The 72,089-nt window shown below is 41.6% G+C and overlaps 1 protein-coding gene across 1 annotated transcript; it reads left to right on the plus strand.

Moving 5' to 3' along the window:
* The first annotated feature begins 4,897 nt into the window (after nt 1-4,897).
* On the plus strand, nt 4,898-42,569 carry mmp15b (matrix metallopeptidase 15b). Its single transcript, XM_073464510.1, has 10 exons — nt 4,898-5,847; nt 13,961-14,109; nt 14,577-14,699; nt 14,952-15,259; nt 22,191-22,352; nt 22,926-23,122; nt 30,237-30,375; nt 34,073-34,223; nt 38,142-38,260; nt 38,524-42,569. The coding sequence occupies exons 1-10, from the start codon at nt 5,728-5,730 to the stop codon at nt 39,036-39,038; spliced, it is 1,983 nt and encodes a 660-aa protein (XP_073320611.1). The 5' UTR covers nt 4,898-5,727; the 3' UTR covers nt 39,039-42,569.
* Nucleotides 42,570-72,089: the final 29,520 nt, after the last annotated feature.

Raw genomic sequence — 72,089 nt, forward strand, 5'->3', positions numbered from 1 at the left:
AAACCTAGACTTTATTGCAAGTAATGCAGTTCTTACTTTCTATCTCTCTATTATGACATTCAATGGAGCAAATAAAAAAACTATCTTATAAATAAAGTGGCATTGTATAATTAAAAGTAACATGAAATACAAGTGTGAAATCACATTCAGGAAATAATAGCAGACTTTTGAAAAAGGCAATTTTTAAATAAAAATGTGTAATATGAAACAAAAAGTAAGTGCTATAAAACTCTTATGAAAATAAGAAGTTTGAAGAACATTTAAATTAATGATAACATTATTATTCAACATAATGTATTCATTTGATTATTTATTTCATAATAACTTAATTAATATTGAACACTTAGGATGTCCATGGCCAACTGACTTTAAGATAAAGCGATGGTGTTTGGAGCTGTTATTGTCATCATAAGACCCTGAATTCAAGCCACCTGTTTAATGCTAATACAGACCCATGTGTTTATGGACCCACCTGTAGCTTGTGACACTGTGCATGCATTCCATGGCTGAGTGTATGTGTGTGTGTGTGTGTGTGTGTGTGTGTGTGTGTGTGTGTGTGTTACACATTATGTTTTACCCATCAGCAAGTTTTACTGGGAATGCAGGTGGCCTGTCTGCCAGGTGGCCAGCACAGCAGCATAGAGTAAACAAAACAGACCATTGTAGAAATAAATTGAATATATGAGAATATATAGAACAGAAACAAGGGCATTTGATATCAGATATGATACGTAACCCAGTAAGTAAACCAGTAAGACTGTTGGCTGATTGAATGGATGAATAATTACATTTCAAAAGTTTATTTTTATATTTGGTTACATACATTTCTCAATATAGTTCACTTTTTCAAAACTTCTCACAATATGAATAGCTTTTCATTGCTTTGACAGTTCAGTGACCATGTCTGTCAAATATCATCAGTTGTTTTCACACTCTTAGAAAAACTCTATTTAAGCTGTTAAATGTAGGTTCAAAACCGACAAAAACATAAAAGCACTGTAAATCAGACAGTAATTTGCTACATTCTGCTGCATTTTAAAAATACATAAACTATAAATATGACCAAACAACAGTGAACACCTCATTTTATTCCTGCATGACCTCAATGAAAAGAGATGACATTATTAGTAAAAAAGTTGATGTAGATAAAACAGTGGCCAAATGTAGAACACAGGGTCGACGATCACTATTGTATGTCTATATTCATAGATATCCTACCAATGTATGTATAACAACACCAATCAGCCACAACATTAAAACCACTGACAGGTGATGTGAGTAACATTGATCATCTCGTTACAATGCAATATCATGCTGAGAATCCTGGGGTCCTACCATCTATGTGGATGCCACTTGACATGTACCACCCATCCAAACACTGTTGCGGAACAAGTACACTCCCTCATGGCAATGGCACTCCCAAATGCACCCTGACACACCACAAAAACTGCTCAGGAACATGACAAAGAGCTCATAACAAAGAGCCCAAGGTGTTGACCTGGCCTCCAAATTCCCCAGATCCCAATCTGATTGAGCATCTGTGGGACCTGCTGGTATAAGTCCAATCCATGTAGGCCCCACCCACATACAGGACCCAAAAGGTCTGCTACAAACGTCCCAGAGCCAGACACCACAGGACACCCCCAGAGGTCTTATGACCACCTTGACAGGTCAGAGCAGTTTGGGCTGCACAAGGGGAACCTGCACAATATTCAGTAGGTGGTTGTAATGTTGTGGCTGTTTGGAGCAGAATAGCACAACTCAATCAGGCCTAATCTAATATCAAACTCGATAGCTCTGTATCACTCTAAATTTTAAATCACTCAACTGCTTAAGCATACATTAAGATCACCAGATCTAGGATCCACATCAAATTGTACTCTATACTCTCTGTACTAACTGTACTTATTGATAAAAGCCACCTAAATACACCTGCATTTTTTAAATCAAGATCCATTATTCCCAGAGAAATTTACAAAATGTGAGAAATTAACAAAAATGGTGAACAAAGCAATGTTAGAGAATGAGAAATATATTTATGGATCTGTCCCTTGATCCTGATCCACACTAAAAGTCTGGGCTGAGATTCATCCTCTGTCTAAATTTCATGCAAATCAGTCCTGTAGATTATGTTTAATCCTGCTGACAAACCGACCAACAAACTAACATGCCAACAGACTAATGTCAACAATAAAATACAGTTTAAAAAAATCTATTAAGATGGGGTCTGTGAGTTGGGGATTTCCTTGTGCTGTGCAGGCTGATGCCAAGACAGGTGAGATCAGGCGTTGACTGATGTTAGCCTCTGGGGTTTGATTGTACCTGTGACAAACCGCTCACCTGGAAAAAAAAGTAACCAGCGAAGCAGAATGACTCACACAAAGCAGCTTATGATGCTCATTATGACTAGTGGGAAAAACCTGGGTGATAAAACACACTCTCTATTTGTTCACAGTATTTTTAAAAGTCAGCAAAGTGGCCACATTTTATACAACAGGGATGGGGATTTCCAAGGTGCTTACACTGTTGCTTTTTACCTCCATCCCAAGTTGTATTGCATAAACATTTGAAGTATTGCATTTTTTTTTACTTTGTACAAACCTTCATCATACTACATCTAAAACTCTAGCTGAGACACATAAGAATTTATGACACGCTGAGGCTCAAATATTGAGGAAAAATGCTTAAGGGAGGCTTTACCTGCCACCATTGTGTGTGTTCAGTTGACTACGGTGCCTCTTTCCCTGTAATGACCTCAGGCCACAAAGATCAGTGAGCGGTTTGGACATACTACCCTCTAATACCAAGCAGCAGAAAGTGCATAACTGGTGACTGCCAAAATATCTCTTCAAAATGTATCTCCTGTACCTAATGGCTTCACATGGACCCATCCTGTTTGAGGTTTGAGATCTTTATCATAGACTCCTCAATGCATGAGAAATATATCTCACACACAATGTCACAATTAATAGCCTTTAAACACTGAATAATTTGAATCTGCAAAGACACTATTAACTAAATGCATCAAATAAATGTAGTGGAGAGGAAGTATAAAGTAGAAGAAAAAAGGAAATACTCAAGTAAAGTACCTGAAAATTTTACTTACGAACAGTGCTTGAGTAAATTGTGTTAAAAGTTTATTTCATCATTGGTTGCTTTTTGACACAAAGAATAAAATGTTTCCTGCAAATGAGTGTCTCCTTGATTCCAAATAATCAGGATCGGTATCGGCTGTGAAAAAGCCAAAATCGGTCGACCCTGATAAACTAGTAACAATTAGCATACCCATTCTGGAAATAGCTTCTTCCTTTTGCCTTAGATTGGATCCATTGACAGGGATTTATTTAGACATGTCTCTCCACAGACTCCATCACACAGAGGGAGCTAATGACAGTGACTGCCTGAGGAACAAGGATCATTCTCTGCTGTCCTTTTAACCCATCTGCTGTGATGACAGGTGTTCCTGCTCACCTGGGCACATGCTGACTACCACAGATTCAATACCTACTCCAAGGAGGTTCTGTTTTCACCCATGTCTGTTTGTTTGGTTTGTCAGATGGATACACAAAAAATAGTGAACAGATTTCCACAAAACTTGGATGGAGGATGTGTCTGGGCGCAGAATAGACTCCATTAACTTCTGGTGCGGATTGAGATAAAACGATCTAGGAATTTTTTGCCACTTTCTTTAACAATGCAAGATAGGGCATTTTTCAACGTGCCATGGCACTCTACGAGTGAGTACAATTTGAGGCGGATTCTCGATCTTGTGAGTGAAGTTTAAGTTGAGCAGCTATGAGTGGTTTAACATTTAGAGATATACAGGTCCATCAAGTTTGAGTTTGGATAAGATTTGATTGAATTAAAGAGGACTGTTGGGCCTTGACAGAGTGCACTACTGAGTGCTATTCTGTTTTCATTTTATTTTATTTTTTTTAAACAAAACAGGGCTAAACATGTCGTTACTGGAGAAATTTGTTATTATTGCTTACAAACATGGCAATTAATGGAACAGACATAGAATATATGCCATTGCAAACATAAAGTGTAATTTTTTGCGCATGTGCATCTGTGTGTGCCTGAAGGAAGCGTGCAACATTGCCGTAATATTCAATGAATTAGGAGTTTATAGTCAGTTTATCACATATAATGGCGGTTTTAAATCTCATATCTTATCAGTACTTTCCTGTTATACCCAAATAATGAGTGTGCGTATGAGTGTGCGTGCGTGCGTGTGTGTGTGAGAGAGTGTGCGTGCGTGTGTGTGTGTGTGTGTGTGTGTGTGCTCTCCACCTTACAGTGGTGGAGCTACAAAACACAGGGGGAGGGTCATATGAACTGGCGTCCGCCTCGGGCTCTTTCTTTGTACCCTCCCCACTTCCACCTCCATCCGTCCGGCCGATAAGAGCCTTGTAGCGATCACATCTATCAAGTCAGCAACAGAAAGACAAGACAGTGCCGGAAATAAGTTACCTTCATAATAAAAAAGAAATCGTAATCACACCTGGGGGAAGCATCTTTCATTAACTACTAAGTCTATTCTTATTACCGAAGACATGGAGTTTTCAGTTAATACATAATCGATTGCTGTCTATGTCACACGTTGGCACATTTATCAAAGAAGCTAGTATGCCTATTCCATGAGTTCCTGATAGCAAATTTTGATTCAAAATCAACCTTCTGTATCAATTTCGTAGCTATAGATCCCGTTTAAGGTTATGTCTTGACATAATTTTCATTACGAGCAGAGTAACCTTTTATTTTGAAAGTCACAACAGCTCGTTCCCGTGCTGTCCAGCTTGACGCTGACATCTTCACGTTTGGTACCGAAACACTGCGAACACAGGACCACTTCACCGTCCTGCTCCGGTAGGAAGAACATACAGAGACACTGACTCGGGACGTGACTGATCGCAACCGGCGTCCGAAAACATTTCCTGTTGGAGAAGGGAAAAACTGGATACAGAAGGAAAAGAACCCGTGAAATAAATATATTTTACTCGAGAGGTCGCGGTCTAACACAGCGGAGTTCGCTTACAGCTACGACACCAGCGTTACTTGATGCTGCTGCTAAAGGAGTCGGTCAAGTGCGGTGAACTTTGGGCTTATCATATTTGGGTTGTTGTTTTATAGTTTGCAACTTCCTTAGGGTGAAATTAACCGCACTTCATCAGGCGTTATCACGAGGGGACGTTGCTAACCTAGTGAAGTTGAACATGTTAGCTGTGAATGATTTACTGAGGCATTTCTGCGGCGGACCCACTCTGCTGATAAAAAGGCAGTGCTGGTGCCGCTGAGGCTCTGTTGTAAAGTGCACTTTCAAGGTCACTAATTAGGCAGCGAGTTCGGTGTGAAGTGAATGAAATTGAATGAAAGTGCGTTCAGAAAGGTGAGGCGGGTCTGTCAACGGTGCAAAACAGCTTAAATAAGAAAGTTGTATGGACTCAGGCTCACATATGAGTGGAGAATACTCACCGACATTTATGGAGAGTCAGTGTATCATGCGGCTCTGACTGTAAATCTGGAATGGGGCTCTTTTCCAGGATGCAAGTGCACTGTTGAAGACTGTTATAGCCCTCCTGCACGGGAATAGTTCACTACGGTTTTTATATTAGGGCTTCTACCGAGCAAACTAGCAGAAGAGCGACTAAAAACTCAGAGACATCGTATTACACCGTCGAGATAGAACCGCAACGGACGTTGACTAATTCCCCTCGCGCCCAGACCATGGCCTCCAACTCGCGGAACAGCTGCCTCTGGTTGCTCTGGAGACGGACCTTCCTCGCGCTGTCCATGTGTGCGCTTGGGGCGCGTGGAGCGGAGGATGAGAGCGCCTTCAACGCAGAGGTAAAAACACTACTAATGACAGGGCTGAGTAATTAATACTCATTACTCACAGCAAAGGATGGAGATTCACTATTCCATCAGAAAGACAACAATTAGACACGTTTATTCATCAAGTCAGACACATTTTAATAACCACAGAAAAGCTCTCAAATGCTATTCCTTTGGTAAGCAATATAAGGTATCAATTCTTTATAAACATGAACCAAAAAATTTGAATTGATACAGGATTATCCAGACACAACATCTGGTTCATGTCACTGATATTGAGTGCTATTATAATACCTTAGACACACACTTATATTCTTATGTGGTGATTATGGTTAGCAAAGTATATTGAGTGGCAGGTGTACAAAATTAAACCTAATCGTCAGCAATGACACTGTAGCAAGCATTACAGGAGTTTGTGTGACATAAACATTTATAAATTTAAGTTGTTTACCTCACAAGGGTGTCAGAAATCTTCTGGTCAGGACCCACACTTAAGACCATTCACATCTTTAATGTACCTGTATAGGAGGTCCTCCTCTTTCAGTAATTGGATATGTTTTATTCAAAGCATCTTGTTCTTCTGGGTTCCCCTATCACACCTTTCTCAAAAACAACCTCCACTGATAATCACTGTGCAAGTTAAGTTAAGAATCCTGTCTGTGAAGCTTAGGTGAATGGGCAAACATACACAAAAATTAAGCATTATACTCTGACTTTATACCTATGAGAGGGTGCTTAGTAGTGGAATGTGTGTTGGTTGACACAGACAGACAGACAGACTGCCCGGTCATTAGAGGTGAGCTTGCATTACCAAACTCAGTGACCAGGGAGTCTGGTTGTCAGTCAGGTTGTTACATGTTCTGATGGGGTATTAACATAGCTGTGATGTGTGTGTGTGTGTGTGTGTACGCACGTGTATGCGCATGCAGGTGTGTGTTAATGTATCCTACTGAGACAAGAGACAGATGGTTTACACAACGTGTGGACTGATGAGAAATTCCTAAGCACTTGTTGCTTAATGTGCATTTGTGTGTCAGCTGAAATTTGTAACAATTGCACTACCCATGTTGTCGTTATAGCATTTGAATGCACCATACAAGCATAGATCTCTGACAGTTTAGAGTTTACACAAGTGTTTTATTGTAACAAGTCACCATAATGTAGTTTGAATCAACAGTTAATTTATGAAAGTGTAAAAGTGACAGGACTGCCTTTACTTTGGAGTTACAATTGGTTTCAGCTAATTTTCATAACATCTATATGAGGATATGCTAAATGCCATATCTGGAGCAGATGTGACCGAAGCCTGTGATGTAAAATGTAAGGAATAGCACAATAATGAAGTTGCCTTGTAGGAAATTGTAATAAGAACCTGTTGTCTGTAGCTTTCCATTTGACAAGTTCAGATGATGTTAAGGTATAGCGGCCAGAGAAAGTGTTTGCACTTAGCTTAATATCAGCAGTGCTCTGACAAATCTGTCAAAACATGAAGGCATCTATCTGTTAAATTTAGGTAAGACTGCACGTATTACTTGAGGATTCAAAGAAGTCCTGCTGTTCCTTTGTTGATGCTAATCTCCATGACCTACCATAATCTTTATGGCTGGGCAGACCCTGTTTTTATGAAGTCACTGATGGCCATGCAGTGTCTTTGTGGCTGATGAATGCTTCTCTGGTGTCTGAGAAGAACATTTATTTTCATTTGCAGCAGCTATAATAGGGGTTTTCATGTGTGAACAGGCTGAAAAAGGCTTGAATTTCAGCTGCAAGGAGGTGGTAAAGCACATACTGTATGTCTATTGCTCAAAATAAAGGAAAGGTAAGGCTGGCAAGCCAAGGCTGGTAAGGACACTCAATTTAATCAACATATGCATACAATTACATCACATGTAAAACTGATACTTCTTTTGGTTTGTTTCAAAGCAGCCTCTAATGTGTAAATCAAACCCAGGCTGTGTTGGATTGTGTTGAAAATACATTATACACCTACTCTACAGTATTTTTCATACTGAAATACATTGTTCTGAGTTTAATCTGATCCTCACTCTTCAGATGGAAGGCAATCCATGCGTAGCGGTTGGTCTGAGACCTCAACTCCTACTCTGTCTGGACAAAAAGGATGAAGTGGGAGGGAAGAAGAATGAGGGAAAAGAGATTAATAGAGTGACAAGAATCTGATACATTTTGATTGAAAAAGGGAAATGTCACAGCAAGAGAAGTCTGTGGAGTAACTCATGAAAGAGAGACAAAGATGGAGGGAAAGTTGACGGGAATGGTAGCGGTCACTCAGCTGTGCAGCATGTGATGGCTGAATGTGACAGCTGTTTTCTAACTGGGACACACACACACACACACACACACACACACACACACACACACACACACACACACACTCTGTTCACAGGCATGCTGGGCCTGGGACTTCGAGGCATCTTAGGAAATACAATGGACACTCTTGTCTGAAGAAAGAGAGCTGGCGAGAGAAACCTGTGAATAGGAGAGAAAGAGGATGAGAGAGCACGGAAAGAAACATGACCATGATGAGACAGGCTGTACAGAGAGAATGCAGAAAAGTGTGCGACAGCAATTTGGAGAGAAGGCAGAGTAATATTAGAGAGGAGAGGGGTAATCAGTGACTTATTTCAGCACATAACGAGACAACTTCCTCAATCCTCCGTGTATCCATTTAATCTGCAGCATGCTGTCTCTCTACATTCCTGCCACATCCCCCCTGCTCCCCTGTGATTGGCTATGACAATGTCCACAAAGAGTCACGTTGCTAAAGTGATGGGACGAGACAGAATGCCATAAGATAGGATGTATCTCTGAGAATGCGTTTATTTATATGTTTTGGGATATTTCCTGCGTTTTGCTAAATCATGTGTTTGTTGCATGCATCAGTCTAAAAGTATGGATAATTATCTTGTGTGCATAAAAGGAGACATGTCTGTTTGCCTCTCTTACTCCACATGTGCTCCATGAAATCTTTAAATTGAACACATTCAGTTCTCTCCGTCCTGTCTGTCCATGTCTCTTTCTTTCTCACTAGTCCATTTACTTATCTATCCTCTTGGCAGGACTTTGGGGGGTAAGAAATGGCAGCAGACCAAGCCTCGGAATAAAAGCTCTGTTAGTATCTTGGCTGACATTGTGGTGGACACACACACACTCACAAAAACGTACGCACTCACACTCCTGGCAGGTTTTACAACTCCTTGTATATTGCTCGGTCTGGTTTTGGCAGGTAAGCTCAAGGACTCTTTGAAAGACCATTTAATAGACGAGGCTTAGCGTACATGCGCACGCACCCACACACACGAGCACTCCCCTATTCCTCGTGTTGTCTAAGACTTGTTTTGTATTCAGCCCAGCTGATGAGGGAAGGTGAGCAGCCAGACTGAAGTACTTTACTGTTTTAGACGATCGGTGTGAGGGGTGGCAGGGGTTCATATGCCTCCATACATCTTCCAAACAGCACTGCAGCTCTGCCCTTGTACCTGACTACAGCCAGTTGTAAATACTTGCTACAGAAGGGACAGATAAAGAGTGTAGAGAGAAAACATCAGATGCCTGGGTGTACACAAAGACACCCAACACAAATGTTAACAGATATGTAGGCATTTCCTTCTCCCTCAAGTACTATCACTGCAGCAATGACGACCATGTGGAGATGCTGATCACGGAGGAGCAGGGAGGAAGTGGAATGAATAAGGAAAGATGCATTTTGGAGATTACACAGGACAATAGCTTTGTTTTTCTTTAAATTATTTTGACTGGAATTCTGATGGGAATTGCAATTTTACTCCAATGTTTCTCCTGCAGTGTCTGTTGTGGTTGGACGACTGTTAGTGGATACATTACAGCAAGTGCTTTTTGTTTTATCAGCATGAAATATGAACAGCAGCAGCTGACATGAAATGACAATCAGTACTGCTCATTACTAATCAGTTTTTGAAAGACTTTCTGTCTTTTCTGGACATGTTTCTTGTCATTTAGGGAATTCAATTATTTGCTTCAAACCATCTACCGGAATCCAACCAAGACTGAAAAAAACAAACAAAAAAAAACAGGTGTATGTATGCAGTTCTTGTTCAGTTATCTATTACCTGATACACTGATGTTGGTGGTGGTGCCTACTTGGGTGTTGTGGAATAGCAAAAACATGTATGCTAAAGTTATTTGAGTTGAAAAGAGTGTTCAGTGAACCCTGCCACCTGTTTCCCTCACCTTGACTTGATGGTGTTTCAGGAAGTGCATGTTTGTGTTTCAGTGTTTGTGTGTGTATAATTGTGTGTCCATGTGTTTGAAGCTTTCTTATCTAAAGGCAGAGGTGGGTCATGGTCACGACAAGTTCAGCCCTATCTACATCTCTTCCTGCTCCTAAACACTAACACACAATCACAGAATTGATACAGCCACTACGTCCGCTGCCAGAGAGAGAAATATAGACAAAGAGGGGGGATAATGGTAAAATAAAGAATATTCTGGGTTCCTTTTATAGCTCTACTCCTACAAGAGAAAACAACAGAGGTGTAAATAACAGACAATTAAGGTCTTTAACATAACATTTTCTTGATTGGTGGTGGTGGGCATACATTGTATTGTCTTTAAGTATGGTTTCTAAGCAATAATAAAGTGTGTACAAGACTGACTCCCATCATAGTGCAGTTTCTCATTTGTGGAAAAATGTCACAAAGTGGAATGGTATAATATAATACAATATAACAAACCTTCACAGTCCTTGTTGTGGCCATTTGTTGCTTCACAACAGGTTTTTAAGTGGGCACCAGGTAAACTACTGTCGGTTTGGGTCTGATCCGATTAAAGTGAAACTCTTGCCAAAATGCAACCTAGGCTTTTTTTGTGAATGTGTTTGAGTCAAACCTTCATGTAAAAGCATAATTTCGACGAAAAAGCCACTTTTAAGATTCACCATAGTTTCGTTTCCGGGTCAAACTCATTTTCAATGGCGTGCTCGGGGCAGCTGTTCAAAAACCTTCTTTAAAGCAAACTTTGTGTACACAAACGATGTTCTCAATGCTCGTGTTCATGTGTAGAGACCCTGGTGATGCTACGAGCAAAGTTTCATGTTGTGTCGAGTCTTCTTAGTGTTTTAAAAATAGTGATTTTGATGCTACCGTAAAGTTGCCCCTGCACACCATTGAAAATGAGTTTGACCCGGAAACGAAACTACGGTGAATCTTAAAAGTGGCTTTTTCGTTGTAATTATGCTTTTACATGAAGGTTTGACTCAAACACATTCAAAAAAAAAGCCTAAGTTGCATTTTGGCGAGAGTTTCACTTTAATGCAGGGCTTTCCACAAAGATATGGACTAGCCGTCTAGTGGACAAAATATGCCCTCAAACTGACTGTCATCAGTATGAGAAGTGGAGATACAACTAATTAGATTACAAATTATATTGTAAATGTACAACAGGCATTAGTTAAAACCCATTGAAGCGAATGAAAAGAGCAAAAACTGATGGAACAACAGACCACAAGTGTGTTTGGAGATTTGACATAAAGATGAAGTAGGGTTTGAAGGTTGGAGATCCTCAAGCTAAGTGCTCCAAAGCCTGAGGGCTCAGATACTTGCGGCTTACACCCCTGACCACCTGATGGCTGGACTATAAAGACATGCGATTTCAGGTGGAGAGTAACAAATAATTTTGCCTCACTGCACTGTATTCTTGAGTTACTTGTCTTTCCACTACTGATGTTTAAATTTGAAGAAAATTCTTTGTGAGTATGTACATTCTAACTTTAAGAACAGAAAGTCAGAAAAAGCACATCATTTCAGGGTTGGGCAATGTCAGACATATGACGATGTCTGTAGTGAAACATTGTGAGGGACGATGACATCCTTGTTTACGAATTTGAGGCAGCGTGTCCCCTCATTGTTGCCATAGCTTACCATTGTAGCGGCCGCTGTTTCCCACCATTGACATGAATCTCCGACTGTCTCACCCTGCAGAGGAAACTATCTCCTGTTACCGACGAAATATATCCCTGTGCCAGGATTAAAACCATCCTCGTCTCCACACCACATGTCTGTAACTTAGCTTTGTTCAGCCTCATATGCATAAAACAACGTTGGCCAACTAGCCAAGGAAGCTAAGCAAAAAAAAAAGTGTATAAAAACGGCATGACTGAGAGAAACAGCAGCCTGCGGGAAAAGAAACACTGCTGCCACAAATTTAACTGAGGGTCTTGGGTTCGCCTAACTGAGCTGGTTTAATAAGAAAATAATAAACGGGACATGGAGACATAATGTTAGTGCACTGTCAGCCATCAGCGATAGATGTTGGCATCGTCCATCGGCCCAGTCCTATTGGGTAGATCATCTGCTTTTACTTTCAGCATTTAATATTATTTAATTTTTTTACATTTTGTGGCAAATGAGCTTACTGAACGACTTACTGATTTCATGCAGTTCCTTACTACAGCTTAATATGCTTTAAAGATATAAAACCTCAATCTTCAGAGAAAAAGAGCTACTTCAACAAAGGCTATTAATGGGCGACAGTCATCATTAACTACTTAAATTGATCACAAAGCATGAGACGCCATCACAGTCTGTCAGACTCAGCTCAGCAATTGACAGAGATTGATTGATCAAGCATTATGTGTTCAAGATAATTAATCACAGCAGTACTAAAAGGACTGGTCTAATGGTGGTGGAAGGGCACATGCAGACAAAACATTGATTTTCTCCAGCTGGGAATGTTGGAGGCAGAGTACTTGTGTTGAAGTTATGTTGAGGTTTGATACCACCAGCTGAGCTGGTATTTTTAAGGTCAGTAGCTCTGTGATGATAATATCAGGTCCTCTTATTAGTGGTTGATTTCCAAGAGTAGCAAAGGTCCACACTTTTGCCCTTTGACCTTTTTATTACATCTAGTCATATTGTACTTCTGTAGACAGTGTAGAAAGTGCAGGGCACTCAGGCAGAGAGTCAACAGAGTGAATCAACAAAGGTGTGGAAGACCATTTTTAATTATTTTTTATTGGACTGTGGGGATATTTGGTTTGTGCAGGACACACATAGAGCAAGAACCAATAAACCCTTTTGGGGTGGGTGGTTACCACCTACACTAACCCATCTCGTCGGCAGTACATAAATGTGACCAGAACATTTATGACCAGTATTTCATATTTATAAGATGTGTTTTCTGTGAGTGATGAGCTTGTTTTTTATGGTTTTAAAGGAGTGGGTTAGTAAAGTATTATTGTACATTGTGAAAGATGGGCGTAAACTGGAGACCTGAGCACACATATGCTCACACAGCTCCTGTACATGCATGAGCACAAATGCACAATCAGACACACACCCTTTTACATTCCCTGCACCACCATGGGGAGTGTGGCCAAGTGTAGGGGTATCTAGTATCTCAGACTACCCAATATGAAAGTGCGAGTGTGTATGCGTGTGTGTGTTTCATATTAGGTTTCTACATAACAGGTGGGACAGACTTTGCGTCATCCCTGATTAGGGCAAGTATCACGTTTTCTCCCTCAAGTCTGTCATTAACCCCCACCCCCAGCCCACCCACTTACATACTCGTAGAATACAGTCAGAGACAGAACAGTGTCCTCATTCAGGCCTCAAACTTGATGTCCACCATGCGCTCTCCCTTTTATATACAAAACATTAAATTCAACCTAATCCACAGAAAAAAAATGCATTGTTACATCACTGTTACTTTTCTTTAAAAAAAAAAAAGTAATTTTACCACAAAGCCTGAGTATCAATGCAAATCTGTCATGTCATCATGTTACAGAAATTGAAGCCGAGGAGACAATTCAATGTTCTGAGCTATAAACAAAACAAATTGCCCATATGCTCATAAAACAGCTATTGCTGTTTTTACAATTTCTATTTATTTTCCTTGTCATAATTTACCTCTTGATTACATAAAAAGTCTCCATCTTCTGAGATTCTGTGTAGAGTGAGCTGTCGGGGATTAAAGTCTTATTGTAAATCTTTATTTTGTTGTTGCTGTCAACTTCAGTGTAAACCTAATGAGTTCTGATTCAGGTGACTAAGAAAAGCATTATACAAAAAGATGATACATCTTTATTTCTTCCAGATTCCTTTATGTTTTTCTTCCTGTGTGTCTCCAGTCATGGCTGAGGATGTATGGTTACCTGCCCCAGGCCAGCAGACAGATGTCAACCATGCGATCAGCTCAGATCCTGTCCAATGCTGTCAGCGACATGCAGCGGTTCTATGGCCTAGAGATCACTGGACAGATGGACCCTCAAACCATCAGGTCAGCAGGGTGTTTTTGTGATGTTTTTGTACATTTAGGCTTACTCATAAAAGAATATGGCCCTGTACCTATAGGAACACTGTCCTGGAACTCATTTTGGGTCCCAAACTTATGTAAAATTGTTACTTTCAAGTTTTATAAAGCCACCAGAATGTATTAATAGGATGATTTGAACAAGAATTTAGAATTATAGAAAGGGTTTGCTGGTCAAATCATGAGTGGGGTAATGTTTTCCTGTTAAGCAGGTTTCCCTCAGTTGCTTAAGAGGAGCTGCTCAGTAGCCTGGCTGCTCTAGGCAGCTTGTAGGTACACTTTAAATTAAACACCAAAAACTACACAGACATCGAGAGGAGAAAGTTAGGGTTTTAACGTCATTCTCCCCTTCATCTCTCCTTGTGGGTGCTTCTTCCTTTCAACACACCCGCACATATGTCTTTCGTGCTCCTGACTTCTTTCAACTTCTTCAGTGCCATGAAGAGACCCCGCTGTGGTGTGCCTGACAAGTTTGGAGGCCAGATCAAAACCAACGTGCGGCGGAAACGCTTTGCCCTCACTGGACATAGATGGAACAAGAACCATCTCACTTACAGGTAAAAAAGATGTTCTATTTGTCAAGAAAATCTTACCTGTCAAAAATCCACAGTACATGGACAAAGTCTTATTTTCTTGGTAACACACTTAATTAATTTGTGTATTATCAACTGAAGTACTTTTATTTTAAGTTATGTTTTTCATTTGTTTTGTTGTTTTGTTGTTTTTGCTTAAGAATCAAAAATGGAAAATGTTTTACTTGAAACTTGTATGAGACACAAGTCTTCCTCTTCCCCTTTTTGTTTTAATAGCATCCAGAACTACACTCCTAAGATTGGAGAGTATAACTCATATGAAGCCATCCGGCGGGCGTTCAAAGTCTGGGAGGGGGTGACCCCATTGACCTTTGATGAAATCCCCTACCAGGAGATCAAATATGGACGTCGCAAGGAGCCCGACATCATGATCTTCTTTGCTTCGGGTTTTCACGGAGACAGCTCTCCCTTTGATGGGGAGGGAGGCTTCCTAGCTCATGCCTACTTCCCTGGACCTGGAATGGGTGGGGACACACACTTTGACTCCGATGAACCATGGACCATAGGAAACCAGAACGTACAAGGTAAATAGTTAAAGTCAGTATAATTTGTAATGTCTATCATCTTATGAATTTTAGAAATATAGGGATATAGGGAAAAAATGATTAGAGAGCAAAAATGACAAGCGGAAAAGAAAAGGATGATCCAGGCATATTTATCTACAATACACATTTCTAGGTTTTTAGAACTTTAAAGAAACACAGTCTCATGAGGCTTCAGGTGGGTGGATGTTGAGTTGAGTTGGTGTGTAGTATGTGTTTCTTTACATGTGTGGGCCAGGCTGCAGCTTGCTGTATTATAAAGCTTTTTCTTGAGGGCTTAGATGATGCAAGGGAGTCATTGGTAGGGTAGAAATGGAGGACTGAGAGCTTTTCGGGTCATGGATCATTTCTGCGAGTGTTCAGCTGATGTGCAGTCTGCAGCACTTTCGTTATGCCATGTTGTATAGGTTGTAATGGATCTATGCAAACAGCTGTCCCCATCACTTTCCTCCACACCTAACTAGACTTGACATGGTGCAGCCTGCTACATCATCTCTCATTTGTCAGGCTCCGCTACTCCATTTACCTCTGTAAAAGTTCAAAGGTGACACACAGTCTTTGCCCCAACTGCACCTTCTTATAGTTCTCAAATTTACCCCAATTATGTTGGACAAGCTGCATGGGAGAAAAACACACACACCCATGCAAGGTATTTGTACTTCTGTGCTTTTGAGGACTTCATTTTGCTTAAATCATTACCTTGATTGAACCACATCCTTCAAACCTCTGCACTTTTTTAAAGATGAACTCTAAAACCAAAAACAACTCTTAACACCAATGTCTATCACTAATCATATGCAGAATTAAGGATTAAGATATTATCTTCACTTTTAAGAAGCTTCCAGTGTTCCTCTCCTTGCAGTGCACCCATTAACCTTGCTGACTAGAGAGGGTTTTTGGCGACAATGGGCTTTCCTGCCCTGTTATCTACATACACACAGCAGACACAGACAGCTAAAATTTGTGTGTGTGGACATCCGACCATGTGTGTGTGTGCCTGTATCTGTGTGATCAGCTGTGTGTGGGATGTGTCGCAGGACAGATCACAGGGATGGTGGAATACCACAGTAAGTGGGAGTGTGTTCCACTCGGGAGATCTGTAGACTGCTCTCTTTGTTGCACCATGCTACTTACACAGCTTAAAAGCAAAGTCCAAACAAATTACAATCTTGTCTGACTTAAGTTAGACACATGTCCAATTAGCTGAACCTTTCACAGATGTAGTCTTCATTTCAATCTGGCATTGTTACTGCCTTTCAATTGCATTCGTGCTGAAACGAATCCCCTGCCCTTTGTGAAATTTAAATTTGTAAATTCTTTCTGCTGGCAAAACTCACGAGATAAGTCCATTGACTGTCTGAGTGACAATATACAACACAATTGAGAGTATCTATGAATCATACAGCATTCAGAGCTGACACAACAATTTTGCTTGATTCAGTTAATTGTTTAAGTCAATATAAACCAAACATTGTATGGTTCTAGCCTCTATAATGTAGAAATCAAGGCCAAGGGTTGAGGTCACAGTGACCTCATAAAACAGGTTTTTGGTTATTTTTTTTTCTAATTCTTGGTGGAACATGTGTGTGTGAACAGGGTGTCCGCGCATCCTTAAAAAGTCTTAAATTCATGTATCTAAAATTAAGGCCTTAAAAAGTATTAAATACGTCCATGTTTTGCATATAGGTCTTAAATTACATTTAGTTAGATCTTAAATATGAACGTTCATTTACCGCTTCCGTCATCGCCTTTTTTTTTTTTTGTTTTTCGTTTTTGGGAAATGTGTTGGTGAGATTCACAGTTAGCTCCGTGTGTTGTACTTCTTTCTGAAGTATCCAGGAACGTAAGTGGCATTTTGCCAACAGCCCGGTTGGAATTTATCGCCGTACACTTCGCCAGTTCCGGAAAGACTTCGACTGCGGAATCTGCTACAACTATGGGAAAGTGTAAATTTAGTGTGTTGACTTGAACATCCAGAATTCAGTTGGTTAATAGCCGCATAATAATGAATCTGAAGCACAGTGTACGCTCTGCAAGAGGACCCTCAAATTGGGCACATGTGGTGTGAAAGCGCTGGTGTCACACACAAAATCGGATAAATAGCTTCTAAAAGTCTCCGGCGAAGTTACGCTATCACACGCTTTTGTTCGCCTTTGTCACCAGTTCCCGGTCCAAGTTCGTCCAGTTCTGCTCGACCCGAACTCTGCGCTGCCTCTGCTGTCTTGCAGTCAAGCAACATTCAAACCATCTTCGTTTCAACTCCGACGTTGAAAGCGGAGGTGCTTTGGATTTTGAACACCGTCTGTGTGTGTGTGTGTGTGTGTGTGTGTGTGCAGTTTTTTAAGAAAGTGTGGGTTATTGGAGTGAACTAAATTAGGTTAAATTCCTAGATAAAAACTAAACTAAAACTATTAATCACTTCTTAAATTAATTAAAACTCAACTGAAATAAAAAGCAAACTGAAAAACCAAATTAAAATAAAAACTAATGAAATTTAAAAACTATAATAACCCTGACACACACTCACTCCATTCTTCATTGTTTGAGTTGCTCTGTGAATGGCAATAAATGTAGTTATTTTTTAAAGTAATTCTGGGACTTTATTTTTCCTTACTGTTTCGTATTTCATGTAGGTCTTAAATTTAGTTCAAAAAGGTCTTAAAAAGGTCTTAAAAAGTCTTAAATTTGACTTGTTCAAACCTGCAGAAACCCTGGTGAAGCATATAGTTTGTGTCTTCTATCAGAATCAGCTTTATTGGCCAAAAATGTCTTCACATACACGGAATTTTCTCAGTGAACCTAGGACTAGGCGATAAAACGATCTTGATCGTTTTTCATGATAAAATTTTCCACGATAACGATGATACATTTATGACATTTATTTTCGATAGTTATTTTTGAGTCCGTTTCCTCTACCTAGAAAACACTACACTAACAACTCAGAATGACGGTGACCACCTGTGTGTCTAGCCGACACAAGAAAATGAGCGGTCCAACTAGCGAAACCGAGTGTGAGGAAACTGACAAAGACGAAGAAATTGTACCGAAGAAGGTCATACCACTCCGGTTATTTGGAAATAGTTCAGCTACCTGAAGTCTGACAAAGAACAGACCAGCATTAGGTGCAAAATGTGTCAGCAACCAGTCCTCAGCAGAACTGGAAACACCACCAACCTCTTCCGTCATCTCAAAAGGTACCGTCCCAAACAGTACTCCAAAAGCATGAGTTTGCGCTATCATGCTAGCATCAGTCTCCCCTCAAGTAGCCAACAGCCCAGCCCCACTGCTTCTACTAGTCAAACTTCAGTTCGACAACCAACAGTTGCCGCTGCTTTTTCAGACATTACCCCATATGAAAAGAAACCGAAGCGACACAAAGACATAACCGGTGCAATTACGTACTGTATTGCTAAAGATATGATGCCTATAAGCACGTTTGAAAAATCAGCTCTACGCAGAGTGTTGGGTAAAGTTGGAGGAGCAGCTCAGAGATGTCACCGCTTATATGTGGTCTGGTCGCACGTCCAAACCACATCATGTCTTACAGAACAGGAGGCATTAGAGCTGAACTGAACAACTACCTGCAAGCTCAAGAATGTGCAATATTCAAAGAATACAGCAGCATAATCATCCTCAACTTTACCTTTTTATTTTATTTTCTTTAATCAATGTTCAGTTCAGTATACTACCTCTAAAATGTTTGAGACACGTTTGAAACAAGCAATTTGTTGTACATATTCATCATTTTATTTATCCAGTGATTAACATAAAGCCATTTGGTTGGTTGGTTCTGTTGTCCCGAACTATCACTTTTCATTTGCTGGTGGAAACAAAAGTAAAGGAGATTAAAACTGCAAGCAGTGATGAATGGGCCCTCGACCCACGTACGTCGGACCGTGGCGCCGTCAGAGGGTGCGCGGCCAGGTGTGTGCTTGCCCGTAGTCTGTGGAAAGGTTCCTACCTAAATGGGATACGTGTGACCCAAAACACAACAGTGAAATTTTCAGTGACTACCTGTGTCCAGTGGGTGGTGCTATGGATATGACGCAGTATTGATACATAGAAGTATTGCGGGCTAAATCCTCTACATGTGTGACGAATTTGGTGTAGATGGGAAATTGTATGTTGAAGTTATAAGGACTTCCTGCTTATGGCGAGGGATCGAAATTGACCGCACCACCATGCCCACCAGGTGTAACGGAGGCGAAAGTTTTTGATAACTTTTCATCTTCGAGGTCTGAGGATGATACTGAGTGAATGTGAAGTCTGTGGTGTTAAATCTGTAGGAGGAGTTCATTAAAGTACGAGGCATGGAAATGGGTCCAAATGGCGGCGAAATCTGAACTTTGAACCAAAATGGCCGACTTCCTGTTGGACTTAGGGTATGGGTGTTGATTTTTGTTTTGTGCGTCTGGTCATGATCCATATGCACACCGAATTTCGTTCATTTCTGTGCATGTAGGAGGCAGGGCTTCAAGTTTGAAATATTCCAGGGGGCGCTGTGAATGTTCGTGACTGGTGATGCATGTGAAAAATTTGGTGTTTGTAGGAGTTTGTCTGTACATATTAAATGGGAAAACCCATTAGGGGGCGCTACTGAGCTGTTGTGTCGCACCTGAGGGCGGTTGTGGTATTGAATTAACGTACTCATGAGTGTGAACCTACGTGCTAGATTTGGTGAGTCTGCGAACATCCTAAAGTCCTCTAAACAGTGTCGGAAAAATTTAAATCGCCGCACGCCATTCAAGATGGCCGACTTCCTGTTGGGGCGAAAAATGTCACAAAATGAATTCCTGCTTAAATCTATGAGACCTATAGTCCTGCGAATTTCATGACGATCCGAGAATTTTTTTTCCGTTAGGGGGCGCTATGGAGTCCCCTTGCCACACCCACACCCAATCAAGTTGAATTATAAAATTTTTCGCCAGATGCAACATCTGTGCAAAGTTTCGTGAGTTTTGGGGCATGTTCAGGCCTCCAAAAAGCCGCCTACTTGGCAGAACGATGAATAATAATAATAAGAATCCGAGCAAATACAATAGGGCCTCACACTGGTCAGTGCTCGGGCCCTAATTATGCCGTAATCTCACATGAAGCAGTAGAATTATATGAAGTGACAAGTAAACTTGAAGAGCCTCAGTTTGGATCATCCCTGCTGAAGTGTCCTGAAGCAAAATCAGCTCTGACCTCTGACCTCCTTTTGGATGAGGTTAAACAAAAACAGACTTAAGCTAAGGGATCAATATTTACACATTGAAAATGTATATGGCGGCCATTGACGGTAAAAGCACTAATCCATTGAATCCATTCTTTGCAGTAACTGTGTTTTTTCCCCTTTTCTTTGACCTAAGTTTCATGTGTCAGTGAATAAAAATTCTATTAGGCTAAACATTTCTGGTGTAAACCTTGTGACGGGCAATGTGATTAATCAGCCTTCCTGGCTTGGATGCTCTCACAAAAACAGATTTTAGGCTTTATCCAACTCACTTGCTGACATGCACAGTCAAACACACCTTACGCAGATGATATACTATGGGACAGTTGTGGGAAAAGGTCAGACGTTTTTGTGGTCCTTTGTGGTCAGATGAGACCAGTGTGAGTAATTCAGTGGCAAAAGGCAGAGCAAACTTGGAGAGTGCGTTTTGGTTGTCAGGGTGCTGCTTTAGTGCTCCTTTTCTTCCCTGGGAGCCCCCACTGCTGCTGATGAACGAGGTGTGAGACATGGTAAACAAGTGAACAAAGCTTCAGAGGGTTTAGATAGGACTTGAATGACAAAATGTGTGTGTGTGTGTGTGTTTTAGGGTAGTCAGAATTAGCAATAGATGCATTGGCTGAACTTCTAACTTTGTCAAGACTTTTGAAGTTTACTCCTTTTTTCTGTCCAACTGAATGGTTGTCAGTTACCTCACAAAGGCCTCTTTATCTGCTCTAAGCGCTCTCTCTCTCTATTTATCTCTCTCTCTTTTCATCTTCAGCTATCCCTAGCACACTGGTCTTGCCCTCTGCTGTTTTCTCTGCTTGAGTGTTAGCTGCAGCTAAATACACCATGAGGACATTCATGTGACTCTGATATTATAGATAGCGGGGGAGATGAACTGTGTGTGTGTGTGTGTGTGTGTGTGTGTGTGTGTGTGTGTGTGTGTGTGTGTGTGTATGTGTATGATTTGCAAAGAAGAAATTGGAGATGCACAAGGACAGGCATCCAGAGCATCTCCCATTTCCCTGTATGCACAACAGTGACATCACCAAGTCCGAGACACCCAAATGCATGATGTCACTGGCACAAATCTCATCAGTCAGCATGGGCCATTGGGCCAGACCTATGACTAGCAAGTTCAAAGTTCACAGGGAGCAGGGCCATACAACAAAGAGGTATTGACTGAGAGGAAGTACCCACATGTATGCTGGCTTCACTTCAGAGGCAAACTTATAGGAATATGTTGGTAGAGAGGAAGTTGATGCAGTGGTCAGTGTGTCACAGCCGTGTTGTGGACTTGTCAGTATGTAATTGTCGCAGTGGCAGTGCACAACAGCATCCCTTGATTGGTTAAAAATGTTAGAAATGCATGTTGATTCATATCAGAGGTCATTAGCCTGCCTATGTGTGATTTATCCATCAGATCTGTGTAAATTATTGACATCAGTACTGACAGAGAACAATGCACAGCCAGTGTCAAACATTGACTGCATTGATTTATTAGGACTTTCTGCCCTCTGGGGTTTGGAGCTTATGCAGTCCTTGAGTCTTTTTCATACAGGCACACATGTATGAATACAGGAGGACATGTGTATTTTCTCATTCTCCTTCTGTACAAACAACAACCCTTCTCTAGAGATCATGTGTTAAACAATGAAGTGCATTTACCTTTCTCCCTCCCTTAATTTGTCTCTTTGCTTCATCATATCAATTCAGGTAACGACCTCTTCCTGGTTGCAGTCCATGAGCTGGGCCACGCCTTGGGTTTAGAGCACTCCAACAACCCACTGGCCATCATGGCTCCCTTTTACCAATGGATGGAGACTGACAACTTCCAGCTGCCTGAGGATGACCTGCGGGGCATACAACAGATCTATGGTAGGTTGGTTTTTGGATCACTCTCCTGGGGTCCAGTGTGTATAATGTGTGTATTCCCAACAAAAAAAGACCACTCTGTCAAAGAAGACCATTTTCCTTTAATTTTCATCCTGAAATTTGATTAAAATGTGATTATGTCTTTGTCTTTACTAATGTTCTGTGTCCACATGCTTTTGTGCTATTCTTCTCGCATGTGTAATGTTTTCATATGACGACAGCCTGCCAGGGACAGCTGTCATGGTCTGAAGTAGTGGTTGTGTTATTTTACTTGTTTGTGCTTATGTGTTAGCCATCAACCTGCCAGGGACTGCATTTGAAAATGAGCCTGTATGGCTAAATCTCACACATTTACATGATAGACTCTTGTGCTCATGTTAATTAATGTGCATTGCCCCTTCTTTAGACAAAAGTGCAATCCCAATAGGTTGCTTTAATTTATTGGAATTACACAGACTTAAGCGTCACACTTTGGTCTTGTCTTCTGTGTTTCTTCATTTAGATAGTCCTATATGTTGTCATCATACATAATACTGAAAAATAGGTTGAACCCACCCAATTCATTTATCCCTCAAGGTCAACCAGGCAGCGGCCCCACCCAGGCCCTGCCCACTGTGACGCCCCGTCGCCCAGAGCCCAGGCCACCTCAGACACCTCCTCGGCATCCTGACCGCCCTAGGACCACTGAAAGACCAGATCACTACGGACCCAATATCTGTGAAGGGAACTTTGACTCGGTTGCGATGCTCCGAGGAGAGATGTTTGTTTTCAAGGTAAATGTTCTGAGGTTCAAGAAATAGGGCCACAGCTAGCTTGATTTAAGTTATGAACATAAAACATTAGAAGAGATATGTTAACCCTCCCAATGGTTTATTATATGTCCTTGCTTGGAAATTAAGCTGGCCTACAGCAGCGGAGCCATCGTGACAAGTTAACTGTCTCAATAAATTAGTTATTCGTTTCTGCAGAATCAGTTTGAGACAAATGGCGTGTGCACGGCCAACAAGGGGTCTGTTTCCAATCAGGTCCTTGTGGATTGTAAACCGACAGGGCCAGAGTTTTTATGAGACGGAGCACTGTTAAAAGGGCGGGGTGTTGTCAGGTGTTAGCCTTAAAGAGCCTCTGGACCCACACAAAACACTAACAAGGGCTGAGGCAGCAGTGAGCCATTAGTGGGGATTTTTCCTTTAAGAGATAATGTTGTAGAAAACTGTCTGCCAGAACTGGTCATTTTGCTGTTGGCTGCAGCTGAGTTTTATTGTGCATTTAATACTGACGGTCTTTTGTATAACGCAACTCGGCCCTGTGGTGATTTGTTATTATACATCTGCTAAGCGTTTTCGCCTATTGTGGAGGTAATGGCTCCTTGTCACTGTCATGTAATGTATGTGTTCCTTCTCAAAGTTGAATCAACAGAAAATTCAGCGTCAAATATGACTCAATTTCTTCCTGTGCATTTCTTCCTCTTTCCAATAACACTATACATAATTCAGCTCTACAAAGATCAGTAAGGATGTGTTTCAGTGGGAGAGGTCAGAGGAGGTGTGCAGTGTTAGCAGTATTGTACACTGAAGAGGTTTGCAGATATTAGACAGAGCTGAACGTAGGACACCCAGGCTTCACTTACAGAACTATTGTCATGCTCTCTGAAAACTTGACATTTAACCGTGAATCGCAGCAGTGGTATTCAAACAGCTGAAGATCTCCAGCCAGTGGCGAACTTAGCCATTTGGGGTCTCCAGGCGAACAGTCTTTTGGGGGCCCCTGCATCTACCGGTCTAATGTACCTTATATCACATGAGATACTCTATACAAGGGATGAACAAAAGTCACTATCCTTCCTTTCTTCCATCACACTCGGCCAGTGTAATCCATATTGGATTAAACATCCTTTTCTATGGATATTGCAAACTCTCATATTGTCCTAAGGCATGGATGTGTGCAAATAGATTTGAATTTGTTTCAACTTTAGTTTTCCTGATCGTCTTCAGCCCCTGACTAATGCATGTTCTCACTGACAAGATAATCTTGACTCTTCAACTCTTAACAAAGATTCATATGACCTTGGTTATACAATATTAGTAAAGACTTGACATTAGTTATTCCAGGGTTAAATAAAGATTTATTTAAAAAAAGAAAAAAGATTGAAAGACACAGACTGTCTCGTTACTTGCAGTTTATACCTTGCAGACTGATTTATCTAGTGGTATAGAGCTATATACTGGGAGCAAACGGTGTAGACGGCTGCTCTTGTTCCGCCGACGGTCCTGCTGCCACCGCGGTTCCTGTAAAAAAGCTCGATAGCTTCGGCAGCTTTGAAATAAACTCCTGCCTTTGGTCCCTCTTCTTCTTTTTCTGTGACCCACTTGCATATATTCGCCTCATTTCTCTCGATTTATCTCTTCTCTCTCTCTTACCGCTATTTACTGTTTTGGATTTTATGCCGTAATCATTTCCGCATACGTGCAGCGTGATGAGTGTGATGCGTAATATGGAATAGACCATGTAGTGCAGACTGAAGGGGGGTGCACGGTTGGCAGAAAGACCGCCAAAACATGAGTAATTGATCAAATTAGACATCCCGATGCTACTATTGTGAAGAGATTTTTATAAAAACAATAAATATGGGGACAAAATATAAAGAGGGCATTTTGGGGGCCCCAAAGGGCCTTGTATGGGGCCCGGGGCTCCAGGCAAATGCCTGGTTTGCCTAATAGTACGGCCCGCCTCTGTATCCAGCAGTATAAAACTATCAACACATCTTTAACTAGATCCCAGGAAAACTTTTAAAACATGCCCTACATCAAGGGTGAATTAGACTTTTGGCTAAAAAACATACTATGTAGATGTTTCTGCAAAGTAGAACATGACAGAGCTCTGTCCCTTCAATCACACAGTCTTTGAATATCTCCTATCATGGAGATAAGATGCCAGCTGCCTGGACATGTGCTGCACATGGTCAGGCAGTTATATCTGTGTTCTTAGGTTTCATCTCAGCCAGCAATGTCTATGTTCTTAGGTTTCATCCACAGTCATGAAGCTAGTCTGGACAACATTAATCAGTGTCCAAAATTAACTTTTAACTTGCTTACCAGTGTTTCTCAAACTAGTATGAATGGCCTGAAGCATCCCATACTTTTAGTAATCAATTCAGTTTTGTGGATATAATTATATTTTCATGTAATATTTGAAAAAATAAACAACCACGCGCCAAATAGTAAAATTCATCATGGCAAAATCAAAAGTTTGTACTTAATCAATTATTTAGATGTTTTTTCTGCTCCTTGCAGTTGTCCAAAAGTTGAATACGAGTTCACAGTGCTTCAACATTCACTGCTTTGTTTCTTCATTTTTAGCAACGCCAGCAGTGTGACTCCACTGATTGCAGTGTTGGTCTGTCCACCACGTTAGTCCAGACTGAAATACCTGATGAGATGGATTGCCATGAATTTTGATTCAGATAATCATGCCCCCCTCAGGATGAATTGTAATTGTAAACTTGGTGGCGCTTCATCTAGCTCCAACATCAGGTCATCATTTCTGTCATACTTCGGTTTGTGACTAAATATCTGCAAAACTAACACTCCAACTGACATTCTCATCAGCCCCAGCTGTAATTAGTTTAGTTTTGATTAGCAAATGTATGCATGCTTACATACTAAACAAAGGTGATGAACATGGTTAGCATTATACCTGCGAAACATCAAAATGTTGGCGTTATCATTGTGAGACTGCAGATTTTAGCCTTAAGCGTAAGTACAGCTCACAAAGCTGTCCGTATGGCTGTAGACTGCTGGCTATGTGCATGCACAGTAACATTAAACTTGATCAAATCTTTGTCTTTAAAAAAAAATAAGAAAAGAAAGAAATTAAATACAAAACAGAAAATTCCAACCCCAAACTAAAAAAATATAGCACATATAGATGAAGCAGGCTTTGCCTTCCAGGGACAAGCAAGTTGGAGACTATGTAGGTTTACGGATTGTCCAGAATTTGTCAGATTTATGATTGAGATCATGAGTTAGGTTCTTTTGCGGGAGAAGAACTGATACCTGTGACATCCACACGTTAATTTGTAGAGACCTGCCGAGTGGAGCACCACTTCTTTTCTTTTTTTTTTACACTTTTTTTTAAAAGGAAATAATTATTTGAGATTTGACATTTGGTGTCTGTATCAAAAATACATTTTGGAAGTATGGTTTGACAGGTAAGCCATTTTGACCAAAATGAGTAGATAAACATACGTTTGTGTGTTTACAGTTAACAAAAGTTAGAGTTCTTAGGGGAAATTATCTGGAAGCAAATAGGTGTAAAATAAGGAAATTGTTTACATTTTGTTCACATATAGAAATGGAAGTGCCTTTCAGAAAGATCCCATTGCAAATGTTGATCCAATGTGCAGAACTAAATGTTACCCCCAGATCACGGTCCAACAACGGCTTCAGGGTTTCATAAGCTGAAGAATCAAAGTGCCATAGTTGAGCATATATCTCTGAGATTATTCCTTTGAGAGATTTGTCCAAGACCATGGCATTTCCAGTTCTGAAAGTTTCAAGCAGATCCTATTCTTCCTTTAAAGAGACTCTAAAGTGACTGATTTGGAGATATTTGAAAAATTGTTATGAGGAATATTTAAATCACTTCTACTTCGCTCAGACGAGAGCCAGAGATCATCAGGTCTGTAAAACCTGATAAGCCCTTGGAACTCCATGATCATATCAGCACCCCATTACAGCTATTACACCTAACGACAAATATTGACTAGGGTTGGGCGATGCTGAATTGGAATATGACGATGTCTACAATGAAACATTGTGATGGACGATGACGTTTATGAATTTGAGGCAGCGTGTTCCCTCACTATTGTCGTAAGGTAGCAGTTGCGTATTAGCTCACCACTGTAGCGGCTGCTGTTTCCCACTGTTGCTCTGACATCTCACCCTACAGAGGTAAACTATCTCCCGTTATCACTTTTGGGGTACAAAAGTAGAGCAGGAGTGGTTATTAGCAATTCATAATTACCAGTAGTAATTATTAAAATTAATAATCAAAATGATTGAATTGAAAATAATTGAATCAATTAAATACAGCCCTGGACCAATAACCACACCAAAAACAGTCTCCAAAGAAGGGTTCACTTTAAATGTAAATATTAGTAAGATACTGACCATCACAACCAGCAGTTACCACAAAGCATATGCATGAATAATCACAGAAAACTGTTCTGTACAATACAATACAATTTATTAAGGTGAGCAAATTGATCAATAATCAATAATCAATTATGAAACTAAAACACCAAGGCAAACTCAAGCAACAAACAACAAACAAGCATGTGTTATGCGTGTGTGTGTGTGTGAGTCAGGGTGACAAAGAGGGCGAGAGAGAACTAAGATGGCAAACGTGGAGAGAGAGAGAGAGAGAGAGCCAAGATGGCCGACGCGATCTCTCGGAAGATGACATCACGGAGTGTTCAAGATGGAAAGATGGACGAATTCAGGCTCGAATCACCTTCCTTGACAGGAATGTGGCTTATTGTACGCTCACAAGGCGGCAAAGCTAACACTTTAGCTCCACATTGTGACCGCACTGGTGGTGGTTAGCATGTGTCCGTCCGCCTCCTCAATCCAGTTCCTTTTGTCTGCGTGGATGAACGGCGTTGGCCGGCTACAGGGTCATGCTAACGGGGTAAAGTGGGCCGCTCTCTGAGGGGAGAGATCACTTCTGCAGGGATGAGAGGCTGGGTTGCGCAGCGTCTTCTCTGGATCTGGGACATGTCTGGTAAACACGAGGCAGTCTTGGCTCCAGCAACACGTTACGATGGAACTGCCTTGAATTGGGGTGTGCAGCAGTTTTCAATCTGTGCTGTTGCGCCGGAACTGACAATGAGAGAAGGGAGTTTTCAAACCTCGGGGACTGTGGCAACCAGGCCACACCTACTGGACACTAGGGTTGGTGCACTTTCCTTTGTTTACCAGGCATTTTTAGTGCCAGGAGGCCGCTTGTTGGGCTCCGGTCTACATGCAGGCCGCTCTGTTGTTAGAACCATGTGGTGAGGATCCCAACACCACCGAGATACATCCCTGTGCCAGGTTTAAAAGCATCCTCATCTCTGCACCACATATCTGTAACTTAGCTTTGTTCAGCCTCATATGTGTAAAACTGCGTTGGCCGACTAGCCAAGGAAGCTAAGCTAAGAAAACTGTATAAAAAAAATGGCATGACTGAGAGAAACAGCGGCCCACAGGGAAAGAAACAATGCTGCCACAGATTTAACTGAGTGTCTTTGGTTTGCCTCACTGAGCTGGTTTAATAAGAAAATAATAAACGGGACATGGAGACTTAATGTTAGTGCACTGAGCAACAACATTTACTCTCCCCACATATCACAAACAACAACAACTCTTGCCCTATGGCAACTCTGAGGGGACACACCACTTAATTGTGCTATGGTGGGGAGCCTTTTAAATCACGATGTTACGATGGTCAGGGATTAGTTGGTGATGGCTGTCCATCAGCCCAACCCTAAAATTGACTAGTGTTATTGTCTCAAAAAGAAATCAGTAGTGATTTGTATGCTTTACTGTCATTTAGCACTTGGCTTGGGACTGATTTCTGACTGTGCTGTTCATATTCATATTGTCCGCATATCAATTTGGAAGTGACATCTCCACTGTTTAGAAATCTACTACTCTGCAGAGGTAATATTTTATGTACTGTATGAGTGGGAGTAATCTGTAACACATTAGCACCACTCTCTCTCCTGTGTTGTGTCTATTTAAAAGAAGAAAGTGACTGTCAATCTGGAGGAACATTTCTCCTGTCATTTATTCACTTGTAGTATTTCATCACAGCAGAGGGCTGGACATAAAGACAGCCAGCAGAGCACACTGAGCTGCTTTCAATGTTGAAACTCCCACACTGAGATCTCTTCTGTTTTTGCTGAGGACTAATATGGTCAATTCAGTCTTAATCTGGTCAACGCAGTGAGCTATCAGACCACACAAATCGAAGAGCATGCAGTCTGTTCTCCTCGGTCCTGTTCCTGTTTCTCTCAGCTCAAGCCAACCCATGTCCATTCTGTTCCATTCCATACCATGCCGTGCCATCCTGTCTGCCAGTATGTCCTGCGTGAAGGACAAAACTAAGCGTGCTTGCCAGAAAGAAGCAGCACTGAGCATTTTACCGTTACATTATCCAGGACAGGCAGGGCTACTGACTCACCACTTATGAATGAGTCTGAAGGCTCCTGGTGTAAATCTGTCTGCTTGCTTGTGCACACAGCATATACAGTAGATATGAATGTTCACAAGCCAAGTGTCTTTCTGTGCTTGGATTTAAATCTGCTGCTGGTGATTTCCCTTGTTCTGTGCTTGACTTGACTTGACAATGAAATCAAACAGTTCTTTATAAAAGTTATCTTGTGGCAGACTGTGATCAACAGAGAGAGTGTAATAAGAGGACGTGATAAAGCCACCAGAGCAGAGACTGACTATTATTAGCCTGCTAGTGTTTCGCTATTGTTAGTTTATTGTACATTCTGGTCTAGTTATCCTGCAGAGCTCAGTTTGCTTGGCATTATGACAGTGCTAAATCAGTTGACTAATAAAAAGTGAGTAAATGAAAAGTTCTTACAGCAGCTTTCTGTGCATTCGTCCTATCCTGCATACACGTCATATTCTTGTGCATAGTAATGTTTTGAAAGGATGGAGGGATATACTTAGAATGAGATATGAAGACGTATGTTTGAACTTATTCAGGCATTAGTTTACTTTGGATTTATTTATAAGCCTTGAGTCTCAGCCAGGAATTTAGAAAGACAGAAAAAAAGAAACTGACTATAAGAGATGATGAACTCAAGCACACTTCTTGATTTTGTCTCCTCAGGGCCGTTGGTTCTGGCGGGTTCGTAAGAATAGGGTTCTGGACAACTACCCCATGCCCATCAGTCACTTCTGGAGGGGTCTGCCGGGAGACATAGATGCTGCCTATGAGAGACACGATGGCAGATTCGTCTTCTTTAAAGGTAAGCAGCATTACCTTACCATCACTGATGGATGCATACTCCTCAACACACAACTCTCAGAATTTGAGGTATGAGGCAATAAAGTGGTGTTCAACAGTCAAAAGCCAAATTTGCATGTTCTTAAAGTCAATAAGGTGGGTTTGCAACACAAGGAAATTTAAACACACCTCATAACTCTTCTCTAATGAGTTAGCTGAAAATGTGTGGTGAATAAAGAGTGGTATACAGGGGAAGAGTTGTGCAGTGTCTTTTGATTTGGATTTACTTGCACTCTACGCCTCACTGTGTGCATATCATCAAAGTTAGAAATCACTGATTTTGCAACCCAAAACAAGTTCTGCATTCTCCCAAAGAATCCAGTCCTAGTTTGGTGCTCACGTTTCTGGTATACTTGTTGTTAATATTGTCTTCACATTGGCTTGATAGACTACTATGTTTTTTTGCAATATGATGGCTCACTTTTGAATGGAGTGGGTGAATGGGAGGAGACTTGTGGCTGCGGTTTGGAAGATCATCAAACTGACTGACACACATTCACTTCTTCATCCATACGTCTTTTCTCTTCTTAGCAAAGAGCAATCTCTCCACTCTATCTGCTTTAGGTAATTTTTCTGGGAATTGTTGCTGTAAAAACAGGCCTGACCCTGTTCTAAATAATATACTTCTGGTATTATTAGCTGTCACTTAGAGGATGACAGACTCTCAGCAGCAACAGCAGCCATTAAAAATATACCCAATTTTGAAATTAAGCTAGTAGCTGCCTTAGAGAATGCAGGACAGTAACACACAAACCCTGCCAGGCCAATACACAATCATAGTTGGATTCACTGAATACTGTGGTATAATATAATATTTAAAAGTTAGATTGTTCTTTCGGTTTCATGTTTATTGATAAGATATTACAATTTTTGAGTACCTTTGAGTACTATACCTTATAACATAACTATGCTGTCCTGCATAGAAAACCATCCACCATCTGGTTTCTTCTTTACAACCTCAGTACAGTTAAATTGCTCCATGTCTTAATGCTCTCATACTTTAACAATAAAAAGATTCTGGGTTTTTCTTATATCTTACGATAATGTGTAAGATATACAGTATATACCCCCACCTCCCAAAGAAAGCAGCGGCACATAATGTATTCTACGTGCTGAGTATAAATCTCTTTTAGTACAAGTCATTATTTTTACTGTGAGTCACTGAGAGCAGCTTGTCTTTTATAACAGTGGATAAAGTTGTTGAATGAAAAAGAAAGAACTCAGTCTTCAATGCAGCTTGACTCTGGGAGCCACAGGCTTTGGGGCAGCTGTTGATGATGGGGAGGATGATGTCATTGGTAACCCTCTCAGTGTGACACTTGGCTGCAAGCCATTAGCAAAGAAAGAACAAGAGAAAGGAAAAGGAAGGTAAGAAAAAGGAAGGCTGGAAGGAAGCACTGCCAGTGCTGAGTTTCTGAATCTCTGATAGACCAATAAGATCAGTCAGCAACTTGACTTCCTGTCAGCATGGAGACAACAGTCCTTTCTCAATCTTTTGGATGTACTTCTGATCTCTGGGACTTGAATGCTTTGGGAGCTGACTCGTTTGATTTTAAGTTAGAAGTCTTTCACCTTGAATTAGCTGTAATGGACAATGAAAGACAACAAAATCTATCACGGCTTTATTTCAGCAGATGCAATTTTGTTGTGTTCTAGCTATGATGCTTGTGATTCCAGCAGACCCACCACAGCACGTTTCAGGCTCTGTTCCAGTTAAAATCTGCACATAGTCTATTGTTGACGGAAGCTGTGTCAAGTTGCACAGTGCAGATTGAGCTGGCAGGAAGTCAGACACAGGAAAGTTATAGAGAATCTGGTCATTTTCAACATAAAACACCCGTGCAGGCTCTCGATCGTATATCACAATTTCTGTGAGTCTGTGCAAAGACAAAACCACATTGCAGACTCTATGTCAAAGAGCCACGGAACAAAGGGGTCACAGTCTATGTTACCATATGGGGGAAGCTATTATGGTCACTCCCCACTCCCTTCTGTGCCGAGCTTAGTGTTTCCTTTTGGGGAGTGACGGGGCAGGACATGACACTGTACATACAATACATTAAAAACGTAATCCTTTCCATATTTGTTTGTCAGCTGAACTGTTATTCCTAAATATAATTTGGGGATTTTAGCAAGAAATGTTTGAATGTAAAATATGGCCTAACTGGCCTAACTTTTTGTTTGATGTTTTGTGGGCCTGGTGGAAAGGGCAGTCTAGCTCTAGACATGAGGCCTCTCCTCCTCCCAAGATTACCATCTGATCTACATCCATAGTCATTTCCATTGACATGGATAGCTTAAATAAAAAATTATGATTTAACTGAAAACAGGCATTTGTATGTACATATACAGTACATAACAGTGAGGATAGCAGACATGGCTGTTGTGAAATGTTATCACCTGAGTCTTACTGAGCTGGAGATGTCAAAAAAGACAGTGTACCAACTGTAAACTGAGCGCACTGAATTCTTTCATTCTTAGGAGTTTGGACTCCTGGGCTAAATTTACCAACTACCAAGATACAAGTAATCATACATACATGCAAACATTGCATGTAATGTATTGAGACAGAAAAGAGAAAGAAAGAATATTTGGAATGTTTGGATTTTGAATGGTGTAATCCAGCCTTGGAAAGTATGGGAACATCAGAGACTTTCATGAATTCTCAGTACAGTTATATGCAAAAGTGTATTCATCCAATTGTCTGACACAGCTGTTGTTTTACCCAGAGGTTTCACAGCTGTTTTATCCCAAACAAGCCCAACTGTAATAGAAACCAAACCATCTATCCCCGTAGAGAAATAACAGTAACACAGCAGGAAGGATTCAAATCTTTAGGTCACTCTGGTGCTCTGGTGTGGTTATGGAAAGTCATGGAATAAGTCATGGGATTTTGAATCAGGGCTGTGCACCGGAGGACCCTGGGAAGCATTGCGTCAACCACTTGTTCTCTCCAGATGCTGAGTGTAGAGCTTTCCATTTAAAAGAGGAGCAAGGGGCTGGAGGTGGATAGGTGTATGAGTGAGTGGGTTGGTGGGTGTGGGAAAAAGAGGGAGGGAAAAGAAGACTGAAGCCAACAAGAGAGATGTAATGGTGCCAGGAGGAACGGAGTCCCCCTGTCTGACACAGTGAAAATAATAAAACCTTCCCTTCAGCGAGAAATCTGCTTCAGCCTAACATGAGACAAGCCGCTCCTAAAGGATAATTACAAGAAAAACCCAAACTCCTTAGTCACTAATGTTGTGCTCTGTTTTTTGATCGCTTGCCAACAAATCATTATTGCATTCACATAATTTACAAGTGTGTGTAAATGCTGGTCTGGTTTCTCCGATTGCTCTTATTGTTCTCTTTTTATAACTCATTCAATTTCAATTATTTAACATGTTCTGTGCCAGCAAATAAATGTGTGTGCAGGAGCAGAGTGTGTATGGGTACTTGTTTCTGTGTGAATGTGGGCATGTATGTAATTGTACATGGCATATACAGTATGAGTGTGTGTTGTTAACTTTTTCCAGAGTCTATAAGGGTTATGAGTGGATAGAGAACGTACCAATGTAAACACCAGAAAGATTTATAAAGCAATTCTCCTCTCCTCTCCTCTCCTCTCCTCTCCTCTCCTCTCCTCTCCTCTCCTCTCCTCTCCTCTCCTCTCCTCTCAGGAAACAGATTCTGGCTTTTCAGGGAGGCTAACCTGGAACCAGGCTTTCCACAAGAACTGGTAGACTATGGTCGAGATATTCCTTATGACCGAATAGACACAGCCATCTGGTGGGAGCCATCCGGCTACACTTACATATTTCAAGGAGACTGGTAATGTAGTTTTCAACCTGTCAGCATCAAACACAGTATCAGTGTATTATATATTAGTATGTCGGCAGTTGATACACTAACTATTGAAGTTTGATTAGTTCTCAAATTTAAGACAACCTTAACATTGACAGGTTGAGCTTGATCTCAACTTGTGTCATTCCATGAAATGCATGTTTGTTTTTTTTAAAATACGAGCACTGTGGCTCTGTGAAGGGCAATGTTGATCTGTCAGTCCACTACTTTGTTCAAGGCTGTTGTACATCTACAACTATGAAATAGATTTGCATCAAACTATGTACAGACATTCATACCTATACCTCCTAAACTTTTGACATACCCATCAGCCTCAGCTGTGCTTTGTATCAGCTGTAATTTGTATGTTAACCCCCCCCCCAAAAAAAAAATCTAGCACATACGGGCTATTAACTTCAGTGTCAGGACAGCAGAACGAAGACTGCCGAACAAAGACTTAGGGAGTCTCTCTGCGGGAGTCCATCGAGGGAGTCCAAGTAACCCTCTGTCCACCACCCATCGCAGCCATGAGTCCTACCCAATCCCAGTCAGGACATCAACTGGAGAAGATTTCACCGGAGACCCATTGCGCGAGGCTGTAACCCAGCCAATCTCTGTTACCCAACATTCTCCACCGGTACTGAAGTTGAAGTACTAGGGGGGCTATGGAACTGCCAGTCTGCAGTCAAGAAGGCGGACACCATTTCAGCCTATGCCTCCCTGCAGACTCTCCACTTCCTGGCCCTTATGGAGACCTGGATCACCCCAGAAAACACTGCCACTCCAGCTGCCCTCTCAACTGCCTACTCATTCTCACACTCCCCAAGACTACCAGGTCGCGGAGGAGGAACTGGACTCCTCATCACACCCATGTGGTCCTAACAGGTCCTTGCCCTGGACCACCTACCCAGATCTGCACTTGATTTCCACGCTGTCTCTGTCACCCTTCCTTCCAAGCTCACCATTTTGGTGATCTATCACCCTCCCTGTACTCTCCGTGACTCCTTTGATGAGATGGACACCATCCTAAGCTGCTCCCCTGACGATGGCACACCACTCGTTGTCCTGGGTGACTTCAACATCCACCTAGAGAAGCTGCAGTCATCTGAATTCATTGACTTCTTCTCCACATTTGACCTCACACTCTCCCCCTCTCCACCCACCCACCGGGCTGTGAACCAACTTGACCTTGTCTTCACAAGGTCCTGTAGTACCTCGGCACTCTCTGTTACCCCGCTCACTGTGCCCGACCACCACTTTGTCACTTTCTCTCTCCCCTTGAAGTCCACCACCTCCCTCACCCCGACACCTCAGACGGTCACCACCCACCGCAACCTGAGATCCCTCTCTCCCTCCACTCTCTCCTCAACTGTTCTTTCCTCACTATCATCCATAGAACAATGCTCTCTAATGTCCACCGAGGAAGCCTCCTCCACTCTGTTATCCTCCCTCTCCTCCTCTTTAAACGCTCTCTGTCCCCTCACCTCCCGACCAGTACGATCATCTCCCCCCCCTCCCTGGCAGTCTGAATCTCTGCGAACCAATAGATGGGTGCTATGAGCAGCAGAGAGAAAATGGAAAAAAAACAACATACTGATGACCTTGCTTACTACCACCACCTCTCTGACTTTACCTCAACTGTATCAGCAGCCAAATCTGCTTTCTACCTGTCAAAGATCAACTCCTCTGTCTCCAACCCCAGGAAACTATTCTCCATGTTCTCTTCCCTCCTCCCCCTCCTTCCTCCCTCACTGCTGATGACTTTTCAACTTACTTCACCAAGAAAATAAAAGACATCAGCTCCTCATTTACTCCTATGCCCATCCAGAAAGCACCTTCCCCAACCCTCACCTATGACAGCCTTACCTGCTTCAGCCCTCACTCCTCTGAAGATGTTCACACACTAGTTACATCTAACCGTGCCACCACCTGTTCCCTTGACCTGATTCCATCCTCCCTTCTCCATGACATCTCACACAACATCTTGCCATTCCTCACCACCCTGATCAACTCCTCCCTCACTTCAGGCCTTAATCCAGCTCCTTTCCAGACAACTACAGTAAAGCCACTCCTAAAGAAACCCACCCTAGACTCAGCTGACATCTGAAACTACAGACCCGTATCTCTTCTTTCATTCCTCTCTAAAACCCCAATCAGTCAGGCTTCAGGACTGCTCACTCCACTGAGACGGCCCTCCTCACAGTGACTGAGTCGCTCCGTGCCGCCAGAGTCTCGTCCCACTCATTCGTCCTCATTCTCCCCGACCTATCTTCTGCGTCTGCACAGTCAACCACCGAATCCTCCTCTCCACTCTGGCTGAACTTGGCATCACTGACTCTGCTCTAACCTGGTTCACATCATACCTGACAAATCGCACCTTTCAGGTCATATGGAATGGCTCCTTGTCCAAACCCTGCTTTCTAGAAACTGGTGTCCCTCAAGGCTCAGTACTAGGACCACTTCTGTTTTCACTATACACTAGATCATTAGGCTCTGCAATCACATCACATGGATTCTCTTACCACTGTTATGCTGACGACACCCAACTGTTCCTCTCTTTCCCCCCATCCTCCGACACCCAAGTTGCAACGCGCATTTCGGAATGTCTGGCAGACATCTCCGCTTGGACAACTGCACACCACCTTAAGCTCAACCTTAATAAAACTGAACTCCTCTTCATCCCGGGGAAAGACTGCCCTTGCATGGACCTGTCAGTCACTGTTGAGGACGTCACAATATCGCCATCATCGACTGCGGGGAACCTGGGCATAATCCTCGACGACAGACTATCCTGCACCCCCAACATCACTGCTGTGGCCCGATCCTGCAGATTTGCCCTCTACAACATTCGCAGGACCCGGTCTTTTCTCACAAAAAGACAACGAAACTCTTGGTCCAAGCTCTGGTCATCTGCCGCCTGGACTACTGCAACTTGCTCTTGGCTGGACTCCCAGCCTCTGCGACTAAACCGTTGCAGCGTATCCAGAATGCTGCAGATTGTTTTCAATCTACCCAAATTCTCCCATGTGACCCCCCTCCTCTGTGACCTCCACTGGTTTTCTGTTGCAGCCCCGAATCGATTCAAGACGATGTTACTGGCCTTCAAGGCCGTCAAACGGAACTGCACCCATCTACCTCCAAACACTGGTCAGACCACACGCCCCAACACAGCGGCTTGTACCGCAATCGCTGAAAGCAAACAAAGATCGCTTAGCGAAGTCACGACTCTTCTTTGTTCTGGCGCCTCAGTGGTTGAACGAACTCCCGACCAATGTCAGGACAGCAGAGTCACTCGCCATCTTCCGCAAAAGACTCAAGACTCAAGACTCACTTGTTCAGACTTCACCTCGACCCCACATAGCAATGTAAGCGACTTACAATGTACTTATTGTAAGTCGCTTTGGACAAAAGCGTCTGCTAAATGTAAATGTAAATGCTAACATACTAAAATAAGATGGTGAACAAACTTCTCCATTATTAACAAATTGGATTAATTTTGTTATTGATTTCTGATTTTAGTTTCAAACATTTTTCATTATCAATACATAGACCCAAGTGACTGAGATTGCATGAATAATGTCTATTAGAAATTTCCAGCATTGCCCCATTTAATTAAGCTATGCAAGAGTTTAGCAGTAGCTATATTTATTTGGATTTTATATTTTAGAAGGATCTGTGAACACTTCAAACATACTGAACAAGCTTTGCACTGCTGTAGAAAAGAAATAACACAAGCATATGAAAGTATAACACATTTATGAAAATACTCTAGTATTTTCTCTCTAATACTAATACTAGGTTTTATGTGGAAACTGTTTTTTTTTCATACACACCATAAAGTCAGTTCTTTTTTTGTTTAACCAGTCAATAAAGAGTAACAACCATCTTGTCCTTTGCTGTCTGCAGGTACTGGCGCTTCAACGAGCAGTCACGCTCAGCTGACAGAGGCTACCCGAAACCAATCAGTGTCTGGGGATCGTCAGTGCCTTCTACTCCCAAGGGGGCCTTCCTCAGCGATGATGGGGGTAAGCTGAGACATGAAGAGTGTTTTTCTCGCTATCTCTGTGTGTGTGCGCGCGTGTGCGTGTACGTGCATGCATGTGTGTGTATGTGTGGGCTAGGGTAGACAGAGACACGCCTGAAACAAGCATCAGGGTGTGGTCTTGCATTGCGAAGAGGAAAAGAAGCGTAATTGTAGTATGTTGAAGTATGTGTTAAATTGTATTGTATATTGCATCTTCACCTTGTTGTGTTGGCTGACATTTTCTGCTGTCCTTTCCTTCTCTAGCATATACGTACTTCTACAAGGGTTCCAAGTACTGGAAGTTTGACAACCATCGTATGAAGAGTGAACCTGGCTACCCTAAATCCATTCTAAGAGACTTCATGGGCTGCAGCGTGGACCTGGACCCAGACAGAGACACGGACACAGACTCAGGACGCAAATACCCAGACCTGAACCGGCCACCTTTCAACCCCGATGCAGGACGTGATGCTGATAAGGGCAAAGATAGGGATGGAACAGATCGCGGTGGAACAGACAAAGACTCGGGCAAAGGATCGGACAACGACAAAGACGAAGACTACCGCGAGGGTCGTGAGGAAGACACCAATGAGGTGGACGTTGTGCTGAAGGTGGACGACAGCGAGGAACGGACCATGAACATCCTGATGGTAACAATCCCACTGGTCCTGGTGCTGTGCATCCTGGGACTGATCTACGCCATCATCAACACTCTTCAGAGCAAAGGAGCACCACGGCTGCTGGTGCACTGCAAGCGCTCGCTGCAGGACTGGGTCTGACTCTTGACTTGAGGGGACACTGAACTTTGAACTTAAAATGGACCTAAGACACCACCCTCCTCTAACCCAACCCTCCCCCAGTGATCCATCTGTCTCTAGTGTGCTCCTGCAGCTCGTAGTACATGTGGTAGTAGATACAATACTGCACTGACACACACACACACACACACACACACACAACTAGAAACATCAGTTATGTCTTACATATACATACACCCCCACAGACACACAAATACACAACCCTAACTTCCTCCTGTCTCCCATGGTGCTCTACAGTGCGTCGACTGTAGTCTATTTATATGAGAGAAGTTTGCACATTGTTTTTTTTTCTTGTTGTTTTTGTTTTTGTTCATTTTGCGTGACTTTTTGTTGTTATTATTATTTCTAAACCAGGAAGGCCCTTCTGTTCTCTCTCCCCTGTCTGCACCACTCTCCTCCTTCACCTCATCTCAGTAGGGACTTTTTCCTTGCTGATAACTTCACATCTGCTAATGCTATCACAGTCCTCACAAAAGAAAGAAATACAAAGAGTCAGAAAAGAGAGAGTGATTTGTGGATGGGCCATTACGCTTCAAGTAGAGTTCAGCAGGGTTCTCTCCTCCTCTCATTATCTTTTTCTTCATCATGCACCATCTCTTTCTTTCTCTATAGAGCAATATGTGATGAGGTGGAAGGTGAGGTAGAGAGAAACAGGGTTTGGTTACAACAGACATTTCACTGTAGTTAACATTAAGAGGTATGTTGAGGAGTGCCTTGAGCCCAGGTATTATCCTCCCTTTGACTCCCTCTGATGATGATGAGGTTGTGGCTGTAACCCTGAAGATTGGATCAGACTTCAGTTTGTTAGTCACACAGGCACTGCTTTGCTTTTAAAGGGTAATTCTAGTTTATTACTCTGTAGATCTTGTTTTTGTGTTAATTCTAATAGTAATAATAACCCTGTACTCATAAAGTTTATTGCTGAGGTCTGGTAATGCGTCAGTGATTCTTAAAAGATGAGGATCATACAGTCTTTTAACAAAACCCTAACGTTGGCCAAACTTCTTTGGAAGAGAAAATGAGCACAGGTGGTAAAATGATTAGTCTGTTATCAACAAAAATCAGTTTATAGACCAGCTTCCTGGTTCCACTTTGACCTCCCACACTTTCCCTAGGTTTTACGTGTAATGAGGCATTATTTACTTTTCAGGTGTGCTCAATTTTTGCTTAGCTCCTGATAAGATAATCTGTCTAATATGGGGGTCTGTTTATAGGAAACACGTTTTGAGAAATAGACTTTGAAGAATCAGTTAGCCTGGCTCTACCAGAACCTCTAGATTTGACTAGTGAACACTGTATAACTTGTTGGATTAAACTGTACATAATTAGTTAAATAAAAAGAAGGGAGTCAGGTTTGTGTACCTTTTGACAGAGCCAGCCTAGCTGGTTCTCCTGCTTTCAGTCTTTTAGCTAACTGGCAGCCAGCTGTAGCTTCATAGTATGTGTACAGACATGAGAGTCTTCTCATCTAATACTCAGCAAGAAAGCAAATAAGCATATCTCAAAATGTAAAATTATTTTATCCATTTGTTTTTTTTGCCCTATCTGGCTTTGTTGTAGCCTGCCATGTTCCCCAATTTTAGCAGCTTTTAACGAGTACAGTGTTATGATATAGAAATGATGGCTGATTGAAAATAAGACCAAGTTGAATTTATCCGTAATTTAATTTCCAATCAAATTCACACTACCATAGCCGTGTTTTCCTTTTATATCTTGCACTCACATAGTTGAGTCAACCTTCTTTCTTTTCCTTATTTGGAAACAATTTAAAGACCTCCTTGGCTGAAGGGTAAACAGACTTTAAAGGGGACCTCTTCCATTAGATTTCATTTATGTGGCTAATTCTCAGAAAGCCTCCTTTCTGTCAACAATACCTGACAAGACCTGTTCTTTGTGCTACAGGGCAGACAGACGAATGGTGAAGTTAAAAAGTCAGCTCACTGTGAAATAACACAAGAATGGGAGTATTCATTGTATCTTTGTGTGTGTGTGTGTGTGTGTGTGTGTGTGTGTGTGTGTGTGTGTGTTAGACATAAAACAAGAGAGAAACAAAGCAAAGCCACAGCCTTTAACTTCAGAACAGGATGTAACACCACAAATACAACACAGCAGTGGCAGGGTGCAGCTAATGTGCCGTGCAGTTTATAATGGACTTTTTACTGGTTGTGTTTTTTGAAAGGACACGTTGAGAAACGTCAGTTAGGACCTGTGTTCTATCTGTCGTAAATATTGTGTAGCTGTAAGCACCAGGGTGGGCTCGGGCCATGCAGGCTCATGTGAACACAGACTAATCCTGTTCATTAAAAAACAGCAGGTGTGTGCAGATTCTGCTAACCCCATGCGACCCCTAAAGTAAACCTTGAACTCTCCGAACCAAAACACTCCCTGCTCCCTTTAATCTTGCAAGAACAGAGATGGGAAAATCTGAGAAAAATGTCCATCTTAAATGCTCCTTATATCTGTATAAAGAGCCATACCAGTGTTTTTGAATGTTTTAGCTACTTTAGTACTAATCACTGACAACCATTTTCGAGATAAGATCAAGATTCAGTTGACCCATTTGTGAATGCATTTTCAAGAATTTATAGTCAGATGACATTACTCATATAGTTGTGGAGTGGACCCCATTTCAAGTCCTTCAAAAAGTGTGGCAGCAATGGAAAATCTGAAATTATCAAAGTTTTATCGTAAAAATAAGATATTGAGTCTACAAAGCAGGCTGGACAACCTAAGAGTGAGACTTCAAATATGAATGGGAGGAAGGCTTATCTGAGGTAGCATTAAGAAGTTAAGCTGCCAATCTGACCAGAGGGGGCTCGGTACGCCTGACTCAGGTTACACAGATGTGGATGGGGAGGGTGAGGAGAGATTTCCTGCAGCTGAGACAAGGAAAGAGGGGGAAGGGGGAGGGAGGCTGACCTCGACTCCCTGAGCTTGCAAAGTTTGGATCTCAGGAATAAGGAGGGGTGGGAAGAGAGAGAGAGAGAGAACTTTGATGGCTCTATTCCGTTGGCAACGGCTCATGTGACCCAAATTCTCCTGTTAGCTCAACAACAGTGCTAGCCAAAGAGGAAACTTTAGCTTACAGTAGGTGACAGTCCTTTTTAGGAATGCCTGCTCTAAGTGCTTTGCCTATAGTTGTGTATGTACCTCATGACTTGTTTTAAAACCTGCATATTGGTTCCACCTCACAAGCAGTAGCAGTTTTGCTCCATCTGTCTCTCTGTTGACAGACAGTCCAGATAGATAACACTGCTGTTCTGTAGGTCTGTTGCTAGGTGAAGACAGGTTGAGGTGAGACACCTACACAGACGGAGGTAAAGTTAACAGGACACTTACACTGAAAGGAAGAAAGGGAAGAGCATAATCAGCCGTCACCACGAGTCTGGAGATTGATCTGTGGCCAGTCGATAGCGGTTGCCAGGAAACGGTGTCCTGTGTCCATCGCTCACCTCTTCATCATCAGGGTCTGGGGGGGGGGGGGGGGGGGGGGGGGGGTTGGCGGACGCAGCTAATCAGTGCTAAAAGCACCCCCATCCCCCTCTCCTCTCTCCTCTCTTGTCCTGCTCTTCCATGGCTCCTACAGGCACATCAATGAGTGCTTAGACAGCGTAGCGTCTGGACAGGCTCACAAAATGCAGACTCATTGCACTAGACACAACGGAGTTCTTCTTTATCAACCCTCTGATTCTCCTCTATAACTTCCACACAGAGAGCCCACAGGGAGTTAACCACTTCAAAGCTAAAGTAACCACTTCAAAGTTAAAAAAAAGTCAAGTGCACCTGAGTTTGCTTCAGTTGAAATCACAGACTGGGTGATTCAGCAGTTTGAGAGATTCTCTGTAAGGTGACACTGACAGGGATTGAATTTAGTGGAGCTCTTTGTCTCAGGACACCAAGCAGAAGAGAAATAGTGAAAGGTTAGGAGAGAGAGCTGTCAGGGCTGATTGATGCATGTTTTTGTGTTTGTGTCGAGGTGTTCAGTTAATCAGCTCTCCTCTCCATAAGCGAGGCCCGTTTTCTGACTGTAAATCTTCCGCACACTCCCTCTCTCTGCCCTCTCCGTCCAGCCCTGGAAGCCCGAGGGGATCATAACAAAAACAATGGCCTTCTCTCTCTCACTCTCCTTCTCCTCCCCCTATTTTCTTTCTCACACACAAACACATTATTGTCTGTCTTCCCCAACATTCACCTTCCTCCCCTCCTCCTCCCCCTAAGGAAACTAGTCCAGGCCAAGGTCCAGCCTCACACAGCAGAGCCTGTTTTTAGATCCACCTCCTTGTTCGGCAACATTGAACACCGGGGAAGGACTCACTTAAAAACACTGTACCTGTCAGGTCTTGAGTTTGGTGAGTGCAGGCTTGGCAACAGGACGTCACATTCACATTGAGAACTGCAGAGGCTGAAGTTCTTTTATGTTAATGCCTTGTTCGTTTTGAAGTACAGGGCCTTGATGCAAAGTTTAGGTAAGGTTAGGACATTGCTGAGCTTGTCTGAGCTTTCATCTCTCTCAGGATGTGTTTCTGTAAACACAAGCGTTCCTCATTCAGCCCTGCTGTTTTGGCTCAGAGCGTGGGCTTTATACTTTGTTTTTTCATCTTTTATTTTAATGAATATCTCTGTTAAAATCTCCACAATTATTCAGAAGGCAGGTATTCTCTTAAGCTGTGTCTGTGTCCTCCACTCTGCACTTTTTATGTTTTAGCTTCCTGCGGTCACTGTGTATCCCTGCAGCTCCTGTAAGCTTCAAAAAGTTGTTGCATCAGCTCTGTGCAAAGTCCAGACTGTGCTGGGAAAAAGCAGATCAATAAATAACGGACTGAGAAGATCAAAGCAAAAGAGAAAAAAAGTCAAATGTGACATACATTAAGACTTGTTCTGTTTCTGGCTTATGATGACTCAGATGCAGAGCATTGCGGATCGGCCACTTTCTCTTTTTCCAGAGTGCATCTCACCTTGCTAATTGAGCCCATCCTCTCTGAAACCACTCATTTCAAATCACCACTTGACTAACTCAGCCACTCACCGCAGGATGAAACAGAAAAGATGGCTGACAAATGACTTTCAGCGTTTTGGTCGTCGCTTTTCCCCGGGCAAGTGCAGCGGATGAGCTTTTGTTGTGCTTCAGACAAACTGTTGAGCAGCCCACTTAAGAAACTGTTTTCATCCACTAACTGCAGCTACAGTAGAGAGTAGATTCTGTTGGATTCATCAACTGTGGAACTTGGCATCTCACACTTGAACTTCTCTCTTTCATTACTACTTGAGTAATGATTTAGTTACTTGTGAAAAAAACACAAAACTTGACCATCATCCCTGGCCGAGATGAGATGGGAAAAAAAATAACAACAACAAATAAAGCAACAGTCAATCAAAACAGATGAGTTTATTGATTGTCTTTGATTATTTGTCTTATTTTGATTTCATTTTGTGCATTTCTCCAAACTTGATATGACATGTTTTGTTAATAACATTCCAATAAGTTTTTTGATTGGTTGTTAGTGTTTTGTTTTGTTTTTCTGTAGAAAATGTAAGATTTTATACATTTGAGTTGTTGTGTGTTCACCTCTAGTTGAGTGTGTTAACAAGCCATGCTGGACATGTACACATTAAAAATTGCTCTGAAAATATTTGAAGTTCTGTTTTTTTTTTTTTTTTTTCATGCAGTTATTGGCAGTAGGCGATTTGAAGGGGGATAAGGGGGATGCCATCTCCTTGTTAGCAAAATACCCAAAATGTATCCCCATTAACCTGCCATCGCCCCTCTCCATTCCCTGCCAGCAGAGAGAGTGTGGGGGCAGAGGGGTTGTTTAGTTGAATATGTTAGTCTAGTCTGCTTGACTCATTGATCCTTTATCTGACTGAGGTTTATATATAGAACCTATAGCCGCAACCATGGGTCTGAAGCCAAGGGAACAGAAGAGTCCATTTGCTAGCTGCAGGTGAGTGAAATGAAACAGGTCCTGTTAAAAATGAACAACCCCCCTAATGGTTATTGGTGCAGCTTAATCCTTTCTGAGCTATCTGAATAGAATACAGAATTACAGTTCTGCACAGCCACATACAGTACACACACCCTCTACTCTCTTCCTGCGGTGAGGTCACTGTCCATAGGGCCTTGCTTCCTGTCTCACACGGGACAGGCTGCGGAGTGGCTTTATGGGCCATGGGAGGTGGGGAGACAGGGAAGGCTGGCTGATCGCCAGGAAGTCACATGAGCAGAGAGGAAGTTAGCGCGCAGCTTGTAGAGCCTATAAGAAACCGACTAGGCAATGCTGTCATCACAGTGAGAGGAAATTCATTGTTTGCAGCACCACAATGTTTTTTTTTTTTTTATGATGGATTTAATCCAAATACCAAAATTACAGAACAGAGATTGATGGTAGACTTTAATGAGATGTTTTTGTGACTTGGACTAAGTTATTTCAAAGCCCAAAAATGAAGTGACACCTACTCACATCCTGTCGCAGGCGTAATTGGGCAAAATTGACACCAAATTATAGTGATTTTGTCTTCCTCTGAGTTCTCGTGATCAGTTTAATGGAGGAGCCTAGCTGAGGGCCGAAAGCTTTCAATAGAAAGGAAAGGTATTCAATAATGGGATGAGAAAAAGGAAAGAAGGCAGGCCAGAGACATGTCTTGAGAGGGGATTGTGTCTGACTCAACAGTAAAATATATCTCCAACTATGGATAGTTAAAAGTTTGTAAATATATCACTTGCTCAAACTCTGAAAATTCTATGACTTTGCACCTGATGCCAGCAGCAGGTCAAATCTGTCCCATCTGTTTCAGATGTTAATTTTACATATCTGACATTTGGCTGGTAAATGTTCCACTATGTTGACCAGATAGTTGCTAACTCGTAGCCTCCACAAGCTGTGCTAACTAGTTCCACTGTACATCAGGTTTTTAAAGCTTTATTTGCCATACTAAGCTGCTGACATAGAAAAAACTGGTAAGAGCGGTGACAGACCGTAACCAAAACAGCTGTGTTTGCAAAAATGCTCTGGTGATAGTTATCTGTGGGTTCCATACTACAAGACAATCTTTCCAAATTATTAATATGAAATATTAATTAGAACCAGTTTAATTACCTGTCCTTTAGGGCTACTACAGATTTAAGCTTATCTGAGAGATGTACTACTTTTACAGTACCTCTTAGAATAATTGGTAACTATCAACATCTAAGATTGTGTTTTGCTGGTCTTATGTCAGATTATTGACTTGGTTGAGAAAATAACTGGCGTCAGGCCTGTTATAACACTGGAGACAGATGGATACACAACACTTTCCTCCACACTGACCTACTTTTAGAAGCACTGTCAACCATTACAAGTTGGACATACCTCTGTGCACTTTGTAAACAAACAACTTAAATGATGCATGTTGTGTGTGTACACAGAGCTTGAGTATGTTGGCCTGTTTTGCGCTGTGTTTACATGCTTCTAATGCTTTCCTGCTGTGTATGTGTGTGTATGTGAAGTCTGGCCAGGATCACTGCTTGTTAAACCTATCTGCTACAGTTATCACCAGGTACACCCTGTTGAGTCCTGTAATTACTTTCAGTCATCTCTTTCCTCTGGGTGGAAAATTAACGTATCCCCACAACACACACACACACACACATACACACGGGAAGTTAATCTCTAGCAGCTAATGACTCAGCTGCTAATGTCTGAATGTGGTGAAGTTTACCCACCTGTTTAAGAATACTTTTACATTAATGCACCTCGTTGACCATCCCGAGTCCTTTATACAAACAGACAGGAGTTTAAATAGAATAACTTGTATATATCTTAAATTAAGTTTGTTATCACTGAAACTTTCTATCCATTAAATTGTCCCCATGAAAACAAATAGTTATGTGGATTATCCAGCAAAATGAGGACATCATCTCTAATAAGACATTGCAGTTGAATTTGTACTGCTAGCCATGGTCCAGACTGAAATACCCAAATACATTGGTTTATGACTAAATACCTGCTTAAAGCAACATTATGTAACTCTTTTACCTTGATATAACAGCTTCAAAATCATTTTGATGGAACAATGTCTTGTAATAGGGTGAATGGTGTCTCTGTCACAGACACCCCCCATCACTTGTTCTACACAATCGAACTTCAGTGAGAGCGTAGGATTACAGTGTTACATACATGTTTACTTCAACATACAAATCTTCAACACATGACATTGTTATGATGTAATGAGTTTTGTTTGTAGTTAGCACCTACATTACGTCTGACAAACTGTTACAGACCTGGGATCTGTATTTACGATGATGGTGTAGCATTCAGAAACTGTGGTGGGCGCCAAATCGCACAAAATGCCAATTTCTACATAATGTTGCTTTAACAAATTACACTTCCTGATTAGCAAATGCAAACATAAACTATGGTGAACTTGGTAAACATTATACCTGCTAAACATTAGCATGTTAGTGTTGCCTATGCCTATGATTGTCGTCGGAGTTACTTGGGAGGCTGTAGACTCTATGATCTTTTTCATATATTTTAGGACACACAAAATAAATAAATTTTTCCTCCATAGTGTTTGGGATGCTGGACATATCACAGGTGGATAAAGAGTGCTGCAGGTATGACTTTTCTTTTTGGAGGCTAACCCGGAAATTAGCATCACTCTGGTTCCCTCGTCAAAAAGCCTATATGATTTTCCAGTTGGATTTTGGATTATTGCAGAAAATTTGTTCTGCGACAAACACAAATTTATGGTACTAACATGTAGGGCTGGGCAATATGGCCAAAACTGTTATCACGATATGTTTTTTTATATTGATCGATAATTATCACGATATACAGTATATTTAACAATAATAATGTTGAATTGACAGTTTTAAGATTATTTCCTTAGGACAGAACCCAGAACAAACCAGAAGGTTAATTATGGTTTATAAAATACAATTATTTATTGTCAGAATGAATAGGTGACAAACATTCAACAGAACCAACCAACCAAATGGCTTTATGTTAAACACTGGATAAATAAAATGATGAATATGTACAACAAATTGCTTGTTTCAAACGTGTCTCAAACATTTTAGAGGAAGTATACTGAACTGAACATTGATTAAAGAAAATTAAAAAAAAAGGTAAAGTTGAGGATGATTATGCTGCTGTATTCTTTGAATATTGCACATTCTTGAGCTTGCAGGTAGTTGTTCAGTTCAGCTCTAATGCCTCCTGTTCTGTAAGACCTGATGTGGTTTGGACGTGCGACCAGACCACATATAAGCGGTGACATCTCTGAGCTGCTCCTCCAACTTTACCCTACACTCTGCACTTTTTATGTTTTAGCTTCCTGCGGTCACTGTGTATCCCTGCAGCTCCTGTAAGCTTCAAAAAGTTGTTGCATCAGCTCTGTCTCACTGTGTAGAGCTGATTTTTCAACCGTGCTTATAGGAATCATATCTTTAGCAATACAGTACGTAGTTGCACCGGTTATGTCTTTGTGTCGCTTCGGTTTCTTTTCATATGGGGTAATGTCTGAAAAAGCAGCGGCAACTGTTGGTTGTCGAACTGAAGTTTGACTAGTAGAAGCAGTGGGGCTGGGCTGTTGGCTACTTGAGGGGAGACTGATGCTAGCATGATAGCGCAAACTCATGCTTTTGGAGTACTGTTTGGGACGGTACCTTATGAGATGACGGAAGAGGTTGGTGGTGTTTCCAGTTCTACTGAGGACTGGTTGCTGACACATTTTGCACCTAATGCTGGTCTGTTCTTTGTCAGACTTCAGGTAGCTGAACTATTTCCAAATAACCGGAGTGGTATGACCTTTCTTCGGTACAATTTCTTCGTCTTTGTCAGTTTCCTCACACTCAGCTCATTTTTGGCTAGACACACAGGTGGTAACCGTCATTCTGAGTTGTTGTGAGTGGGAGGGGCCGGAAACATGCATCAACCACATGCATTTGTTTCTCTGCTGTGCGATTGGCTGTTGGTGTAGTGTTTTCTAGGTAAAGGAAAACGGAATCAAAAATAACTGTATTGTAAATAAATGTCATAAATTTATCATCGTTATCGTGGAAAATGTTACCATGAAAATGATCGAGATCGTTTTATCGCCCAGCCCTACTAACATGTTTTATTCAACACACAGTTTCCATTTTCCTTTCTCTGTTCTCTGTCACACCCCCCTTCCTCCTTCACTTTTACTGTTTCTCAGTGAGGTAATGTTGAGGGAACATCTGGAACAGTACTAGAGCTCACTACAGTGTGTTTTGGTGCTGGCTTTGGCACACCCCACCGCGGCAGAGGCTGTGGATATGCTGCTGCAGGGGAGCACAAGTTTACTGGTGTGATTGCCAGTGTTTTGGTCAGTGCCGTGATACTTCTGATGCTTATAACTTGCTGGTGGGGCAGATATGTAGGTCAGAGCTACGGCATAGTGACGCTTGTCATGCCTGGCTCATTTACTCCATAACAAATGAGGGTACTTAAAGCAGCTACACAGAACATTTATTTCTTGTTGAATCTGGTGCCCCCTGTGGACGGAAATGGTATGAGAAACGGTAATAAAGATCTTGAACCGGAAAGTAAGTGGAAAGTATTTTTAGTTCTATGTTTCTTTTTTTAAACATTGTCTCCCATAGCCAGACATATCTCCATATCTCCATAGATATTCTCATTTTACCCTAGGGTATTTCTTTTAATCAATCACAGTTGTCTTGGGCGGCACTAAACAGAGGATGCAGTTATGGTGCCCCTGAAAAATATTGTCGGGGGAAGTTTGCATGTAGGGAGGCGAGCACTGGCATTAAAATGGAGTCAATTCAAAAGAACAGGTAAGCCGCTTGCCACTTTCAGTACGTTGCTAGCTTAGAGTTTGTTGTTGTTGTTTACCGTAGCAACGGGGATTTCGAAAACAGTAACACAGCGGAAAGGAGGAGAATGCCACCTGAAATAGACGCCCAATGGCGGGCTTATACTAACAGTCTACATCCTGTGAATCAGACTATTTCAAGGACTGCTGTGTGAAGGATGCAACGCGATGAAGTATCTATTTGTGGCTAAGATTAACATCTGTAATATGATAGTGAAACAAAGTCAACCTTGTATTAGGGTCATACGGTACCACCAGACTACAGACCAGCTTCTCTCCTCAGGCTGTGAAACTCCTCAACTCATCATCAGCACTTCGCAATAAAAATAGTTTTTATGACTCATCCAACACAGATAAGTATGGAAGCCGACCCTGTGACAGGCATTAAGTGTAACGATAATTAATTCAATTCACTTCATTAATTCAAATTCAATTCAAATTCAAATTCAAAGCATTTATTGTCATTAGTTAGTTAAGGACACACGTTTCCCTGTACAAAGAAATTCTTCCTTTGCCTTGTACTCTGACTTCCGTTTTTTTTTGCTTTCCAAATGAAACACTTAAAATATTTAAGGTACAAGAAGTAGGCTATAAAAAACAATAAGAGTAATATGATAAAAATATATGCAGAAGATGTACAATGTGCAATATACAATAACCAATATTGGTACCGATATACAATATAATAACTATATAGAAATAATCATGCTTATATAGGTTATACGGAGGCATCAGTATTAAATTAAGAATGAACTAATTTTAAAAAAACATTCAAGTAAGTCATTCATTAAGAATAACTAAAGATAAAGTGTGGGTGTTGGTTGGTAGCCTAACTGTAGGCTCCAGGAGGGAGGGAGAGAGAGAGAGACATCCTGGAAGCAGTTTCCTGCTTAATATGGTTTGAAAATGGCAAGTGAGAATTGTACCACTACACTCAATAAAGTAACAAATCTGAAAACACTTCCAAATCACAAAAAAAAAAAAAATTCTTGGATGTAAAGTGGCAAAAAAATCTGAATTAATTTATTCAATTTATTTAGAGCCTCCTAAATGTCAGGTCAATCAGACAGTCCTGGATTATTACCTAAAAGAGTGTCTATGTCATTCCTCTGATGAATAGGCCCATTGCGCCCCTCTTTAATGTAACTACAGCAATTTAGCAAAATATAACTTTTAAGTTAAAATTGAGAGGTTTATTTAGCATGTACCTGTATGAAATTATTATATTAAATCCTTGTGTACTCGACCTTGTGTAGAAATCTTCTGCCCACCAGTATGGAACCACAAACAACCCCTAGATGTGCTCGCAAAGTCCACCTGGACTCATAAACATGCAAAGAATGCATGAATTAACATGTACAGATGCAGGTGCATGAGTACCTTAGAAATGCACATACACAGACCACACATACACAAGTGGGTATAAATAAAGCACATCATATGGTAAACAGATCATCAGGGCTCATATCTGCTTATATAAACATGATACAATTCCAAAGAAGAGCAACAATGAAATAATATTTGCAGCACAAATTGCTTTACCATCTGTTAACATATTTATTTTTGCGTTCTTGAATTGACTTGGCTGCATAATTAACTGCTCATTTGCTTCACTTTCTAATTGCAGAAACATTTTATGAGCTGCCAACATCTCACAAGGACAATGTTTACTCTAAAGTATGATGATCAGTGTCCTCTGGCAGCAACAAATTAACAGCCAGTGGATGTGTGAAGACATAAAATGCAGGTAAATACGCAGGTACATTTTTTTTTGTAAAAAATAGAAACAAAACTAACCCCAAAACAATGAGCACTATAGATACAGTATATAGACGTACATGTTGGTGTGTTAGTGTAGATTTGTGTGGCTGATTGGTCCATATGCTGCGGAAGTGACTCCACAAAACGCCCACTGTCAGTTCGTCTCCTTTTCCCCAGAGAAAGTTCTGACCTTATCTCCACAAGCAACCTCTTCCCTTCCCACAGCCCCTTGTGTTATGAGCCTTTGGCCTCCACAGACCCAGGACAGACGAGACACAATAGCAGAAGACGTTTTCTCTTATAACTGTGAAGCTGCTGTGTTTATCAACTGGAAAATAAAAAACATTCCCCAATTTCCCCAACCTTTCTTAACGATTCTTTCCATAATAATCACACCACTGTATGATTAAGCAGATTATTTTTGTTTTGATGATGATGTGAGGGGAAAATCTATTGCCTTTTCTCACAGGACTTTATCATTATTATACCCTTACAGTACATCAGTGTATCCTGTTCCTGATGGGGGAACATTTGCAGCCTACAAAGAGGAGCTGTCAAACTCCACATACAGCTCACACATCAAAGTCCACAGAGAATTCACTCAACAGTAATAGGAGTACTTACCTGGTCGTCATGTTCCTACCTTTATATGACTGTCTCTAAACTTTATTACATCCTACATCAACCTTTTGTAGAGGTTGATGTGTAGCACTGTGCATTGTGACTACAAAGAGAACCCGATGAGGTGGTGTGATCTAACACAAACCTGCTGTATCCGGTGTGTTTTATTATGGTACGTGGTTCCTCATCTGTACAATAAAACCTGTATCTGTGTGTATGCGTTTACGCTGTTATGTGTGAATTAGAAAGTGTGTGCTGATAAGACCTGCACACAGTCTGTTTCACACTGATGTTAAACCTATTATGATAACAACCGGCAAGGAAGCTCATAAAATTATGGGATGTAATAAAGTTAATGAGCAAAACATCACAAGGGACACATGTTGCGTGCATGTGTAGCTGTGTGTGCGAGTGTGTTTGCGATGAGAGAAACGTATGAAGATGTGCTCTGTTTGTGTCAGGGACCAGTCTTCACAATGCAACAGAGGAGTCGTTTTGTGCAGTGTTAAGAGTTACCCCTCGCAATGATCCTTTATTACTTCAACTGTTTGGTAGATTGGGTTGTTTACTGTCTTTGAGAACAAATGAAGAATATCTGCACACTGAATAAAGTAACAAATGTTTATTGGACTGAAAAAAGACAATGCTTCAACTCTGTGGGGTCCTCATCAGGCAAATGGACAACATGAGAACTTACAAGAAATATTCAGGCTTAAAATAGAAAACACCAACGTCACGTTGGCAGATAACATATATTCAGTACATACAGCCACACTCCTTCTTATGGCTCCTCAGATACATCATCAAAGTAGCTCGGCAAAGCTTTTATGTTAAAGGGTCACTATGTGATTTTTGAGAAGACATTCAAACTCAGAATTTTAATATTTACAATCTCAATGAGGTACTAATACAAACTGTACAAAAATGTGTGTATGTATGTTGTATGTACAAAATGGGACTGCCAAAAGAGACACTGATCGAAACATTTTAACGTGCAGTATGTATTTTATATTGTTCAGGGTTTATTGCAGAGGGAATAAAAGATTTCTTGTAGATGTTCTTCTGGGTCAGTGGGACTTTGTACTGCCTGATGGCAGTAACTGGAAGGAGTGGTGGAGGGGGTGAGAAGGGTCCTCTGTGATCAGGGTGGCTTTCCTGATCACTGAGTGGTTGTACAGATCAGATAGAGGAGTTAGGGATGAGCTGATTGTTTTGCTGGCCTCATTAGTTATGCGGGAGAGTTGTGTTTTGTGTTTGGTGGAGAGGAAGTTGTACCAGGATAAAATGTTGAAGGCGAGAATTCATTCAATGATGCCTTTATTTTCTTTCTTTATTACACCTCATTCTTCCATGGTATCTTTTAAATAGTTTTTTTTTTTAAAGCTTTAGTCTGTCAATGCATGTAATTTATTATGATAGGGTGTGTGATGAGTGTATTTATTACAGGTTAATTAGCTGATATTGCAGAAAACACACCCACACCCACACATACTCACTGAGCATCTGGATACGAGATTAGTCAAACATTGTCTGCCCATGAAATTCTGGCAGTCCAACAGCTGTTAAGGTTGCACACACACACACACACACACACACACACACACACACACACACAAAATGCACAAACACACACCTACAGGCACACAATACCTTCATCTGGTGAAACTGCCTCTATCAGGGCAGGGACATCTGCAGCTGGCGGAGTCCAGCGAGAGGCAGCATTAGTGGGCCACACAGCAGGAGGGGAGCCCCTGGTCATATAGAGGCTCTTGAGATGCTGTCATGTTTTCCAGGCAGCTGGAGCAGGAATGGTTGGGCGATCTACTGCATAGCTAGCAGTAAACAAACAGATGCCAAATTGAGAATGGAATGACAGACACACAAGGGCATGTGTGTGTGTGAGGAAATTATATACTTTTATGCACCAGGTGAAGTCCCACCGACCTAATTGTGCTTTAGGGAAAGAAAGTGTTTGCCAAAAATGGATATAAAACATTTGCTGATCCGATGTCATTCCACGATGGTGAGAGGTTGACCTGAATTCAAACATTGATAGTTGATAGCTTAAGGCTAATGTACAGTGAAGTTATCTGGCTGTTTGGGGTACATAAACACTAAAATACACGCTAAATACAAATGATCCTGTGTTTAAGGCCAGCTAATTCTAGCTAAAAGTCAAGTCAGCTAAAAGTCTTGTTCGCCAACTTCCTTGGAGGTTTCTTGCGGTTTCTTGCGTCGGGTGACTGAAAGGTGTTGGCTATTAGCCTGTCGGCCCTGAGTAGCTTAGTTTAGCTCATCACCCTTCTTCTCAAAATGCTTTTCCATGTGTTTTGTCACAGTAGCTCTCAATGTCATGATGCACTCAGGCACATTATAGAACTAACTCTTTGAGTCCCCCACCCTCTACTACAGTGGTTGGCATCGGGTGGGAACACTTTCTCCACCCAGGTGGTAGTACTGCTAAATTTAACAGTAGCTTCACACATTTTAAATACATTGATTTTGTTGCCTTTCTGATAGACACTGGGCTTTTTTTAGTGTGCTTCACGCCTTACATATCCCCAACATGCTTATGTAGCATGTTGGGGATAGGTGGGCAAAGTTTTCCTGCATGTGTTTGAGGCCATAAGTCGAAGTCAACTGTGTCTAAATGTGTTCTAAATGACCACAGATGTAACCTGGTACACAGCAATTAGTGTTGCTGATCTTTACACTAATTCTACAAATGTTTCTAATAGATTGCACTGTTGTGGTAAAAAGACATTCTGGCACCATGAGTGTAGTCATGCACATGGTTATTGAGGTCCTGCCTGTGTAGCTCATATTGAGCTGGATGTGGGAGGTACCTTCACTGTGGGATTGACTGACATTTAAAACTGATTGTAATATTGTCCAGGGTTGACTGATTGAGGGCCTGTGTCTGCAAACCTTTTTTTCTCTGAGCACCCATTTTTTTCAATTGTTCCAAATGAGGAGTGAGCTTCTGCAGCAGCAGGCGGCCGCCCAGAGAAAAGGTGCAGTGCCCAGTGTCTTTTTTTCCCCAGCACTCCACCTTTTTTGGTGGGGCCACTCTGAGCACTTTGAGTTGAAAATCTCTCGACTTTTCCAAAAGGCGCTGACATCACCATCGCTCTTTTTCTTTTTCCTTGCCTAGATGATAATATTCACCATATTTTTGTCTCCTACGGATCATGTCAGGCACCCACATACATCTTGCTCTGATGTCCTGATGTCAAATAAAAAACAAATGGATAGTAAAACGCAACAGGGCAGTGTCGATCATACAATGGATGATTGTCAAGGTGTTGTTGTCATAGAGACAAGACCCAAGTACAGTGTTCTTTCTTTCAGCATAGGAGAAAGCGTATACATATACTCTAAAAACAAAAGGGAGCATTGAGGAGTGTCATCTAACACCATTCTAGTCATTTTCATATTGCGGATTATATCCATTGCTGCATGGCACACATCAGGATTGCTTGAAGGCACACAACAGGAAGATGCGCTGCACTTTCAGCATTCATAGATCCAAGTATAGACATCCTGTTTATAAGAAGCAATGGGTTTCAGAAAATGTGGTTCTATTTTGAGGAACATTAGTATGAGCAATAACATGCCATGACACACTCATTATTTGGACCACTATCTCATTTGTTTTTGGTGATTAAACCAATGTATTCAGAGTAGTCTGTAAGGCGTAATGCTACATGCGACAAATTAAATGTATGTATATGAACTGCGTCTTCAGTCTCTACAGGTAATAGCCAGACGGCACTTGTCATCATGCTGACAGAGATGAGAATTTTTCTTCTGCTTGGGCCTCTACATCTCAACTCCCATTCTCCCCCATTTTCATCTTTATTCGTGGCAGAATCACATCTCAGCTCGCTTCATCTCCCCCTATCACTCCCTCTCATTCATCGCACTGTCAAGACGAGTCGGTTCTGTCTAAGTTTCAGCTTCTCTGTCAGATCCCGCCTGGGGCCAGAAGGATTCCTGTGATAGCGTCCTCAAAGTTAAGATATGCCTGCACACTGGCGCACATGAAAGCAAGACGGGGAAAGGCTGCAAGTCAGTGAGGGAGAGTGAGAGCATCTGACGCAGAGAGAGTTGAAGTGCCAGGTCCCTGTTCACAGTTCAGTTTCAATTTGCTTCATTTAAATTGTTACATTTAAAACTGGAAATGACAACCTAATGGAAAACTATTCTCATTTAGTAGTGTTTTTAAGGATTGGAAATGAAAGATGTAGCATGTAAATGTAGTCTAGTTTTTGAATTTCCATTTCACGAATTTTAATTGAACGAAATACATATTGAGCCAACTCCTGCTTCAGAGATGTCCCTCGCTGTGTTGGTGTTTGCAACTTCACTCATTTTCTGGCTGGTTATTAGTCTCTTCTCACCCCCTCGTTCCACTGGACTAATAACTACTGTGCCTTTCTCCCATGCCTGAGAATAAAGGATTCTTGTGCAGAGTGAGAGCAGTCTGGCCTGACTCTCGCCTCTACATGCATTCCAGCCTCCGTCTCATCTCAGCCCAGGGCAATGGCTTCAGTCTTGACGCACTCCTGACTGGCTGAGTGGGCTGAGTAGGTGGGTGCTTGTCCATCTGCAGCCTGCCTGCATGACAGGCTAATGGGATTGATAACTAGCTAAGTGTGGGTGTTATATTGAATTCAGTTTTTGCTTGCTGTGTCTGACACAAGCCCCAAGTCAATTTTACACAGCCGCTGACTTTTTACATGTATCCAACTGAGACCAACCCAGAGTTTGGCCTTTCGTAAAATGTGCTGTTGAGGTGACGGATGGAAATAACCAAGACCTGTGGTGGTTTTTTCAGTCTTTGCATTTAAATAGAGAGTGGATAAGGGGATCGGGCTGCAGGAACAGTTGGAGAAGTCTTGATGCTTTTGATACTTTTTTGAAAGTGAAACCTTGTATCTGGACCAGTATAAAATCCTTTCTGCACTGTGAAGGACACTGCAAACTGTTTACAGCCACCTGTCAAGCCAACAGGAGTTAGTGTTTGATACTTACAATAGCTTTTGGGTGGAATTCTATTTTAATGTTTGAAATACACAATGTTTGCTGTCCAGGAAGTGATTGCTGTCATGTTGCAACTTTGTTTGAAAAAAATGTAAAAAAAAATATCAAAATAAAATTGACAGGAAATCCATCATTCGAATACTAATAAACCACAAATAGCACTGCAAAAAAACAGACACTTGTCAACAATAGTCACACAGATGTAAGTGATGGAATGTAACTAAGTAGATTTACTTAGGGGTGTGAATCTTTGGAAATCTCTCGATCTGATTCTTGTTTGTTGATTTTAAATTCAAAATCGATTATTGATTGAATGAATAGGTAAGGGGGCACTATATTCAGTAACCATTCACTGGTGTCCTTAATCTGCTGAAATACAATATGAAACACAACTGGAAATTAAGATTATAAATCTGCAGGCGTTTAATTTGGTGTGTACAGCTTTGGCTCATGCATGTGTCCACAGTGCTGCTCCTTTTTACAGCTTTTTACATGGAGTTTGCCTTTGACAACTATCCATAATTATGATGACGTGATTTTCCTTTACCCTTGTTGAAAGAGAGAGAAAGCGGGAGGGATAAAGGGGGGATGAGAGGGAGAAAAAGAAAAAGAGAGTGCACTGGAAAAGTTCTGCCCTTCACCAATGAGTCAATGAGATGACCCAAAGTATGCAGTATATACATACATGTATGTGTATATATATATATATATACATACATATATATTTGTATATATGTATGTATATACATATATAATGTATAATTTACTCTACTTGTACGTTTTGTTACTATACTAACAGTAGTGAACGTGTTAAGGGACACTGAAAAGCTGAAAATATGGGCCTGTTATTGTTTATACCTCCAAAATCCTCATTCCTCCAGCTGTTGAAAATAATGGCAGTGAAACGAGTGTACACTTGCCCCATGGCAGTTTGTATTGCTTGTAACTGCCACGGTAACACTGATGGTGTCACCGTGTTTCCTCTGAATTCAAAGCAATCCACTTTTGAAAGCAGAAAAATATTTTTGTCAATGAAAGTACTGCTGTGTTCAATAGCATAACGTCAACAATAACTCCCAAGTGAATTCTTGACACTGTTTTTCAGACAACAAAGCAATGCCATGGAACAAGGGTAAACTTGTTTTTAGCTCTAGAATGCACACCGCTTCTGTTGTTTAAAACAGCTGAAAAAATTTGAGTTTGGGGCTACAAACAATATTTGGCCTATTTTCCAGACCATAGAATGTTCATTGTGATATGCTGAGTAGATATACAGTATATGAAGTACTGGACCTCATTGCCAAAATGTTAATATAAATACTATAAAATCTCTGCCCATCTGTGCTTTCTCTGGGTGTCAACAGCACCTCACATGGCTACTGCTGGAATAACAAAATACAAAACATTGACATGAGCTGAAATCGTGGGTTTGTGCAATCGTTTAATGCTGACGTTTCCCTCGCGAGACTGGGTTGCAATAACTGAATGAATTAATGTACAAACAAAACACAATCAAACACTCTTCAATTGAGTCAGATGTGCACACTTCAGTTCATAGAGGGTGTTCATGACCCTTGCTGACTAGTGGCTGTTTGACCTGCTGGATGTCCGCTGGCTGCTCACTGGTTGAATGGCAGCATTGTCCTTACACTATGACCTACACAAATTGTATCCTTGAGATCACCAGGCCATGTTGCCAGCAGAGCTGAAGAGCATCTGTAGGGGAATACCATTCCATATGATGAGCATATTAACCCTCTATGGTACAGCGTTGCCATATGGCAACAACCCCTCTGGCAGTTCAGCTGGAATGTAAATACAAACAAGGCTGTCCAGAACTAGTGAAATGCAAAGTAAAGTTCAGCTTTGAGGGAAAATGTAGCTGTGTGGGTGTGTTTCAGACATTTGAATATGGAATTACCTTTTTAATGTTGATAGATCGGTTTGTTCTCACTGGTGAACTGTTTCTCACCTCTGTGGTCTGGTGAGTGGAATTGCATCAGATGTAACGTTATCTAGAAAATAAAAAACATATATTCTGTATCACTGATAGTGATAGTGTTTTGGAAACGGTACAGGAGATCGCCTCCAGCTTTTTTAGCAGCTGATATGCCTGTGTGAGTCAGTTTCACGATTGAGCATTGACTGATGATGATGATGATGATGATATACTGTATTCAAGAAAAAAGAGCTCTGTAATCAGTATCAGTATCGGCATATATCCAAATGAAGATGTTAGAATCAGACTGGAACTGAGCAAAGTGGATTGTAGCCTTTTCAGTGCTGAGCCAACAACCTGCTGCTTTTAGCTTCATATGTTGAACTATCTTGAAGTTCTTCCACTACCAGATTTTTTTCCCCTCTATTCTGCATTATTCATTATCTACATGTATTTTGCTGTCTCACAATTAGCATTTTCCTCACAACTGTAGCTACACCCACCAAACTATATTCCTGGTATCTGCAGTTGTTGTGCAAAATGTAATGTACATTTGAATATGAAAAAGGATTAGAATTAGAGTTATAATAAACCAGACTAACTGTGAAAGGAAGTCATGCCTTCAGAAAGTGAGAGCTAAGATAGATATGTAGAGCACATGATTTCAGAAACAAGAAGTATAGTAGAAGTGAACAAATAGAGACTTCTGATTTGAGAATAAACTTTAAATAATATAGTTTTTCAAAGACAAAATGCTTGGCAGTTACCTGTAAGTCCTTCGTATTCAGCAACAACATTATAAACCTCTGGGGAAATACAATATCACCATCTTCTTTATTATAATATTATTATTTGGTCGAATGAGACTTTTACAGTTAAGTCATGCGGTTCCTCAAAAAACAATAATTTGATAGTATTCCCATTCAAAGTTGCAAAATAGAGTTAGAATCAGATGGGGTGTGGAGGTGACCAGGAGACAGAAGAAAGCATGCTGGGTGAAAATTAAATGAGACGCCACTATAAGAACATCTCTGCCAGCCCGGTTATTCTCTGTTGTGTGGAATGTGTTTGCATTGGTATTTGTATTGTGCTGTCTTGTTATTTCATCTGGCTCAGGAATGCAGACAGATAGTAAGTTACAGCCACCACCTCTGTTTTGACCACTAACTTACATCCCTGTGGTGATGCAAACACACACACACACACACACACACACACACACACACACACACAGTAGGCAGCCTGGTAGATTTATAGGGCTATTTATCGTGCCAGTAAGCTGTCTGTCTAGTCCTCATCTATTCTTGTCATGCAGCTGTGTAGGTGTGGATTAAACCTCTTCCTGGATGATGCACACCACAAGTACATCTCACTTAATGAGAATAGATGCTATTTAAATGTAACATGGCTAGACCTGGCCGCATGGTGCAACCCTTGCACATGCTGAAGTAACCGGAGACAGTTCATGGGAAATTGCCTTTCTTGGGTTCCCTGGGGGGAAGAGGCATATCACACTGTCTGGTTCATGACCTCTGTCGTGTGCCATCTTCTCTACCACTCCTGCTTTGTTTTCTCCCTCTGTGTACAATCTAGTGCTGTGAAGCAATGATCACAACAAAATGTATTGTGTTTTCACACTTTGAAGCCTGTGTCGCAGGTGAAGCAATAGAAGCAACAAGAGGGATGCTGCAACAGAAAAACATGACCAGCACGTGTGGTTTTAAGATAATTACATCAAAACAACATTAAGTACAAAATGAGAAGGCGAGTTAAGAATGTCAAAAATGAGCCTTGGGATGTAATGAACCTCAACCACATGCTGACAAGAGGTGGGGGAAGAGGGGTGAAGCCAAACAAGGCTAAGTTATAGGCCTCCTGCTCATCAGGGGAATTACAATGAAGCCTATTATCTAGTATGGTACACAATGACTTGTGTTTGTGTGTCTGTGTGCTTGTTTGTATTGCTTTGAGCTCATGTGATGTTTTCCCTGTTGGTTACAAGTTGCAGTCTGACGGTGACACATATACTGTATGCAGTAGAAATCTGCTGGTACAACATGGTGTGTCTGACTTCACTGTGAAACAAAAAACTGAAGGACAATCTCGCCGGTTTGAAGAATCCTCTACATGAATAATTCTCTCTGATTTTTGCTGCGTCTCAGTGTAAGGTAACTTGCGCTGACAAATACAAGACAAATGAATGTAGTTCTGTAGCTTTTCAGAGTTTCAGTGAGCAGATGTAGGCATCGCTGATGTAATGCTGATTTAATGTGCATTAAGTGCTTTTATTAGACTTGTCCAGCTTCATTTGTTCATTTGTCACAATTCAGGCATTGATAAGAAAAATAATAAGGACGATCAAGAACAACTGGGAAGGTTGATATTTGTTCACACTTCTTTTTTCCTGTTCAAGATACAGATGGGGATTTAGACATACATGTTTTTTTCTCCCTGGGTGGAGGCTTTAAGGCTGCACTTTTTTCTCAACATTGCCTGAACCTAAACACAACAATGTAACTGTTCTGTTAACCATCAACAACATACTGTAAAGCACTGAATTAGTTACTCTTGATGGTACTTGTTGGCTTGTGGAAAAACAGCAGTGCTCATCTTGTACATTTAAAGAGTAAGTATCAGCTATGACACTGTTGACACTATATATATATATACAGTCATGGAAAAAATTATTAGACCACCCTTGTTTTCTTCAATTTCTTGTTCATTTTAATGCCTGGTTCAACTAAAGGTACATTTGTTTGGACAAATATAATGATAACAACAAAAATAGCTCGTAAGAGTTTAATTTAAGAGCTGATATCTAGCCATTTTCCATGGTTTTCTTGATAGTAACCAAAATCACTTAAGTTCTTACATCAATAGCTATGGCACTGTACTGCCAAAAACACTGCTTTTAAGCATTCCATGTTTTCTTTTCTGTTTGCTTTAAACACATGATACACACAGGAGTTAGTACTTGATTGCGTAACCATTGTTTTTGATGACTGAAGCCATGCGTCTTGGCATGCTCTCCACCAGCTTCTGACATTGTTCTGCTGTCACAGCAGCCCATTCCTGTTGCACAAATTCAAACAAATTTGCTTTGTTTTTGGGCTTGTGGTTCTCCATTTTGAGTTTGATGATTTTCCATAGGTTTTCAACTGGATTCAGATCTGGTGATTGAGCAGGCCAAGGCATGGTGCGAATGTTGTGGTTCTCCATCCAGGCTTTAACTGACCTTGCTGTGTGGCAAGGGGCATTGTCTTGTTGGAAAATCCAGTCATTCGAGGCAGGAAAGAGTTTTCCAGCTGATGGAAGAAGACTGTTTTCAAGAGTAGCCCTGTACATGACCTGGTTCATTCGCCCTTCACACAATTGCATTTGCCCTGTTCCACTCATACTGAAACAACCCCAGATCATCACTGATCCACCCCCATGTTTTACTGTAGGGGCAAGACAGTCTGGTTTGTAGGCTTCTCCAGGCCTCCTCCTAACCAGTAAGTTAGCTGGAGTGGGCATCAACTCAAAATTGGATTCATCACTGAAGAGAACCTTAGCCCAATCATCAACAGTCCAATCCTTGTGATCCCTAGCAAAGAGTAACCGGGCCTTCCTGTGCCTTTCGTTGATGAAGGGCTTCTTCCGTGCTCTGTGTGACTTCAGACCAGCTTCAACAAGTCGGTTTCGAACTGTCCTTGCCGAACAAGTCACATTTCTCGACAGTGCCCACTCATTTTTAAGGTCCCTGGAGGTCTGACGACGATTCCTGACACAGGAACGGACGAGTGCACGGTCATCTCGTGGGGTAGAGAGACGTTTCCTGCCGCGGCCAGGTAGCAATTTGGTAGTGCCGTGTTCGGCTTGTTTTTTCTTGTTGTAATGAACAGCTGTCTTGGAGATCTTTAGTTTTTTTGCTACCTGTCTCTCACTCATGCCAATTTCCAGCAGTGCCAAGATGGCTGCCTTTGTGGCTTCACATAATTCTTTTGTTTTAGGCATTATGTGAGAGCTGACAACTTCTGAGTTGTGCTATGGCTTGAATGTAAGCAGGAAACCACTCTAAGCCTTTGCATGTGCAGTGCTACTTATGACATGAAATGGCCTCTTATATACCCTGGGAATACAATTAAGCTTAAGAATGTCAAATAGGACATAAAGTATTATGTGATCAGCTGCATTTTTTGTCGTGTTCATTGTATTATACCTTTAGTGGTACCAGGTATTAAAATGAACAAGAAATTGAAGAAAACAAGGGTGGTCTAATAATTTTTTCCATGACTGTATATATGTTGTGGACAGATTTGTGAGGAAACTTCACGGTTGTGTAGTTAAGATAAAACAAAAGTCCAAGTTCAAGAATGAGGTAGTTTGGCCCATGAGTAGGCTACTGAGCAGTCATTATTCAGAACGTGAACATGTTGACAGGTGTCATGGCTGGTGTGATCTTATCGCAAGATGGTGTCTAGCTGCTCCAGTAAAGCTCCAATCCGTTCACTGGCTAGTCGCTAATTTCATCTGTCAGCATGTTTGTGGCTATGCAAGAACCGTACTGTTTTTTTTTTTGTTTTGTTTTTTGAAAACAGCTTCCTGCTGCTGAGCTGACAAGTTAGATGAGAGTGTAGTTTGCAGGCCAGAAAACCAAAACAGTCAGCTAAAAGAGGCTAAATGATAAAATGATCAATTTGTAAGATAAGGCCAGAATTTTATCAGAAATCTGAATCAGAAATACTCCCTTGATCCCCATGGGGAAATTGCTGTCCCGGTTCTGCTGTGGCAGTCTGGTTGTTTTTTGTTCTGTTTGTGTTTTTCCCCTGTCTGCTTCCCCCCCCTCCTTTTCTCCCTCACCTGCTCCTTCCCTGTGGGTGTGTTCTGCGGGCGTGGCGGCGGCAGCAGCAGCAGCAGCAGAGTGCTTCTCATCATCTCATCACCCTCCGACTATATTACCCCGGTCTCTCCACAACTTCAGCGCCAGATTATTCCGTCCCTTACGGTGACTTCTATGTGCCACATTTTTCTAGTTTATCTCGAGACTGAAACGTATTTCTATGTTCCTGTGTTTTTGCTTTTTTGCTAACGCTTGTTTTGTTGGCACGCCCTGCAGAAAACCTCCAGCGCTTCTCCGCTCAGTTACCTGCTCGCCAGCCTATCTGTGTTACCACCACACCGGCACCCAGAGACCCTGCCTGCCTGCCAGCCTGCCTGCCCGTCTTCTGGCCTGCCTACCTGCCAACCTGCCAGTCTGGTCATCTTGCCTACATTACCGCCTGAACACATCAGTTCAAATAAACCTTTTTGCTCCCTGAAGTTCTGTCTCTGGTCTGTGCATTTGGGTCCACTGAAAACTCAAACATAACAGAATAATCTGGCCACATGGACCCAGCAGAGACCGAGCACCTCCACAACGCCATCTCGGCTCAGGGAGTAATGGTCGGTCACCATGAACAGACCCTCATCACCCGTGAAGTGATAGAGCGCTTCGTGGGCTGACCTCCAGCGTCACGCATTTTGGAAACTGCCTGGACCAAGTGTGCACCCAACTATCTGACATCGCTTCTGGAGCTCATCCCTCGCCACCACCTGCTGCTCCCCTTCCTGCTCCGGTGAATATTCCCCCCTACTCTCGTGAGCCTTTCATCCCCATACCTGCTAGATATTCCGGTGAGTTAGGTCAGTGTGGACAATTTTTGCATCAGTGTTCTCTAGTATTTGACCAGCAACCCAGCACATATGCCAGAGCTAAAATCGCTTTCGTTAAGAGTTTGTTAAGTGACAGGGCATCCCAGTGGGCTGTGGCCGCCTCAAGATCTCAGGCACCTTTTTGTCACTATTTCCCCGTTTTCTGCTGATTTTTGATCAACCTGGGCAGGGAAAAGAGGTTCTGTAGCAAACTTTGCTGTAAATTTCAGAATATTGGCTGCTGAGACTGGGTGGGATGAGGCTGCACTCCAGGGGGTGTTTTCATGGGGGTTAGCGGACAATATCCAAGATGAGTTGGCCACCCGTGATGACACTTCCTCACTGGAGGAATTAATTTCTCTAGCTATTCGTCTAGACAATAGACTAAGAGAGAGACGTAGGGAAAGATCCCTTAGATTTCCTCCTGCCGTCCCTCAGTCCAGACCTCCCTCATTAATGCCTCCCTGCCCAGCTGCTACGCCTTCCACCTCAGCCTCGCCTGCTGAGGAGCCAATGCAGCTTGGTCGGATGCACCTCTCACCAGCCGAACGCCAGCGCAGACTCGAGGATGGACTCTGTCTGTACTGTGGTGAATCCAGTCATGTCCTCTCCCTCTGTCCCCTTCGACCAAAAGCCCGGGCTAATCACACAACAGGGGAGCGCTGATGAGCCGAACCATCACTGCAACTACTTCACCCTCTCGTATCCTGCTCCAGGGCACCCTTTCCTGGCCTCTACAAATTCTCCCTCTGCTGGTGCTCGTCGACTCGGGCTCCAACGACAACTTTATTGACTCTGACACAGTAGATCAAGCTCACATCCCCACTCTCTCTCTCCCTGCACCTAAAGAGGTTTTTGCCCTTGACGGCAGACTGCTAGCCAAAGTCACTCACCGCACTGTCCCTCCGACTCTCCTCCTGTCTGGCAATCATAGCGAGAAAATTCAATTATTTGTAATCCCCTCACCCCAATCACCTCTAGTCCTTGGTCTCCCATGGTTAAGATTGCACAATCCTCAGATTGGCTGGTCAACCTCCAAGATCGGTGGCTGGAGTGTGCACTGTCACTCCAACTGCCTTCACTCTGCTGCCCCCTCCTGTGCCCAAGTTACCCCTGCCTGTCCGACAGTTGACGTCACCTCTGTTCCCTCTCCCTACCATGACTTAGGTGATGTTTTCAGCAAAGACCGTGCACATTGACTACCACCCCACCAACCCTATGACTGTGCCATAGACCTGCTTCCTGGTGTCACGCTCCCTTCAAGTCGCCTTTATAACCTCACCCGTCCAGAACAGGACGCCATGGAGATTTCCATCAGGGACTCTCTGGTGCAGGCCTTATCCGTCAATCATCCTCGCCTGTGGGGTGTGCTTCTTCTTCGTGGGGAAGAAGGATGGATCACTCCGGCCCTGCATCGACTACAGAGGTTTGAATGACATCACCATTAAAAACAAATACCCGTTACCTCTCAATGACTCTCACCAAGCCACCATCTTCTCTAAACTGGACTTACGAAATGCGTACCATCTGGTACGCATATGTGAGAATGATCAGTGGAAGATGGCATTTAATACTCCCCTTGGTCATTTTGAGTATTTAGTTATGCCTTTTGGGCTCACCAGCACCCCAGTGGTGTTTCAAGCGCTGGTTAACGATGTTCTCCGAGACATGCTAAATTGTTTTGTTTTTGTTTATTTGGACAATATTCTTTTTTTTTCCTGAACCCCCGAGGATCACGTTCAGCATGTCCAGACAGTTTTACTTTTTTACTATCTGCAAACAAACTGTTTGTCAAGGCGGAGAAATGCCTCTTCCATTCAACTTCTGTGACACTAAGGAGTTCGTCTCTGCCTGCTCTGTCTGTGCCCGCAGTAAAGCATCCCATCGTGGTCCAGCCGGCCTCCTATGACCACTGCCTGTTCCCCACCGACCCTGGTCACACATCGCCATGGACTTCGTCACAGGACTGCCTCCCTCCGAGGGTAACACGGTGATTCTCACTGTCGTGGACCGGTTCTCTAGGAGTCAAAGTCCTGGTCAGAGCCGCTGTAAATCACCTCCATACTGTATCCCATGTCTTCAAACTGGCATCTGTCTGTCCCAGAGGCTGTGCAGTCCTAGTCTGGCGACTTTTCTCTATGGTTGCCTAAGCTACTTGCTTATGGCGGCTTGTTGCCATCTATGGGTAAAGAGCATACTGAGAGTATGCTGCCCTCTGTAGTTTTGGAGATACCTTTGGAATTCTGGCCACCAGATGAAGTGCACACATTTGAACCACTTTTAATTTTAAAACTGTTAATTACTATGAACCTAACTAATGTTTTACTCTATTAGGCTTAACATTAGCTTTATGGTCATGGGCTAATGCCAGGTTTCCCTGGATGGAGTGCAGCTAAATGCTGTTGCTGAGACAATTTATATTTATTATTTTATATTTGATTCATCACTTTGCTTTAGCAATTCTACCAACCTGAAACACCAAAATTGAATTTGAAAAAACAGGAAATTGATTTAATGGGAAGTGAATTTCAGCTCTGTGTCTGATTTAGGCAGACAACATAAATGTTGCCTGGTGTTTCTTCAAAACCAATCAGCTTCATGTAAGACTGTTCTGTTTTCAGTTAGGTATTTTCATGGAGGAGATCATGCCAGTGGCAATATTTTCTTCTGTGCAATTGCATATTTGATAAAGCTTTCTGCATTAGACAGATGGTTGTGTGTTAGTCTACATGGCTGCTTAACCCAGATGCTCCACAGGCTGCATGATCTCCAAATTTGGTGTTTTTGAATTTTTTGATAAGATTGAAGGAGGGAGTGCTCCTTTATGATTGAGACAATTCTCCTATTTCTTAAGCCAAACAAACCATTTACAAAGTCAGTGAATCATCTGAAAAAATGTTTTGCCACAAAGCTGGACAGCTATGAGTGAGGACCTCTTAATCTGAACACCTTCTGTGGTTACAGACAACCAGCTGCTGGACACTTGGTCCTGTGGTCCAAGCCCATCTGGCCACCTTTCAAAAAACTGTTACTCAGCCCACACCCACACACTCAGACACACACCCACATGCATGCACGCACACATGCACACACACACACAGATCTATCGCCCTCTCATTTCCCATTCATTTTCTCACTCCTCTGCTGTCACCCAGCATTCCCCTTTTCTCTCTGTCCAGTCTGTGATAAAGCAAGTTACCTTTTCACCTAAATGTTCATATTTTAGTCAGTGGAGATGCTGTATTATGTATTTTTCAGGTTTTTTTTTTTTTTTTATGAATATCTCTGAGTGACATTTTACAATTTTTCCCCAGGTCTCTGCAGATTGTCATGAGCTTTCTATGAAGACATTTCAAAAGAGACTCAAACACAATAATGTAGTAATAACATTGAGGAGGGATGAATTAAGGGGCATGAAACAAGTCAAGCACTATCCCTAAGCTACATACAGTCACTGAACCCATACCTCATCACAGCCTAATGGAAAATGTTATACTCTGGCTGTTTAAAATTGTAGTGAAAACACCTCCAAAGAACACAGTCTTACCATGTTTGATGTGGACTGAAGAACTCTGCAGACTCTTTCAGCTACACAAGCATTTTAATGTATTTCAGCTCATTGTTTAGACCCTTTTTGATTCAGTCATCAGCCCTGTCTGCAGCAACATTAAGAGCTAAAAGGAGAATAAATAATGGACCAAAATTTGTCACAACTTCAAATAATGCTAATGTAGCTCCGTATCTGCCACATGTGTAAACAAGAGATTAACATTGTGATTGCCATGCCAATTTTTCAAGGTGAGAAAAATATGAATATTGTGTGTTGTCTTGCCTTCAGATGGCAAAAAAGCAATTAATGCTGGTTAAAAGGCCATGCATGCCCAAGGTAAACATACACAAGTGACTTTTCTGTTTTGTATGATTAAACCTCATATCAGTACTGTGCTTAATTGACTTTTCCCTGACTCTTCTGTTAGCTTTCTTAGACCTGTTAGGGCAGGAATTTACGCCTATTTTATTGTTATTAGTACATGGAGTCTGGTTAACTTATATATTTCCAGCACAGCTTGGGATTGGTTGAATAAAATTGTAAATGATTTGCTTATTTTTGATGCAAAGGTTAATTTATTTAGTTATTATTTTGGTTTTTATGTCTTTGTCAGTGATTTTCTTTTAATGACCTACACAGATTCCTAAAGATTGTAAAGATGTAACCCATCACTTTCTTCAAATCAATAAGAAAACAATCCGTTTTCTAGAAAAAACAGAATTATGTCTCCGTCTTCGTCCCTCTTTTGACCTGCATGTTTCACGCACAATACTGCAGATATGACTCAAGCATGTACAACTGACTATGAGAGTCACTTTTCCATTAGAAGGCTATTCAGCCCTACACATGTTATTGAGCACCACTTTAGCACCACTGCTGTCTCAGTTTCCCACACATGTTTGTATGTGAAAGAAAAAGAAAGAAAGAGAGAGTTAGCTAAATTATGAGGCCAGCCTAGCCGCTGTCCATCTCCCCTTGCACAGAGGATTGTGGGAGGTGAGCCAGAATATCGTCCTTCCTGGTAAATGGATAGATATTTGTGCCTTGATCCTGGCTGCACTCTTTCCAATAAACACAAACCAAAAGAAGTGCAGGACGAGATATGTGGGGAAACTGGCAGCTTGATCTTAACCCGACTCTCCCTGGAGCAGTCTCTTTTCATGTCCGCTACAGCAGGTACTGTCACACACTCCCCAGTCAATACACCGATCCATTTTCAACATTACTATTTCTAATATAGTATGTATGTTAAGTCAAGGAAAGTAATGTGATGCAGTCAGTCAAGGACTTACAAAGTACCATAATTTGTTTTAAATGGTGCTATTAATCTTTTTGTAAAAGTAGGTGTCATTTTTGTACAAATGGTGGATATGTCATTTTGGAATGAAACTCTTTAATTATTTAGAGACCAATTAGTCAAACCCCACAGCCTGGAGCAAATGCAGTTGTTTCAAGTGAGCTGGGCTGATCCATAGGGGATAGAGGAAGAGTGGATGTGAATCTACACAGGCCTTGTTTACTGGATACACAGAATAGCAAAAAGGATTTGCATTAAAACAAAACCTCAATAATTTAATTTCAGGAATAAGAAATGTGGGGAAAATGAATGACCCAGGTCAGTTGAAAACCAGAGAGCATGGAATTCATTTGTGCATCTGATGAGTTAGGAGTGTGTGAGATCTTCATTATTAAAGGTTAACCCATTATTTTGAAATGTCAGCATGCAGCATGTGATTGGTTGAAAGGTGAAGAGGTGGAAAGTGGTCACAACAACTCTGTTATGAAAAGTGCCATTATCAAATGAAAGTGTCACCACAAAATTAAAATTTTTGAAGGGCAATACAAATCAACACAGACAGAACTGCAAAAAAGAGACCGAAGACATATGATGTCACAATAGTGAGTTGAGTTTCAATGACTTATTAAATATTTTATATTTTTTTGGTTCATATTTCATGTGTATATTCACTGTATTACTCATGTGTCAATAAATTATTAATTTAATAATGTGTTGTCTTGTTTATTTATTTAATAGCTGCCATTTTCTCATTCGGTTTATTCCCACAGTGTGAGAGAGGGCCAGACAGAGTTCATTATGAAGATCCCAAAGGAAACATTGGTGGTCTCACATCATCCAATCAGACTAATCAGGAAATGAGTCAGTGTTACCAAGGAGACCAGTTGCCAGGGTCACTAAATGCAAGGGCACAGAGGACTGCTCTGATCCATGCGCATACACACGCACTCTCTCTCTCTCTCTCTCTCTCTCTCTCTCTCTCTCTCTCACACACACACACACACACACACACACACACACACACACACACACACACACACACACACACAGTGTGTGAAGCCTCTTTACGCTATGCAAGTTGTGGCTGTTCCAGATAAACATTGACACATGAAAAAAATATGGTCACATCTTTGGTCGTCAATAAAAATGAAAGCCATGTTTCCAAACCAAGCGACCAGAACACACACTGAAATTACGCAGAATGGTCGGAGAGAAGATAAGTGCTAGTCAGATTCCTAAGGTTTGTTTAATGTGTCTTGATAAACATATAAATGAGTGACAAACAAATAAAAAAACACCTTAAAGAGGTGTAGCAAATAGTTAGTCCTCCACAATCCTCCTGGCAGCCTGTAATCACCAAAAGAATGACCATAAAGTTTATATAATATACAGACCACATTATATCTGTTTTTTTGCTGGAAACCTCTAGTGGCCGTAATAATTATTGCAGCAGCAAAGGAGGAAGTCAGGTGATGCAGTATAAACTTAGTAGCTTAGTTAACTCACCTCATGTAAACAACACAACTTATGTACGTAAGTACAGACATAACCACATGAAACAGCTAATAAAGTGTAATTTGCTTCGGCATAGTTATGTGTTTCCCATAAAAGCTTATAGTGTACATGGAGTCTGGTGAACTTATATATTTCCAGCACAGCTTGGGATTGGTTGAATAAAATTGTAAATTATTTGCTTATTTTGAAGTTGAGTTTGAAGTTGCAAACTCAAAAATACCATTAAAAATACCTTCAAAATGGCTTTTTTGCCACTGATGGGTTAGGGTCTGATATTGGTGTATAAGTGAGATATGGAGCAAGACATATGTGATTAAAAAAAAAATTAAACAGTGACTTTGACTTCATGGGGACTCTAAGTAACATGAATGACATAGTTATTTTAACCCAAATCACAACCTTTTTTAACCAATTAGTTTAAGTGCCAAAACCTAACCCAACTGTGACTATATGATGAAGGTCCGGTTTGCTTGTCGTGAACTGACATGTTGTTTTGGGACTCAATGGCAATTGACCTCTTCAGTCATCCAGGTATGAGTGTGATGTTTCTGAACAGCTTTAGTATTTGCGACACTAGTTTCTGATAATTTCTGATATATATTTTTAAAAAACCTGATCATTCTGAATTTCTGACATCCTGTTTAGGCTGTGTGTGTTGTGTGAAATCTGTCAACAATGGTGTGAAACATTACTGTCCATCTTGTTTTTGCTCCTCTTAGTTCATACACCCTACTCTCTATCTTTTGATCGCATATTCATCCATCCATCCATCTC

Source organism: Pagrus major, chromosome 4 (assembly GCF_040436345.1).
Source record: "Pagrus major chromosome 4, Pma_NU_1.0".
NCBI classification, from domain to species: Eukaryota; Metazoa; Chordata; class Actinopteri; order Spariformes; family Sparidae; genus Pagrus; species Pagrus major.

Coding starts and splice junctions, on each gene's coding strand:
- mmp15b (XM_073464510.1), top strand. CDS start 5,728: ATGGCCTCCAACTCGCGGAACAGCTGCCTCTGGTTGCTCTGGAGACGG. Junction 5,848..13,960: donor AGAGCGCCTTCAACGCAGAG/GTAAAAACACTA, acceptor GTGTGTCTCCAG/TCATGGCTGAGGATGTATGG. Junction 22,353..22,925: donor GGGCATACAACAGATCTATG/GTAGGTTGGTTT, acceptor TTATCCCTCAAG/GTCAACCAGGCAGCGGCCCC.